The 68,120-nt window shown below is 59.3% G+C and overlaps 1 protein-coding gene and 1 long non-coding RNA gene across 6 annotated transcripts; one reads left to right on the top strand and one right to left on the bottom strand.

The window, feature by feature from the left end:
* Nucleotides 1-19,511: 19,511 nt before the first annotated feature.
* Nucleotides 19,512-21,927, bottom strand: LOC113597002 (uncharacterized). Its single transcript, XR_003417840.2, has 2 exons — nt 21,620-21,927; nt 19,512-20,024 (listed from the first exon to the last, which is right to left on the bottom strand). It is a non-coding gene; the product is annotated as an uncharacterized LOC113597002 (long non-coding RNA).
* A 6-nt stretch (nt 21,928-21,933) lies between these two features.
* Nucleotides 21,934-66,973, top strand: SLC38A10 (solute carrier family 38 member 10). Of its 5 annotated transcripts, none has more exons than XM_027052398.2 (17): nt 21,935-22,349; nt 26,954-27,071; nt 31,699-31,744; nt 32,503-32,596; nt 32,802-32,945; nt 34,193-34,317; nt 37,413-37,515; nt 38,448-38,630; nt 42,478-42,586; nt 43,659-43,765; nt 54,768-54,924; nt 60,178-60,345; nt 60,654-61,109; nt 61,744-61,872; nt 63,047-63,070; nt 65,129-65,290; nt 65,512-66,973. In XM_027052398.2, the coding sequence occupies exons 1-17, from the start codon at nt 22,251-22,253 to the stop codon at nt 66,564-66,566; spliced, it is 3,279 nt and encodes a 1,092-aa protein (XP_026908199.1). In that variant the 5' UTR covers nt 21,935-22,250; the 3' UTR covers nt 66,567-66,973. The 5 variants fall into 5 exon arrangements, with proteins under 5 accessions (XP_026908202.1, XP_026908199.1, XP_026908198.1 ...); XM_027052397.2 differs by having other exon boundaries at nt 42,475-42,586; XM_027052399.2 differs by lacking the exon at nt 63,047-63,070 and having other exon boundaries at nt 42,475-42,586.
* Nucleotides 66,974-68,120: the final 1,147 nt, after the last annotated feature.

Genomic DNA, 68,120 nt, shown 5'->3' with positions numbered 1-68,120 from the left:
CATCCCCACACGGCCTTCCCCTCTGCCCCCCGTGAGGTGCGACCTGTCCTCTTCCTAAAAGGACACCTGGTTTAGGGCTCGCCTATTCCATGGTGTCTCGAAATCCTTACCTTAATTACACCTGCAAAGGCCCTTACTCTACGGGAGGCCATATCCTGAGGCTCTGGGAGGACACACCATTCGGCCCAGGGCAGTCAGTGACAGCGCTGTCACAGGTCAGGGCATAGTTGGGTGGCAGCTGACCTGAGCTGGAGGGAAAGGCTTGGCAAAGCAAATGTGGCCAGAGGAGTGACGAGAAGAGAGGGCTCCTCCCTGGGGGGCTGGCTGGCAGTGGGGGGGGGGGCCCGGCTGGGAAGGGGGAACGGGTCGCAGAAGGAGCCGAAACCCCTGACCGGACATGGCCCACGGTAACCGTGGCCGCACCCGTGTGCCAGGAAGAACAGGGGACAGATGTGGGGCTCCTTGAGCCCTGGTGGAACAGGCAGCTTTGGCTCCCTGGTCAGGGCTGACGTGAGGGGGACCTCATTCCGTGTCCTGCTGAGCAGTCTCTCTGGGTGACGCCCCTGCATGCAGGCTCACGCTGCAGGTGGCTGTGGCTTCCAGTCATAACTTCCAGCCTCCTCGACCTGGGGCTGAGGCCCGCGGTCGGGGGTGATAGAGATAGGCAAGCTGTGCAGACGCAGGACAGGACCCTCGGTGTGGGTGTCGGTCCCCCTGGGGGCACTGATGTCCGTCTCTGTGCTGTTTTCCAATAAGCTCCTGGTGGACCCCAGTGTGGCCGGAGAGGAGGGAGATGGGCTTTATGAGTCCGGGCGGTGGGGGTGTTCCTGTGCTTTGGAAACACCTAAGGGTAAGTGAGGGTCAGCCTGAGGGGCCAGTTTATGGCTACGAAGGCATCACAACTGGGGTCTAAAGGGAGACTGATAAAACCCAAAACCACCAACAGAAGGAGAAATGTATTACACAAAACGTTTGAAATGTCTGCATGATAAAAGCTTCGTTGTTAACAAATGTCAAAAGGCAGCAGGCTAATCAGGCAAACACAGATGCTGCAATGAGACGTGGCCACACAGCCCCCAGCGTGGCCGCGTGGAGCCGGGCTGCTGGGAGTGCCCGAGGCCCAGCCCCACGGGACGCAGCACAGGGAGAAGCCCCGCGTGGCCCAGCCATTCCTCTCCGCGGTGTACAGCCAGGTGAGGACACGCCTCCACCTGCAGCCTCACACTCGAACGTTCACGAAGAGCCCCACGCTGGAACAGCCCAAGCATCCAACCAGAGTGGACGCCACAAACCCAGCCAGGTCGCGGTCACTACCCGGCAATAAGAGCGTGCACAGAGTGAACGATCCTCACGAGTCTCAAAATCGTGGTGCTGAGCGGACCGTCGCCTGGCTCGGTGCATTCCGCGTGATTCCCTTTGTACGAAATTCTAGAAAAGGCGAAAGCATCCCGGAGTGACAGGAAGGGAATCCGTGGCGTGGCCGCTGGGACTGCCATCAGGTGTGAGACAGACCGAAAAGGGGCCTCGTAGGAACTGTCCTGGGGTGCTGGAATGTTCTGTCTCAATTGTGGGGCCTGTTATATGCCTCTATACATTTGTCCACACTCCTCGAACTGTACCCTTTAAACTGTGTGCCTTTTATTGTATCTAAATCATGTAGCAATAAAACTGATTAAAATAAAAATCCAACTGGACCTTAGTTGTCACCTGTCGGATGAGGGAGGCCAAAACGATGGCGGGAAGGAAGCTCTCACGCTTGGTAGGGGTGTAAGTTGGCCCGCTGTTGCTGGGCAATTTGGCAATAGCCATCAAAATTTGAAACACGCTTGCCTTTTCCCTAGCAGCTTCTCTTCCAGGAACTGTGTCTTCCAGACGCTTGCACAAGAGCACAAAAATGTGTGAACAGAGATGTCCTCTGCTGCAACATTTGTTACGTTGAGACACCAGAAGCAACCCAAACGTCCAGCAGCGGGAGGTTGGCTAAATTCACATAAGCTGAGCATCTGTCCCAGTTTCCCCGGGACCGTCCCGGAATTAGGACTGAAAAATCCCGAGTCCCGGGAAACCCCCCAGTGAGTGAGATTCAAGAAAACAGCCAAGCTGCAGGGGGCACGAGCGAGCGGCTCCTAGATGTTGCCTCTGGAGACCAGGGGAGCTGGGGGGTTGCTACTTTCGCTTTGTGTCCCACGTGCCATTGGCTTCATTTATTTTGTGTGTGTATAGATTTTATAATTGAAACAAAATTTCCTTTAGGAAATGTGACCTCGGTCTGCAGTCAAAGGCAGGTGGGTGGGGCCTCTGGGTTTCAGCCACCAGTAGGTGCAGATGAGGGAGGGGCCCAAGGCCCCTTCAGCAGGGGCCCGGGGGAAGGGCGTCTCAAGGTCACAGTCTAGGGGACCCAGATTCCTGGGAGGCCTTCAGTCCTCCGCCTCTTTCCTCTGGACGTGGACCCCCTCTGGAGGCTTCCCTCGCCCCGGATCCGCCTCCCGGAAATTGGCTCAGCCAGCCTAGCTGCCTTTGAACCCCTCGGCCTGGCCTTAGGCAGACAGCCCCCCCAGCCTCAGCCAAAACAAGGCAGCCCAGGATTGTTACACAAATTGGCTGGTGGGGCTCCGAGCCCAGCTAATTCCTGTGTCTTAATGAGTGGGAAGATAAGGTTTTTATTCATCACTGGGGCTTTAAAAATTGCAGTAAAGTGGCCCACTTTATAAAGAAAAAATCAATAGAGAAAAGAAAACAGGAGTATGTAAATGGACAGAGTGACAAAAAGCAGGCCAATTACCCCCAAAACGAGACACAGTTATGGCTCCATTAACTCAATTATATTTTCAAAAAGATTTCTTACGAGGCCCCCACCCCACCCCACCCCCACACGCCTGTAATTTTTACATCAACTTCAAGCCATTAAGTTGCATTAAATTATTTTGTGGGAGAGAGAGGTGTGTCTGGGGAGGGGGAGCCGTGGTCCTGTCCGGCTCCAGGGGGGCTGGGGGGCTGGGGTCAGCTGTGAGGCGGGGGTTAGTGGACAGGGCATCCGGCTCCCAATCCTGCAAAACAGGGGTCCCCCAATCCACAGGCTCCCCCGATGTGCTGTACCAGGAACAGCCAGGGGGTGCCGCCAGCCCCCTGGACCCGGTGGTCTCAGCCTCCAAGCCCCCTCTGCCCCCAACCCCTGCATTTGTGTTCAATGTTCAACCTCCCCCAGCAGGTGGCCCTTCGTGGGCAGTTCCACAGTGGGCACCCGACCTCGCTGGCTCCAGGAGCTTTCTCTGTCTCATTCAAGTTGGAAAAGTTAGTTTTTTTGAGAAACAGAAAAATAAAGTCGCCTTTAAAAAAAAATCACCATCAAAACCGGGGACTAAATGGGGATATATTCGATGCCTGTCCCTCAGGTAGCCCTTTGCAGTGTCCCTGAACGTGGGGACCCTAAGTGACCTTGGGCAAGTGGTTGTCCAACCGTGGACCGCCCTTCGGTTTGCCCAGGGGGACTGGGGAGGCCCTGAAAACCCCGCCCCGCGTACCGCCCAAAGCCCACCCACCCTCCACCCTCCACCCTCGCTTCCTGATGGGTTCTGCTCGCTGGCTGTAACCTGCTTTTCTGCCACCTGCCCCCAGGGAGCCGAAGCCTGCCCTACTTAAGCCTGTGTCTGGGCCAACCGGGATGTAGCTCTTAATATCAAGGATTTCAGGTGGAGACTGGAGGAGGAGGCAGGCTGGGGCACGGGGGGGGGGGGGGGGGGGGGGAGGGGCCGCCAGACAGGATGTAACTAGGCAAGACGTCCGGGGACACAGGGCCAGGCCCCAGGCCAGAGAACACGAAACCAGCAGAGACTCAGGCTGAGCTGTGGGAAACACCCTGAGGCACAATCCAGGGCCCCTCTAGGGCTGGTACAGTGAAGGGTTAGACAACTCAGACAAGAGCCCCAAAGAATCAACCCCTGTCTGCCATTTCGGGTATGAGACCCAGGCAGCGAGGGGACCCGCTCAGGACAGGCTCTACAGACTGGCCCCCGCAGGTTCCCCGAACTGGCCAGGGGCCGTGGGGGCAGCAGCAACGAGGGAGGAGGGAGAAGGCGCAGAAACAGAGATGCGCCCTGGTGACCTGGAGGGAGGAGGGGGTGATGACACCTGGCACCGTGGGGACACTGGTGTGAACTTTAGCCTCTCGTAACTTCCATCGTCCACAAGCACCCCAAACTCGCTGTGCCCGTGCGGCTGCCAGACAGGCCACTCTCAGCCCCCCATTTGAGAGCCTGGGGTAAGGGATCCACAGGGTGGGAAGGAACGTGTGCACGGACATGTGTGTGCACGAGTGTGTGCGTGTGTAAGAGGAGGCGTCTACCCCGTTCCCACTGCCCACCCCCACGCCCCGGGGAGCCTGGGGCTGGGGCCGTGTGTGCTCTTGGACCCAGAAGTGCATGCGCAGGTGAGGGCTGAGGCTGGAGAATCCCAGGGTGGAGAGTTGGTGCCCAAAGCTGGGGCCACAGCGAGGGGTGGGCGTTCCCAGGGGAGACGTGGGGGGGGGGGGCTGGGGGGGAGGCAGCGTCCAGGCGATGGGAGTGCAGGGGTGGGGTGGGCAGGCGAGTGCTAGGGGAGACCCTGCAAAGAGGGCTTTGTGAGGTGGTGGGGGCATCCCACCCACACCCGCAGCCCTGCCCGTCCACGAGCTCCCCACACGTGCCCTTTGACCACCACATCGGCCGCTCAGGCGCACTGTGCCCCCACCGCAGCCCTCAGGGACCTCCTCTCTGCCCCCCAAGCCCTAAGGATGGAGAACGGCTCAGAGGGAGAGGATGAGCCGGCCTTGCCTAGCAGCCCTCCGTCCCCCAGGGGCCCGGCATCCTCGGGAGCTGGGGAACTGGGGGACCCCACCTCCCTTGGGACTGGATCTGGGTGTCTCCTTGCCCTGTTTTCCTTATCAGTCATCTGTCTGCTCACTGCCAGGCCACAGGCCTCCAGCCAGGCCTACCCTTGCCAGCGAGTGGCCTGAAAGGGCCATTGTTCCAGAGGGGATTCTGGAAGGGTGTGGAGACCCATCAGCTGTCAGCCAGCCACACAGGGTCAGAGCCGAGGTGCTGGGCTGGGCCAGTCTCGGGGCCAGTGGTGCCTGGGCAGCCCGTGGGGACCCGGGAGAGGGCAGTGCCTGAGTGAGGCCTGAATCAGAGGCCACCTTCCCTGTTCTTAGGCCCTCATCCCCTGTGTGGTGAGTCTAGGGCCCCAGTCCCCGGAGCCTCTGGTCCGTCCAGCTGAGAAGGGGGGTGACGTCCCCGGGCAGCCCCACAGCCGCGTGGCCTGCATGCTCTGTGCTGTGGGGCCTCGGTCCCCACGTTCTCTCCTTGTGTCTCTCTCTGTCTCTGGGTATTTCTCCACCTATGGACCCCCTCCAATCCTGCCCCCAGCAGCCTGTCCTCCGCCGAAGCGGACAAGTGCCTCACCTGACAGTCCCCGCCTGCACGGACCCCTGGCTCCCGCACGCCCCCTCCCCGCACCCTGACCTGCTCCCTGGCCTTCTCCAGCTGCTGCCCCTCTGACACCTGGTCACCCCACCGAGAGCCATGCAGGCTGCGGCCCCCGAGTCCATGATCCTGGCCCCGCAGCCTGGGCGCTGCGCCCCTGGAGGTGAGGGCGTTTGCGCCTTTCAGTAGCTTGTTGCTGGACCTGATTCCGCCTGTCTTCTCCCTCCTGCTCGGCTCCAGGGCCCTCCCTTAATTTCTCTTGGCTTTTCCCCTCAGAGGGGGGCCGTCAGGCCCTGGGGGCTCTGTGGCCATGGTCCGGCACCAGAAGGGGCCAGATGGGCGGCCCAAGCCCAGGTGAGCCCTGGAGCTCTCCGGAGCCAAAGCCGGGGCTTCAGACAACAGTTACTGCTGTAACTGTGTAGGAGGCCCAGCTCCCAGGAGACCAGGGGCCCCCAACACCCCGAGGACCGTGGGGGGACAGTAGAGGCGGCCACACGCCAAGGTCTGGGGTGTCCAGGCCTCCCAAGGCTGGTCCCATCTCAGCCCCGGGCCTGTGGGAGTTGCAGGTGCTGGGGTCACACGGCAGGGGTGGCGCCCGGCCACGGGGCCACAGCCTGCTCGGGCTCTGTGCTCCCCCTGCCCCCGCCCACTCCAGCCCCACGTCCTGTTTCCACCACGGAACCCCCCAAGGTGATGAGGGCGTCCTTGAGGGCTCTGGCTGTCCCACGCCAAGGTCCAGGCATCAAGGTCACCGCCAGCCTGTGCTGCAGGAAGGGGGAGGGGTGACTGGGAGGTTGGGGGGAGGGGGAGGGGACATAAAAAGAGATTACATTTTTTAAAAGGTACTCTAGCTGTCTGCCGACACCATCTCTGGTCTTCATCCGTTTTATAGCCTGACGGCTCAGGCAGTGGGCCTCCTCCCTCAGGGTGTGCCGGGGGTAGGGGTGAGGAGCCAACCCCTCCCCTTCCACAGCCACCAGGGTGGCCTGGTAGATGGGCCACCCCTTCCCCTCCCTGGCTTCTGCCCACGGGCGGCCCAGGCCACAGAAACCCAGCCCCTGGCAGGACGAGGGCGGCCAGTGCAGGTGGGACCCCCAAGGATGGAGAACGGGCCCCCAGATGGCGGCCACTATCGCGGCCCATCTATCCCCCCTGACAGGTCAATTTTCTCCCATGTTTTACAGAACCTTTCAGAGCAGGAAATGTGATCCGGGGGCTGATTTATGTCCTTACCTGGTCTTTGTTCACGAGCTGCCCTCTGCAGGGCTGTGCTGGGCGTCCAGGCCCTGGCCGGAGGACGTCTCCTCCCGGAAAGGGTTCCCATAATCGGCCCCTGCGGGGGGGGCTGACTCCCAGGGCTCACCTGCAGACGTGGAACCAGCCGGCCACCGTGAAGGGGGGCTGTCGTCCGGGGGGGAGTGTGAATTCCCTGGCGGAAGGGCTACCGTGGGCACCACATCCTCCTCTCCACCTGCTCCTGGGGGTAGCTTCCTGGGGGGGGGGGGCACCTGGGGGGAGGGGCTGTCCCTTGGCAGGTGACCTTCCATTTGGAAGGGACGAGTGACCGGGCTAATTGTGTCTTTTACGAGTTAAGTCCATTTTTGTTTCTCAAACTGAGCTCTTCTTTGATGTTGTAGCTGAGGTCTCACGGGACACCTGGGGACAAGGGTCGGCTTTCACCAGGTCCCCTCTGGAGGAGGGAGCCGTTCCCTTCGCAGCTGCCGCCTGAAATAAAGAGGGTCTTTTGTGTACAAGGGAGGAGCTTGCAATCTTCTATGAAGTGGCATGGACCGTATTTGGGAAGCTTTCAGGGGACCTTCCGAGCAAAAACCATGTCACGTGGCCCCTGCCCTGCCCCCAGCTCTGCCACTGTGCCTCCCCCCCCCCCCCCCCCCGCCAAAGAGAACCCTGGGACCCTGGGGTCTTCCCCTGTATCCCCACTAGTTCTGCATGGTTTTGCCAGGTGGAGATGCGAACACGGCCTTCTGGGGGGCTATCACGGGGCAGACTGCTCCCCAGCACACCCCACTCCTGAGCGGTGGGCTCTGTGCCACGAGACTAGCAGGGGCCACGCGTAATTCTTGGCCGACGCAGCTCTGCGGGCTCCGTCCCCACGGGGAAACCCAGCCGCCGGGCTCCACCCCCCTGGCAGCCCAGACCTTGGCCAGCAGACTCCGCTTGGCTCTGGGCGTTGACTCCTGACGAGGTCACCAGGGGGAGGCACAGAGAGGGTCCTCAGGGTGCGGCCGCCCAGGTCCCCTGTCCGGGCTGCGCCTCCTGATTCTCATCTCTGAAAGCTCTGGGCTGATACAGGACCCACAAGATGAGGCTAAGAGAGTTAGGAGTTGAGACTCCACTGGTTACACGCACCCACCGACCCACCTACTGGTCCAGTCACCCACACATCCATCCACCTACCCACCCGCCCGCCTGCCCATCCATCCGTCTGTCCGTTTGTCCTCCCGTCCATCCTTATCTATCTCTTCGTATCCGTGGTCATCCACCCTCCTGAAGAGGGCTCTTGTGATGTTCCAGACACGGTACTAGATATCGAGGCCACAAGGGCACACGAGCCCTTGCAGGAAGAGACGACAGCATGTAAGTCTGGGGGGCCCTGGGCACGTAGGACCCGGCTGGAGGAAGGAGAGGGCCAGGGAGGCTTCCAGGAGGAGGAGACGGAGCTCTGAGATGGGTGGGGAAGACGGGCCCACTAGGCAGAAGCCAGGTAGGCTTGGTTTCTTCAAGGAGCCGAGGAACAGAGGTGGGGGCCAGGAGGTGGGCCCGGAGCCACAGAGCAGGGGAGACGGGGCTCATGCCCAGTCTGTCCACAAATGGGAGAGGCACAAACAGTCTCGTGTTTTGGTGGCTGTGGCTGCTGCACTAGGGGCAGGGGATCCGATAGGATGGGGCACGCCCACCAGCTAGGGGCCCCAACACCCAGCGCTAAGGGACTGCCCGGGGTCCAGCGGGAGCCCCTCCTCCAGCCCCAGGCCCCTGCTTTCCCAGCCGGGCCCCCAACCCACCAGCCAAAACAGGTATTTTAGCAAAAGTCACCAAGAGACAGGGCTGGCTTCACGGAGGAGCAGCCGGGGGGGGGGGGGGGGCCCATGCTCAGAAGAGCCCGTGGTTTACCGTTGTCTTGAAATTCTGAGTAAATTCATCTTTCCATTTGTGTTTGTGCGTGGGACAATGGAGCGTGTGCGAGAGTCGAGGAGACAGGTGTCCTATGTGCGTCTCCGGCTGTGCCGTGAGCCTTGTGGGCTGAGTCCGGGAAGCCCTGTGAGCAGATGTGGGGGCCAATGATGCGGGAGCCCCAAAGCGAGCACAGGCGTGTCCGCTGCGAGGCAGCGGTGAGGGGTGGGGGGCACCGACAGCCTCCAGGGGCCACGCTTCCCTGAGAACCGGAGACCCCTTCAAACGTGTTGTGAGAAGCATCACCCGCCGACAGAGCCACCGCACCCCCGCTCGCTGGTGTCCTCGTCGTCAACCCAGCCCTCCCACCGAAACCCTGCTGGTCTGGGCAAGGGGAGGGACCCCCGGGCGCCAGGCCCGCACCCAGGCCCTCCCCCGCCGGCTTCCTGCTTCCCGGACGAGGAGGAAGTGCCCTGAAAACAGCGGAGACAGTCTACGCTCTCTTGCTAATAACCAAACCCAGGAGCCTGTGCCGGCGGCCCTGTGCGGACTGAGCGACCTCGGTGCTTCCGTCTGTGTTTAGGGTGCAGCCTGGCATCGCCCAGCATGACGGTGACCGGGACAACGTGTGCCGTTAGTTTGCATTTTTCTTTACTGGAATGACATCAAATGGCCATTAAAAACACCATGACAGGGGCGCCTGGGGGGCTCAGTCGGTTGGGCGTCCGACTTCGGCTCAGGTCATGATCTCGCAGTTCGTGAGTTCGAGCCCCGCGTCGGGCTGTATGCTGACAGCTCAGAGCCTGGAGCCTGCTTCCCATTCTGTGTCTCCCTCTCTCTCTGACCCTCCCCTGCTCATGCTCTGCCTGTCTCTGTCTCAAAGATAAATAAAAACATTAAAAATAAATTTAAAAATGAAAAATAAAAAAATAAATAAAAACACCATGACAAATGGGGAAGCACGGAGGAAGAGGAAGCTCGTCTCATGCTCTCATACATTTTGGGGCATTTTCCCAGCCTTTTGAACGGGGTACATGTTCTCGTTTTGCGCCGGGCCCCACAGGGTATGTAGTAGGTCCCACAGATGACAGGCCTGGCCTGGGGGTGGGGGGAGCATTAGGAAGTCCTGGTCTGGGCACCTCTCAGGAGCCACCTGTTGGGGTGACTCCCATCCACAGGCTTGAATTCTAGTGACTTTCATCCCCCGTCAGCTGAGAAACTGAGGTGACCTTGTGGCTCAGCCCCCAGGGAGGAGCTCACCACACAAAGGGCCCCTTTTAAGATCCTCCCCCCATTAGAGGCTGGGGGCCCCCAGGAAGTGTGGGGAAAGCTTCCTGCGGCCGCATGTTGTGACTGTCGTCCCCAGGAGAGCCGGGGGGCTTCTCGCTCACTTGGGCCTCACCGCCAGGCCCCCAGAATGCCCAGCCCAGGGTAACTAGCCATGGGCGTGGAGTGGACAGGCACAGGGCTGGACCGCGCCCTATAAAAGGGTGGGCACCCTGACCCCCCTGCCCGCTGAACCGGGCTGGTGACCACACCTAGGCCTGCACAGCATGGGGGGAAGAGGAGGGGTCCTCTTTTTCCCAGACACACCCCCAGGTGGGTGGGACCACCCGCCTTCTGCACCAGGAGGGTGAGGACAGCTGGAGGGGCTTGGGCCGGGAGTCCGAGTCTGGGGGACCTTTGTTACTAGTCCTGACCTTGGCAGGGCCCTGGCTGTGCCATGGGTGCCTGAACTTGGCCTCAGCACCCCCCCCCCCCGGGATTTCACGAACCCACCCGTGTTATACGAAAACTTCTTCTGTGTTCATCTGGGCACCCAACAACGACAGTGACACCAGGTGGCAGCGATGGTGCCCGCGTCCGGAACACTCCTGCTGCTCGACCTTGGACACACCACATGGCAGGTGCCGTGACCGCCCTCTGCATCCCCAGGGCGCCCGAGAGCCACCAATGCTCCAGCAAGTGGAGGATGGTCTTTCCCTGGCAGAGTTAGAAGCGGGGCCCGCTGTGGCCACTTGCAGAGGAAGGGGTGGGCAGTGCAGGGAGCAAGCGGGGGTCCTTGTCGATTAAGCACCTGCTGTGTACCAGGCCCTTTGTGACACTCAACTTCCTGCCTCAGTCTCGGGAGGGGGTGCGGTTAGCACTGCATTTCAGTGAAGTCCCTGGTCCAGACTGCTGGCTGGATGTTGGGGAGAGGATTGGAACCTTGTTTGGAACGCGCCGTCCTTCTGAGCCGTTGGTGTGCAGAGAGGAGGGCTGAGCCACCTCCCCCTACGCGGGCGGGGGTCCTGCGGCAGGTCAGAGGCACAGACCACAGCCTGCCACGGGAGGGACCTGAGGATTCACACAGAGGGCCTGTCCAGGCCCTGCCCCCCCCACTCCCCTGAAGTCCCCCCCACCCCGAACTGGGCCCCATCCCTCCTCCACCACCCCCAGGTCCCCTAGGCCCCCAGGGACAGCCTGTCCTACACCCCCCACCTGTGCTCCCTGTTTCCCTCTCCCCTAGGCTGTCACAGGCTCTAATTACCTGGGTTCCATCTGCCCTGGCCTCTGCACAGCTGGGGACGCTCTCAGAAGCTCTGTCCCTCCCTCGTCTGGGCATGTCGCATTCCTGCATACCTCCCCGTGGCCACTGTCCTGCTCAACTGTGGGGCAGCCACGGGTATGGGGAGCCTGGGGGGCTGCAGCTGCTGGATGGGGGAGCCTGGATACAGCCCAACTGCGCCCCAGGGCTCCCAGCTGTGTCTCCCTTCCCCCTCCCCCCCCCCCCAGCCTCACCCTCCAACCTGCAGAGAGAAGTCAGTAATCTATCACTCGGGGTCCACGGGGGCCACCTGGAGGAGCTCGGGTATCCTGAGGGCAAGGGAAACCTTCCCCAGGAGGGGGATGTCCCTCGAGAGGCAGGACCATGTGACTTTCCAGGGTCGCCCCTCCTCCACGGTGAGTCACCTTGGGCAGGGTGCACGGGCTTTGTGGTATTTGGACAAACCCTACTTGGGGCACACCTTTCAGGGGGGACGGTGACACCTCTTTGATCCCTGGGTGGCTGCCCTGGGGGAGGGTCCGTTCTGGGGACGTCTCCCCACTTCGGGGGCCGGCCCAGGTGGGCTAGTGTGGACAGGGCAGCTCCCACCTACGGGGCTGGAGAGGAAGGCAGGCAGGGGGCCCCCAGGACCAGGAGGTGCCAGACTAGGGCCCCTGCAGGCCACACCTCTCCCTCCTCTCTCTCAGAGCCTCGGGGGATCTCACCCTGGCTAGCCTGGGACCACCCATCTGCTGCCAGAACACCCCTCCTTAGACACAGCCTGGGGAGCAGGCGTGAGGCTTTGTGCCCCCTCGCCGGCCTGCCTGGCAGAGGGTCCCTGGGATAGAAAGCAGTGCGGGGGTCTCAGCCCCGGCTTTGTCCCAAACTACGGGGCTGAGGCTGGGCAGAATGCGGCCACGGGACATCCTGGCCATCCCGGCTTAGGGAGGACTGAGGCCCAGAGCAGACGGGGGCAGCTGTGTGGTCTGGTGGTTATGGGTCAGGTGACTGGGGTCAAGTGCCAGCTCTTGACCCGTTTGGTGTTTTGGGAGAATGAAATCAGGTGGAGAACGTGCTCGGAAGTCACCTGCCTTTCCTGTGCCCCCAGGCCTGCCTCCTGCCCTGACAGGAAGGGGCACGACCTGTGACTTCCCCCCGGGACCTGCAGGGAGGACCCGGCCCACACTCACAGAGTGGAGAGCGTGCCCGTGGCTCGTGCACGCGGCCCCCTCGTCCGGGGCGGGCGTTGTGCACCTGTGCATCCAGGCAGCGCCACCCTCGGGCCTGGAATTTTCGGGAAAGGGAAAAGCATGTGGATGGACAGAGGCAGGTTTTTCATCTCGATGAATCTCAACAACCCCTCTAATTACAAGATGATAATGAGGTTCGGGGGCGTCTCCTCCTACAGACCAGGACTACAATCTGAAGCTTTGGGGAACTTCACGGGGCTCACGCTGTCCCTCCTCCTCAGCCTGGCCACACCTGATGGGACTGGGGACACACCTCTACTAGCCGCTGGACTGGACCCGGTCAGACCAGGGAAAGGGGGGCCCCGTGAGGGCCACATGAGGGCCATATGAGGCTCCTAAAGCTCGCGGCCAGGGGTCAGGTCTAGAGTGAGTCATAGTGTTCATTGTACCCTCTTTCTCCTAACGTGTCCTGAAGTGTCCCCACGGGTTAGTCCCACAGGCGCTGTGCTGGACTCCAGCATCAGCATGAAGAAACTGCCCTCAGCTCAGCGGGGGGCAGAGGCGAACAGCCCTGGGGTGCAGGGGACCCTGGAGCCACAACAATGCGTCCGACATCTCAGCCCCACACTCAGGAGTGATGTGGCCTTGGACAAATTGCTCTGCCTCTCTGAGCCTCAACTTCCCCATCTGTAAAGCGGAGCGGCTAACAGGGGTTGACGTTGGCTGCCTCTACCAGGAGACCCAAAACAAGTGGCTTCAACACCAGAGGCTCTGCCGGTGGTGGGTGGCCCCGAGCTGGGCAGTGACCACCTCCCGCGGCCTCCCTCCTCGGGGTCCAAGCATCATACGTTTCTCAGCAAATGCTATAGAGTTTGCCCTTTAGTAGGCGAGATGGTCTGGAAGCTGGCAGACTTCTATGATACTTCTACTACTACGATAAATACTGGTAAATTAAAGGGTGTGTCAGAAGGCGGGAGGTTCCATGGGAAGACCCAGGGCTCAGCAGAGGGCCCTTAAATGGCCGCTGCCATTTTAAGTAGGATGAGCAGAATGGCCTCCAGGGAGGCAAGGAATGGACAGAAGCGTGGGGGTAGGGAAGAGAGCCTAGGGGTATCTGAGGACATGCTCCAGGCGGAGGCGACAGCCAGGGCCAAGGCCTGGGCGGCGGGGGGGGGGTTGTCCCCGGCAGGAGAAGTGTGGCTGCAAGGGAACAGTGAGGAAAGGGGATGGTGGGGCGCTGACCGTGTGGGCACAGTGAGAGCCTAGGCTTTTCTCTGAGTGCGAAGGGGTTGAACAGAAGCAGCTAAGGTCAGACCTTCTGGCCGCTGTGCGGAGAGCAGACTGTGGGGAGGCCAGGGTAGCAGCTCCTCAGCGAGGGGAACCTTGTAGGGACCCCGGAGAGAGACGGATGATGGTAGCCGGGATCGTGGTGGAAACAGAGACAGTGGTGAGAGGTGGTCCAAAGTGAGACTGTCTGAACGTGGATTCAGCAAGGTTTCCCGACAGGCTGGATGGGAGAGATGTGTTGAAAGGGAGAAGCCAAGGATGGCCCCATTGTAGCTGCAGGAGTTCCAGCCATCACGTCTGCATTCCAGGCAGCAGGATGAGGAAGGACGGGGGAGGTAAAAAGGACTATTGAGAAGCCTTTCCTGAAACCTTCAGCTAACACAGGTGAGATCTTAGTCGCATGAGCACGTCTGGCTGCAAAGGGAAAAAGGGAAGAGTAATCTTGTAGCTGGTCACCCGCTGTGGGCAATGACAGGGACGCTGCTAGTAAGGAAAGGGGGGTGTGGATGCAGGTCAGAGGGCCACTTCGAGGCACACTTAGCCCAGAGTCGGCTGCCAGTGGGTACTGACGACCGCGGGCCGGGCGGCAGGCCCCGTGGACGGGGCCTCTGGGAAGGGCCAGCACCGTGCGTCACTCAGAGGGGAGGGAGGGAGTCTGATGGCAGGGCTGTGGGCCTGTCTGCAAAGCCACCCAGGCGCCTGGGCGAATCGGGATGGGACACTGAGCGTGAGCTGCTGGGTGGCTCCCAGCACACGGACCTTCTAATCCGATGGCCTTTCTAGCAGTGAGGAAGCTGAGGCCGCCAGAGAGGGCGTGACTTACCCAGGGTCCTGCCACCCCTGAACCCAGAGCCAGACAGAAGTCCCGACTCCAGGAGCAGCATCATTTCCACTCTTGGGGCACAGGAAGGAACGCGAGGTTTTGAGGGGACTTTCATTTCTGCCGTCCAGCAGCTGAGAGGGAAGGGTCCTGTTTGCCCGGTGCACCTGTGCTGGCGGGGGGGGGGGCGGGGATAGCGAGGCAGGTGGGTCCCCAGCCCCTGTGCTGTCCTGACCAGGCCTGTCCCCACCTCTCCCCCCGTGAAGACTGTGGGGCCACCATGCAGCGATGGCCTCGGACCCCCAAGCAGTCTAGAGGGGCTGCCTCCATACATCAGTCCCAGGGCTGAGCTCCTGTCACCGCAGCCCCTGCCGCCTGCCCAGACCACCCACTGGAGCAGACGCCGTGCACCTGGAAGTGAGCAGCGCGGGCGGGAAAGCTCTGAGAACACGGGAGGCTGCCACTGTGGACGCCCCAGGTGTGAGCACTCTAGTTCTAGAATTTGCTCCCGGAGAAGAGAGCCCTGTGAGCTCCTCTCCCTGGGCAAAAGGGCTCTGGGGCCTCTGATCGCCAGGACCTGGAGGTGCTTTTGCATGAGGGGAGCCCAGGCAGGGACCCCATCCATCCACGGGACCCATGCGCGCTGGGGCCGGCGGATGCTACAGAGAAGGGCAGAGGGAAGGAGGAGAGGCTAGAAAAGGCTAGGCTCCTGCCAAGCGTCTCCCCAAGGGCAGGACAGAGTCTGGGGCTCCAGGATCAGAGTGGCCACCTGCAGGGCGGCGGGAAGCAGCAGAGGCCAGAGCTGAGGGGGAGAAGGCGAGGGGTCCGGGGTCCGTGGTGGGCTCCGCACCTTCTTCACCTGCAGGCATCTGCTGGAATTAGGCAGGTTTCTCCTCTGCACACGCTTCCATCAGGCAAATCCCCGGGGTTCTCCAGGGCGAGTGTGGCCAATCAGGTGGTGTGTGAACCCAGCCCAGCATGAATTGCAGCTGGCTTGGGCAGCTAAGGCGGCCAGGGGCGGGGACGGCAGAGCCAGGGAGGTGTGGCAGGGGCCAGGCTCCGAGGAGATGGGGTGCCCCTCCCCAGCCCCTCGCCAGCAAGAGGTCTCTGGAGGCAGAGTGATCAGCGTCCAGACCCAGGGCAGACCTTGCTGCTGTGCCCCCACTCCCGGCTCTCCCAGGCCTGCCAAGCACAGGGGTCCAGAGCAGCTCCCGGGAGCCCAGCCTGCTCGGCACAGCCTGAGCCTCGGCCCGTAGCCCCCCTCCCTGCATCTGAGCCACCAGGGGGTGACCACAGTCTAAGGTCTGGGAAAAACCCTTGGGTAGTGGCTTCTGGATCTGGGCCCTCCTAGCCCACCCAGCCCCCTGCACCCAACCCCATCTTGGCCCCAGGTAGCTCCAAGCTGGGGATTCTGACAGAGGAGGAGGGCATGTGTCCACGCTAGGGCCAGCCTGGGTCTCCCCTCCCCTCCCAAGGGGGCCAGTGAAACAGTCGGAGGAGAGTATGTGGACAAACACCCAGGGCTGGTGGAAGGGACCAGATTCGATTGGCTTCTCCAACCTCATTGAGGCCTGACTGCCCCCAGCCCTGCCCCCACCCAAGAAGCCAAGGCCAAGTGAGTGTGTTGGGGGGTTGCATCCTGAGACTCCCTGCGCAGCTGGGCATTTCATGTGGTCGCTACCCCCGTGACGTGGCCGTCGGCGTGTCTGGCTGTGGTAGGCGGTTGGTGGGTTCCAGGGGCGACCCATCGAGGGGATGCTAAATGAGATCTATTCCTGTGTTCCGGACCTGTTGTCAGGTTTACGGCTGTGGGGTTGTATAAACAGCGGGAGGCAGGGACAGAGCCACCAGGCCCTGGGCTTCCCCCCCAGAACATGTCCCTGGATTTGGGGTAGCCTCGAGGCCCTGCTCTGATGCAGGCGGTCTGGCCGGGGGAGCACCAACCAGAAAGGGGGATGGAAACTCGTTTCTGGACAGTGCGGTCACTGGGCTGGAGTGAGCATGTAACCCCTGCCTGCCAGGCCCCATGCAAAGTTCCCTGACGCCCACATAACCCAGGCTCCTCCCCCCCCCCCCCCACCTCCGCCGGGGTCCTTGACACTCATTTCTGAAGGGCTATCTTGGCCTCCCATCATGCCTCCAGTTTGGAAGCTGGAGACCCAGATGAAAAAGCAGAGAATTGCCTAATAAAGATGCTCTCTGGGAGAGAAGGGGCCAGCCCTCCCTGGACGTGTACAGGTGGGGTCATTGGCTCCATTTTCCACTCACGCACAGGACAGATCCTGCTCCCTGGCCCGGGCTCTGCCTGCCACTGGCTCCCCTAGAGCCCTTCTCAGAAGTGGCTGCGGTTCCCATGTGGACTGAGCCCAGGCCGGGCCCCCGCATTTCTTCGGTGATGGTTGAGGCGGGGGGATCTGGAGGGGAATGGGGAGAGACAGACTCACCCCTGGCAAAGCAGCAGCCCCTGCCTAGCAGGGGAGAAGAAGGATCCTCACCTCATCCTCTGGATGCCCCAGAGCAGCTCAGAGAGGTTCATGGATGTGCCTGAGGTCACACAGCCTTTGTGTTGGAGAAGCCACAGAGGTCTCCCACGGGACATCAGTACCCTGTCTGTTCTGGTGATTGATCTCACGTGTGGGAGGTGAGTGTGGAGGGGGCACAGGGTCAAAAATGGCCACTGACTTTCACTTCAGTCCTGAGAACTTCAGGTGGGGCAGGATGAGCCAGGTGTCTGTGCCAGCAGGGATTGGATGGGGGGGGAGGCCACCCAGCACTGACGTGGTTGGGGAGGGGATCCAGGTGGGGGCAGGGGATTGGAGCCCAAAGGACGTGGGGGGGCGTGAGCCAGGGAGTTGCCAATGCCGAAGGGGCACTTCTAGAATGAACACCATGGCCCTGGACCTCCACGGGCGTTTGGAGGTCCTGCCACGAACTCGTGGCTTTTAACACGCGCAGATGGGCTTACGTGGAAGTCCGGCCGTGAGTGTGTGGTGAATGCACAGCGACCTCCTAGCTCTGTCACTGAGTGGCCCGGGAGCAGGGACGTCCCACGGCTGAGCGCACACCCGGGGCCCAGATCTTTGCTTCTATTCCCATTCTCCATTGGAGAGATTCGGGGATCCTTGGAGAAATGACTAATTGCAGGAGAAGTACGAGATGAGCCGGGGACATCTTACTGAGCAAGAGAGCAGAAGTCCTCAGATCATGACGAGGACACACCGAGGGACAGTGCAAATCTGGGATACACCAGAACACGGGGAAGAAAACCAGTGATAGTCACGGATTACAACCCGCTGAATAAAATAGGAAACCACGAGTCTGCACGGATACCGATCAGTTGATAAATTGGAAGTTTGATAGGGACCGGGATATTTAGTTTCGAATTACCTGCCCCCAAAACACTCATTAATTACAAACGAGAAAGAGGTAACTTTACGGTGGACAAGCCTACCTAATCAGGCCATCAAAGAGAACATCGTCCGTGATTGGACAAAGCAAAGTCTGGCAGCACCCGCTAGGATTCAGTGAAAACGGGTCATCACTTCTAAGATATTCCTGCCAAAGAAACGTAACTTAAATCTCGGAATGAGTGTTGTAGGCACAAAGGCCTCCCCAAAGACGTGCACCCCTTAACCCCTGGAACCTGTGAATGTTTCCTCATCTGGCCCAGGGGACTTGGTAGAAAGGGACTAGGGTAATAGGCCTTGAGATGGGAAAATTATCCGGGGTTATCTGATGAGCTCAATCTAATCACGTGACTCCTTACAACTGGAAAACTTTTCCTGACTGGGTCAGAGAAATGCACATTGAGGGGAAGTTGACCCCTCCCTCCGTTGAAGCTCTGAGAGTGGAGGAAGGGGACCAAGAGGTGGCCTCCAGAACCTGGGGACGGCCCTCCGTTTACAGCTGGCAAGAAAACAGGGCTATTGGGCCTACCGGTCTCAGGAAGTGAATTCTGTGGGCGTTCAGGAGCGGGAAACTGATTTTCCCCTAGGGCTTCCGGAAAGGGGGTGGCCTGCCCAGGCCCTGACTTCAGTTGCTGAGACCCATACTGGACTTCTGATCTACAGAACCGTAGGATAAGGGATTTGTGTTGGGTAAACTGATAGGTTTACAGTGATTTGCTACAACAGCAATGGAGAACTAATATAATGAGGAGACATCAGACAGGCCCAGTATGAGGGACATGGGGTTAGTTATCAAGCACATAGAAAGAACTTCTCAAAATTCATAAGCTAATTAGAAGGATGGGTCAAAAGGACCAGGCATTCCACAGAAGAAATATGAATGGACAATAAAAAATACGAGTAGGTGGTGGACCTACAAGTAAGGAGAACAAATTAAAACCACAGGAAGGGGGCGCCTGGGTGGCGCAGTCGGTTAAGCGTCCGACTTCAGCCAGGTCACGATCTTGCGGTCCGTGAGTTCGAGCCCCGCGTCGGGCTCTGAGCTGATGGCCTAGAGCCTGGAGCCTGTTTCCGATTCTGTGTCTCCCTCTCTCTCTGCCCCTCCCCCATTCATGCTCTGTCTCTCTCTGTCCCAAAAATAAATAAACGTTGAAAAAAAAAATAAAATAAAAAAAATAAATAAAACCACAGGAAGATTTCATTTTGCTCACCAGATTGACCACATTGATGATACCAAGTGATGGTGACAATTCAGAGCAGGGGAGCGCAATGTATGGCCCTCAGGCCAAATTGGGCCGGCCAATATTTTTGTAAATAAAACTTTATTGGAACACAGACACGCTCCTCTGTTTACGTGTTGTCTAGCGCTGCTTTTGAGCTACGACAGCAGAACTGAATGGCTGGGATAGAATTCACATGGCTTGCAAAGCAGAACACATCATTTGCTATCTGACTCTTTGCAGGAAACTTTTCCAGCCTCCGACGTAAACTCGCAAGGACTCTTAGAAGTACTTTGAAGTACAGTATAAGCAGTTCGGCCACATCTAGGAACATCGAAGGCTCGCATACTCTTGAACCTACAATTCCCCTCGTAGGTTCCTGCTCTAGAGAAACTCTAACAGAGGAAAGAGACAATACCGTCACTGTATCGCTGTTTATAACGGCAAATAACTGGAAACAAGTCAGGTGCCCTCAGCAGGAGCATAAACACATGTATCCTGGGCTATCTGAACAGTAGACTTCCAGAGAGCAGCAAGAAGGAATGATTCAGAGCAGCAGTATGATGGTGAATCTTGCCAACGGTTGAGTCAAAAGGGAAGTTACAGAAGAATACGCACGTGAGTCCACGAGCAGAAACATCAAAGAGGCCCAAATGCTCTACCCCCACCCGCTGCTGAATTAGTTAGGCTACAACTTGGGCTTCATGCAATGGAGTCCAAAGTAGCAATGGCTTAAACGGGAGGTTTGTCTGCACTCCGTGGAGCAGTGTGGAGGAGGCAGTCAGGGGCTGGGATGATGGCTCTGCAATCTCATGTTGTCCAGGGATCCAGGCTCCTTGCAGCTGGCTGTTCCACCCCTGCCACGGTCCGCATGGCCCGAGCCGGCTTCCGCCCATGACCTCTATGTTACAAGCAGTAGGATGAAGCGTCACCAGACACGAGGGAGGCTAGGAAGTGCGTTCTTTATCCTAGGCAGCCGTATGTGCTGGCGAAATTTGGGAGACAGAAAAAAATGAATATTGAGAGACAAATAGTAAACTTCCCAGTAATCGTTTAGGGATATATCTATATGTGGTAAACCTTCAAAAGGAAAGTAATGAGGGGGTGCCTGGGTGGCTCAGTAGGGTAAGCATCTAACTCTTGATCTCAGCTCAGGTCTTTTTTTTTTTTTTAATGTTTATGTTTGACAGAGAGACAGAGCACAAGCAGGGGAGGGGCAGAGAGAGAGAGAGAGAGAGGGAGACACAAAATCTGAAGCAGGCTGCAGGCTCTGAGCTGTCAGCACAGAGCCCGATGTGGGGCTCGAACCCAGGAACCGTGAGATCATGGCCTGAGCCAAAGTCAGACGCTTAACCAACTGAGCCACCCAGGCGCCCCTCAGCTCAGATCTTGATCTCAAGGTGGTGAGTTCAAGTCCTGTGTCGGGCTCTGCGCCTGGCATGAAGCCCATTGAAAAAAAGGAAAAGTAATGAAATGATAAAATCTGGATAGTGATGATCCCAAAAAGCTGTGTCCACATCTGGGAAGTGGACAGGAAGGTAGACATGTGGAGGGGCCAAAGGGAGTCTCTAAGTTAGTATTCTGTCTTAAAGCCGAACGGTGGGGTCATGAGTATTTATTACGCTCTGTGAAAACACGCATTTGAGTTTCATATCCTATCTTGCATGCTAACATCTCACAAAAATTACGTAAGTAATAAAAAGGTTATAGAATGTATGTATGATTTCTATAAAGGGAAATAAATGGCATTTCCTGTTTTGGCTTTGAATTAAGTACTCTTTACCTGGTATTCCCTCTTCTTCCTCTCGCGTCTGGGGTGGGGTGGGGCGGGGGGAGAGCCTTATCTAGTGGCTGCCCTGCGTGCAGCTGAAGAATCAGCTTCTGCTCTAGGACAGAAGGTCCTTGGTGTGTCCACAAACGCGGTTGCCTTATATCCTCTCCCAGCAGCTGGCAACTCTTCCTGTGCACAGTTCCAGTTTGCTTGGATTTACTTGCTTCCTCTTGAGAAGGTCCTTCCCAGCCCTCCTGTCTCTATCCATCCAGTCAGCAGACACATAGTGAGCATCGCCAGGTGCCAGGAATTCACAGATGTCTCAGGGCCTCTCTCCATTCTCTCCCTTGGTCTTCCATTCCTGTTTGTCCCTCAAGGCCAGGCCTAGAAGCTACCTCCTTCTTGAAGCCCGCCTAGATTTCAGGAGTCCTATTGGTCTCTACCTCTCTTGTCCTCTCACAGTATTTCCTCTGCCCCTTTTACAATGTTAGCTTCTCTCTTTGCACTGATCCGCGTGTAGTGCTAAAGGGCGCCGGCCCAGGAAGCAGATGCCCACGCCCTCTCCTACCAGCTGTGCGCCCACCAAACCTCTCTGTGCCTCCGCGTGTCACTCGTAAAACGGAGGTGCTAGCTCCTCCACACTGGTTCGGTGTTCAGCTCCAACACTTAAGCCCCGGTCCCCGCGTCCAGGGTACCCAGCACACGCCCCGAAATCGGTCCCAAAGTATAATCGCTGAAACTGAACCCCCCAAGCCCCGCTCTTCCCCGAAAGGCGCCGCGCTGCCCTTTCTCTCTTGACCGCCACTGACCTTGCCCTCCAGCCCCTGCAAGGCGAGGCTCAAGAAACCGGACCCGCGGGAAAAGCGGCCCGAAGCTCCGGACGGATGCGGACCCTCACCCAGAACACGGCAGGCCCCCCCCTGCAACCCGCCGACCGCAGGTCCCAGGCCCCGCCCCGGAAGCCCGCACCTGCTTCTCATTGGCTCACGATCCGCCGAGGCCCGCCCCACCAGGCCACGTCGATTCTTCCTTCACGCCAGCCCCGCAAGACACCGCCTACCCTTCCAGGCCCGCCTTTCATTGGTGCTCGCCCCTCAGAGCCCGCCTCCTGCCGTCACTTCCGGGCAGAGGAGGCTGCGGAAGGCGGAAGTGTTCTCGCAGAGGCGGCCGTGAAGTTGGGCTGAGGTGTCCCTGGCTGGTCCCTAACTACTCTTCCGCGTGTGGGCGCGGGGACCCGGAGGCGGCCAGCGAGAGCTAGTGGGGGAGGGGGGCGATGCCATGAGGCAGCCGGAAAGCCTGGCGAGGTCTGGAGGTTGACTGTCCCTGCCGCCTTCCCGTGAGGCCGCCGCCTCCAGGCAGCCGCCCGTTCCCCTCAGGGTCTCGCATCCTGCGGTCGTCCAGCGCGTGGGACCGGGGCTCCCGGGCCCTAGACACCGCGCTATGACGGCGGCCGCCGCCTCCAACTGGGGGCTGATCACCAACATAGTGAACAGCATAGTAGGGGTCAGTGTGCTCACCATGCCTTTCTGCTTCAAACAGGTGAGTCCAGCGGGACAGGGGGTCGCCCCCTCGCCGCCGCGGGCTCACCCGGCCCAGGGTCCGCTGTTGGCGGGGCGCGGGGAGCCAGGGCCGGGTGGATGTGCGGGAGAAGCCCCAGAGGATTCCCTCCGTAAAGGGCGCGCGGTAGCGGAGTTTCGGCCTCGGCCGGAGAGTTCCCGGTTAACCGCTTGAGACCCCAGTGCAGAGCGCGGCAAAGCGGAGTGATGTTTCCCAGGTGGGGAGTGGCCACAGGATTCGGTGTTACTCCCCTTTAGGACTATAACTTTTTTTTTTACGGATTTTATTTGTAATCTCTGCACCCAAGAGATTGGGTGCTGGGGCTCGAACTCAGGACCCTGAGATCAACTGAGCCAGGCAGGCGCCCCCTCTTTATTATTATTTTTAAAAACTCTGACCCGACTGCATTTGTAATGGGGGCGTGTGTGTGTTGGGGGGGGGGGCACAAGTCAAGTCCTTCGGTCCTGGAACTAGATTGGGGTGTTGGTTCCAAGGTCGTTACAGAATTTGCTAGATTGTGGGTGTCACCATATGTAAATCTTACCTCGGTTGAAAAAAAATCGGAAATCTATTTAAAAATAGGTGTAGGGCATTAACGACCGGATGGAAAAAAGTCACCATTTTTGAGATGTGGATTCATTTGGCTTTTGTTTAAATAACGCACAAAAAATAGGTGTTTGGGACTTTAGAAGAGGAACGTTGGTGAAATTGTCAATTGGGCAACTTCTTCCCTAAAAATGAACTTCTCAGCTTCAGTGCCCGGTGGATGGAGTTGTGGCTCTCCCTGCCTGCTGGAGAGAGCTGCTTCCTGCGGGGGGCGGAGGGAGAGGGCAGGTGTCCCGCAAGGCCACACATACCAGTCTTGCGTGATGAAACCAAATAGGTAGAAAAATGAAAATAAAATGACGTTTTGGAACTGAAAGTGGGCATCAGTAGTTTGGTTTTGGAGTAACAGACACTTTGCATTTTTCATATTGAGCATCTTTTGGATAAAAATAGCACATTTATGTTTTTAATCTGGAGATTTTTTTTTTTTTAATTTTAAAAGAGTGTTTATTTATTTTTGAGAGACAGAGACACAACACAAGCGGGGGAGGGGCAGAGAGAGAGGGAGACACAGAATCTGAAACCAGCTCCGGTCTCCGAGCCGTCAGCACAGAGCCCGACGTGGGGCTCGAACCCACAAACCGTGAGATCACGACCTGAGCCGAAGTCAGATGCTTAACCGACTGAGCCCTCCAGGTGCCCCTAAAAATTTTTTATTTTAAGTAGGCTCCACCCCCAACATGGGGCTTGAACTCACAACCCTGAGATTAAGAGTCACATGCTCTACTGACTGGAGCCAGCCAGGCACCCCTGAATCTGCATTTAATTTTTTTTAATGTTTATTTATTTATTTATCTTGAGAGAGAGAGAGAGAGAGAGAGAACGAGTGAGGGAGGGGCAGAGGGAGAGGGAGGGAGAGGATCCCAAGCAGGCTTTGCACTGTCCCTGTGGAGCCTGATGCGGGGCTCGAACCCACGGACCGCGAGATCATGACCTGAGCCACCCAGGTGTCCCTTTATCTATTTATTTTTATTTTTATTAAAAAAAATTTTTTTAACCTTTATTTATATTTTTGAGACAGAGAGAGACAGAGCGTGAACGGGGGAGGGTCAGAGAGAGGGAGACACAGAATCGGAAACAGGCTCCAGGCTCCGAGCTGTCAGCACAGAGCCCGACGCGGGGCTCGAACTCACGGACCGCGAGATCGTGACCTGGCTGAAGTCGGACGCTTAACCGACTGAGCCACCCAGGCGCCCCAATCTATTTATTTTTAAAGTCAACTCTAGCCCCAACCGGGGGCTCGTACTCACGACTCCAAGATCAAGAGTGCACATTCTACCGACTGAGCCAGCCAGCCAGGTGCCCCTGGAGATTCTTGGTCCCCCACCCAGGGCCTACCAGCCTGCATTCCTTTAGAGCTCCCATGTGGGTTACTGATCTGTTGACAGACACGTGGGCGGGAGGACAGGGGCCCTGCCTGCCGAGGTGACAGGCCACGCTGCACCTGCTGCTCCAGAGCCCACGGGGCCCATCTGTGTGTAAGTGCTGCAGATCCCAGCGTGCACTGTGACTTGCCTGGCGTGGCCCGGCCTCCCGGGACACGTGTGGTTGCGTGCCTGCAAGTCCCGGCTGCCATCCTTGAAATCGGTCGGTGAGGTGCCACCGTGGCAGGGCTCTGGCGAGGCACGTGTTTGGACCCAGGTGACTCAGCCGTCCCCGAGTCTGCTGTGGGGTGGGCACGAGGCCCTGCCAGAGCATTTAAACGTGGGCCAGACTCACTGGCCCAGGGGGAGCTCACAGCTGAGTGGCGGAGGCCCACGTGCACGCACAGAACCGCAAGTGGTTCCCCCGTCCTGAGGGCCTGGCGGGGTTGGGACAGCCACTCTCGTCTGGCCATGGCATCCCCTCCGTGGGCGGCCCTCGGCTGGAGCGCAGCAGGAGGCCAGTGGGCACTTTGGGGATGTGTGTGCTTAGTGTCCGACAGCCATGCCATTTAAAAAAAGTCGGTCTGGGGCTTTTTTTGTTTGTCTGGTTGTAGTAACTCGGGTCCTTTAAGCAAAAATGGACATTTTGCCGAAGCAAGACATACATACAAAGAAACACCCTCTTAGGTGTCCTCGTGCCGGGTTGTGAGAAAGTGAGCGCACACGGGTAACTAGCTCCCGAGTCAAGGAACACAGCCTTGCCAACACTGTCCCCTCCACTGGCGGCCCACCCTCTCACCTCTAGGGCCGTCCGTGGGTGGTGCCTCTGTGTTGACGTTATGGACACAGAATCATCCTGCTATGTGCATTTTAAATTAAAAAAAAATTTTTTTTAATTGAATTGTTTGAGAGAGACAGAGCACGAGCAGGGCAGGGGCTGAGAGAGAGGGAGACGCAGAATCCGGAGCAGGCTCCAGGCTCCAAGCTGTCGGCACAGAGCCTGACAAGGGGCTCGAACTCACGAGCTGTGAGCTCATGACCTGAGCTGAAGTCGGATGCTCAACTGGCTGAGCCCCCCCTGCTATGCGCGTTTTAATGTCTACCTACCTACCTGTGCATTTTAATGTCTGTTATACAGATATGCTACAATTCGTTCCCTTCCCTGCATCTGGAGCTCTGTGGGCACCTGTGCGCGGGCTTTGCCGGCACGTGTGCATTTCTCTGGGGTGTTTATCTTCGAGTAGAATCGCTGATTTGTAGGATATGTTGTATGTTCGTCTCTGGTCGACACCAGTAGGACACTTGTTTCTTCAGCTTTTATTTTTTTGTTTTATTTTTTTTTTCCTGCAAATATGGGTAATGCGCTTAGATTACACAGAGGAAAAAAGGGAGTGAGAAGGAAACGACATCTAAGTGAGTCACCCAAAAATTCTTACAAAAGTCCGAGGCTGGGTGTAGCCCCCAGGAACCCAGTCACCGTTGACGTTAGGAACTAATAGAAAATTTTACAAAAGTCTGCTCGTTGCAGCATTCAGGCACTTGTACGAAAGAAAGAGGGCTCTCTCTACAGGGCTCCTGACTTGTAACAGGGACCCCTGGTACCTCACCTGACACGGGGGACCCGGAAGTCAGAGAGGAAAGACGACTGGATAAAACAGAAATACAGTCACAGAGGTTCTCTACTGGTCTGCTCTGTAGGGGCACCAACCTCCGGGTTGTTTCCCCTGCTCTCAACTCAACCTCAAAACCCAGTCCCGAGACCCTGTGTTTATTTCAGTTGCTTAAATTTTTTTTTTATTACCACGAGTGGGGGAGAGGGACGGGGGGGGGGGGGGGAGAGAGAGAGAGAGAGAGAGAGAGAGAGAGGGGGAGGGAGAGAATCTTGAGCAAGCCCCACACCTAGTGTGGAACCGGACTTGAGGCTCAATCTCATGACCCTGGGACCATGACCTGAGCCAAAATCAAGAGTTGGATGCCCACTGACTGTGCCACCCAGGCGTTTGACCTTGTGTTTATTTCTAAAAATGCTCTAGCCCTTTAGACGCTCCCCAAGGTTTCCTAGTCCCTGCCCTTGAGCTGTTTCTTCAGCTTTCGATTACGGATAAATCTTCCGTACATGCAGGTTTTGCAGTGAACGTGTATGTGTGCATTTCTCCCGGGAAAATAGCGGGCGTTGCGATCGGTGGGTCAGATGGTGTCTCTGGAACTCGTAAGAAAGGCGTCAATGTCATTTTTAATCTCTTCCTTCTGGAATGTGGTCACCACTCATAGCTGCCGATGTAAGTGGCTAGAAGGTGGCGAACTGTGGGGTGCACGCGGAGAACTGGGGGTGCCGCTCGTTGGCGGCACCTGGCTGTTCATTAAGACTCGGAGAGGCCACCGAGGAGGAGGTGTCTGTGGCACTCTTTCAGGGCCACAACGCACGTGGCCGCCACACGTGGGGAATCGGTCCCTGTCAGCGCTAGGAATTGTCACCCGTGGGCAGGGAAGCGAGGCAGAGCCGGGGTCTTGGATCAGCAAGAGCGGAGGGAGGCGGGGAGGGCTCTCGGGAGCCACGCGCGTGAGGCCACAGTACTGGCTGGCTTAATTTTGTCTCTTTTTCTCCCAACCCTCCAGTGTGGCATTGTCCTGGGGGCCCTGCTCTTGGTTTTCTGCTCTTGGATGACACACCAGTCCTGCATGTTCCTGGTGAAGTCCGCCAGCCTGAGCAAGCGGAGAACATACGCCGGCCTGGGTGAGAGCGCTGGCCCCTGGCGCGGTGGCCCCAGCCCGAAGCCCCTTCGTAGGCAGGCAGCACGCGCTCTGGCGCCGGGCCCTTTCTCCCTCGTTCGTTTGCTTTTCGTCCACTTTATGCTTCCGGACTTCCTTGAACGGCACTTCTTTTCCTTATCGTAAAGCGTAACTCGGTTTTCAAAAACCGTTAACGGAAACACATGCGTTACCATCGAGGGGACCCTTGTTCCGCTGTCCCCGACTTGTGCAAATACCCGTGGGGAGTCTCCCTTCCGAACTCCGGCGGGACCCGCGGTCCTCAGGCCCGGGGTCTGTTGTGCTTCCGCGCCGTGGATGCCATGGGGGAGACGGTCGTGGGCTTGGGCCGGTGGCGGGCCCGTCACCTGTCTCCCTAGCGGTGCTGTTTCCCCGATGCTCATGGTTGTAATTTTGTGTCCTTTAATTCTGTCTTCCTTGGATTGAGGGCGAGGGCGAGGAGGCTGTGCTTTCTGCTTCCTTTTGGTTTGGACTGTTTCCTAGGCCACTTAGGTCCTAGGGCGGGCCCCTTACTTTCCCAGCGTCCTCGGGCTGGTGTGGATTCTGCACCGCGGATGTCTGGTGTGGGGGATCTCAGAGCTGCGCAGAGTCCCTGGGCTCCGGACCAGAGCCCCTTCCCGGCCTCCCCCACCTCCCGCCAGCGTGTGGCCGGGGCGCCGGGGCCGAGAGGAGGCGGCGAGAGGAAGTGGCGTGCAGATTCCAGAGGGCCAAACGAAATAAAAGCATCTGCAGGGTCTGCGCGTGGGCTTTTGGTGGCTCCACCTCGGGTTTCCTTCCAGTTCGTTGGCTTTGCGTCGGCGTCAAGCTGCCAGCATCCGCTCTGACCTCAGAGCCGAAGGGGCGCCTCCTTCTCTCCTCCCCGAAGAGAGCCGTGCTCTCAGGCCGTCGTCGTCGGAGCCACCTGAGAAAGTGATAGTGACAAGTGAATGGACCGCGCCGGGATGAATTGTGCTCTGGGGCACCCCTTCCCCTGCCTGTAGGGCCCTGGCCTCGGGGTCCCCTCTCTCCTCTCTGAGGGTCTCCATACGGTGGGGTTTCCCGAGAAGACGGCCCACGAGGTGCTTGGTTGTGCCCTGAAAGAGGACGTGTGACGCTAGGCCCGGGAAGGCCGCGGGTTTGACAGCGGTCCGTCTGATTATTCTTAGAAAGTCCCCGAGAAGGCAAACCGATGTGGTGGCAAATGAGAGGCCGAAAGGGAATCGGACAGTGGGCGCCCGTCTACGCGGCTGCCTGGGCCCCCCCTCTACGTGCTTGGGGCGACTGCAGCTCCACTGCTAGAAGCAGAAGAGGCCCCAAACCACCATTGGTCTTCGGTTGTGGGTGGTGTCTTTTGTTCAGCAAAGTGGCTCAGTTGGGTGAGCTCCCGCCTGCGGCCTCGGCCGCCTGGTGTCCAGCCTCGGGCCTGGCCCCGTCTCCCAGAAACAGAGACCCCGCCACTCAGAGAGGAGTCCTCGACAGGAGAAGAGTGTCTCTCGGACCCACACCTGGGCGGAGACCTACTGAAGGGTCTTTCTCTCCATCCTCTGCCTCTGGGAAGAGACCGTGAGAGCTTGTACCACGGCTGGAGAGGGTGGCCCTCGAGGAGGCGCCCCGCATCCCGGTGCCACGGGGTCAGGACGGACCGTCTCTGTCAGCAGACCTCCTGGCCCCGGCGTGCATCGTCCGCTGGGTCCGTGGGCGTCGGGCAGCCGTGGGGGACAGGGACGTGGACAGATGGCCTTCGGCCAGACCTGGAGACCTTGCAGGGCTGGGGCGGGGGCGAAGCTCAAATAGGCCGTTTGAGGCACTAACGCTCCACGGCTGTTGGGGGGGGGGTGCGCGTACGGGCCGTTTTCACGGGTATGTCTGCCTCGCCCAGACGTGAGTCTACGATGGTTTTGCAGTGTGGTGATCCCCCGCGGTGGTCACGTGCTGCCCCCTCCCTGTGACCCGTGTGCAGGTGGCTGTTGGACAGGGAGCTCGGCTGGTCGGGAAATAGAGCGCCGGGCGGTTTTTGTTGTTGTTACTTCCGTGTGTTTGTGGCGTTGGCTGCTCACGGGCTGTGTTGGCGAATCTCATCCATTTCTTACCTCCTGCTTCCTCGCCCTGTGTAGCCTGCTTCACGTAGACTTTTCTAAACCTTGCCTTCAGAAGACAGACCTGCGGGCCAGTCCGCCTCCTCCAGTGGCCTCAGCCCCCGTGAGGCCACCCTGAGCCCGCACCCGGACCTGTGGAGTGTGGCCGGTGCTTCCGAGCTCTCAGTTGTGAGCACCAGATGCTTTGGTGCTGTGTCCGTGGTCTCGTCATCTGACCTCCCGGGGGGCCTGGTCAGCCTGCTGCCCGCTCTGGGGCCCGGGGCGGGGCCTGCAGGGGGCCTGTCCGGCCAGTTTTCTCCCTGCCTGTCTTCAGATGTGTGACCCACACGTGTGGGTACGTGGCTTGGGCACGAGGGCTATAAAGCCAAGCCTCCTGATGCCCAGGGGTCTCTACAGCCTCATTTATGCAACACATGTTTTATTGTCCTCTGTGCAGGTAGCACTGGGGAATCAAATGCAGTCCGAGGCCCGGCTCTGGGGATGGCCGGGTTGCGGTCGCCGTCCTGTCTTGAACGGCACAGTTTGGTGCGCATCACCTCCTCTGCCCTGCTGATGCTGGGCGGTGGTCCGGAGGAGGCTTTGGACAGCTGGCGGAGAGAGCGGGAGTGCGGCCCGGCTCCCGCACTGAGCCCGGCGGTCTGAGAGCTCTGTGTCCGTGGCAGCCTCGGGGCCTTGGGCCGAGCAGTGGCCCCCAGGAGGAGCCGCCACCCTGTCTCCCAGGGAAGGACTGGGAGAGCCTCCCGGCACCAGTCCTAGCTCCGCACGAGTGCACCGGTTAGGCTGGTACGGGGCCACGCCTACTGCTTGTCCCCATGAGGCCCGGCCTGTTAGCTGCAGAGTGCCCATCACCGGCGGGGGCGGGGGGGGGGGGGGACGGCCTGGCTTAGCTCTGGTCCACACCCAGACCAGATGGGCTTGCTCGGAAACCCTCTTGCGGACGCCTGCCAGCCCAATGGGGCTGGTCTGGCGCTGTGGTTCCACCCTTGAGGGGCAGCCCGGGCCCCCTCTGCCCTTCCAAGCACCGTGCCAGGCGGGAGGCTGGGGCTTGGGGGCTGCTGGGCATTTCTGTTTGAGACGCCGGGTTGGAGGTTGCTGAGAGATCTGCACTTGAAGTAGGGGCGGGGTAGGTAAAGAAAGGAGTGAGGGGGAGGCCGGGAACTGGGACGGCCCGGTCAGGATGTCATTCTGAGTGTCTGGGTGAAGAGGGTCACCTCCCACCGTGCTCCTCTGCTTCCTAGAGTACCTTCCATTTTCTTGCTGTCCAGGCTGCGGGCGCGTCCTGGAGTTTTTTCTGGCAGCTGCTCTGAGCATTTGGAGTACGCTGCGGACATTCCACCTCCTCGTGCAGGAGGCGAAGGACTGGGAGGGCCAGGAACGGGGCCACCTCTGCGGGGCACTGAGTTCCGGGTCACGTCCAGGGCTGTGCTGCCTGCCGGCCGTCCTTGGGGGCCTTGGAGCACCTCCCTTTGGTGACAGCAGACCTTCAGCTACTGGCTGCCGTCTGGAGTCCTTCGTTCGTGAAGGCCTCAACTTGGCCTTGAGTCTCCGGCGGGGAGTCAGACAAACCAGGGAGGCCCGCTCGTCGTAGCCCGTGTTGCCTGTGCCAAGCTCCCTTGCTCTTGGCAGCCCTGTGCCTCTTCCGAAGTCGTTTAAAAGTGACGAGTGTTGTTTGGACGCATTGACACCAACTGGCCTGCATGTTTCCTGCTCTCCGAGTCCCTCGGAGCAGGAAGCTGGGCTGTGCGCTCACACCCCCTCTCCGGTTGCCCCTGGGGGATGGGGACTTGCCTGGACGGCGGGGCATGCGGGGTTCCCGGACCGCTGTTCAGTCCTGGGAAGGGCCTTGTGGAGCCAGCTCTTAACCTCTCATCTGCTCAAAGCCATTCTGTTGCCAAGAAGGAAGGACAGGCAACTCCCCTCCACCGTGGGACACGCTGTTCACCGTCCTGAAAAGGGGCAGGTCTGAGACCTCTTGTCCCCTCCCACCCAAAGTGCCCCACCAGAAAGGATTCTCAGAGTTTTCTTCTGAAATCACAGAGAGTGAACATAAGAGCCCTGAACCAGGTCCCTTTGGCGTGAGCCTGGAGAACCGGCACTCTGGGGTGACGGGGAAGCGAGGTCGCCTGGCACTGTCCGCCCTGTCCCCGCCCTTCCCCCGCCCGTGTGCACCTGCAGCCTCGGGTCCGGGCCGGCCTCCTTCAGGGCTGCGTGTGGGAGACTGCCACTTTGAAGGGACAGCTTTCCTTTCCTTTGTTTTGTTTTGTTTTGTTTTGTTTTGAATGAGAAAAGTCAACTGCCTGTGTCTTTTCCTTTGCTTTGTTCTTTTTCCTGTGCTGTCCTTGGTGGTAGACCGGAAGCGGCACGGACCCAAAATCCTAGCACGCTCTCCTCACACCCGTGAAACTCCAGACCGTGGGTCCTTGTCACGTGGCCGTCCTCACCTCGTTTTTAGAGGCGTTTTTGGTGGCGCGCTTTTCGTGTTCTTGGCCGGGAGCTGACTCTCTGTTTCCGCCCTAGCGCTGCACGCCTACGGGAAAGCGGGGAAGATGCTTGTGGAGACCAGGTAGGTGGAGCGGCCTCGCCGACCTGATGCCCGCTGCCCTCCGTCGCCGTGCTGAGAAGCTGGGGGACGGCTGCTGCGTGAGCCACGTGCCTCAGACGTGCATTGGTTTAGAAGGCTACCCTGTTCTGAGGTGTCGCTTACTAATGAGTTGAGAGTTCAAGTCAGTGTTCTCTTAAAATGATTAGACTCGAGGGTGAAAGTCTTACTTAAGCCTCGGGACCGGACAGCTCGGAACACAGAGCACAGCGGCGCTCGCTTAGCTGGGGCCCCTTCCTCGGCACCCCTCCTGAAGCCCCTGCGCCCCCAGCCCCGCACGCTGTCGCCTCCAGGCGGCATCAGATTGGAAATGTCCTATCTTTCTCCCTTTGGAGTGAAGTTTTGCGAGAAGAAAAAATTGCCGGGAAATTGCCCTTTTAGACTTCTAAATCAGGGAATCGTGAACGCAGAAGAACAACTCTCTTTGGAAGTAGTCGATTGTTCTTTTAACTTGAGTAGCATCGCGGGGCGTTTTGGTAGCTCCGGAAAGTGTGTGCAGCCCCCCGTGGGGAGAGAAGTTTAGTTGCTCAGTGTTCGTCACGTGGGATAGAGCGCACTGCGCCCCCCAGCCCCGCAGACCGGTGAATGCTGAGCACCGCGTCTCCCTTGGGGCCCGGCTCCGGGCGGTCACCGGCCAGCCGTGATCGGCGGGGACTCCCGGGGCTCGACCCCTGGCCTCCTGCTAGGATGGTGCCCTCTCAACCCCACCGCGTTCTCCACAGCATGATCGGGCTGATGCTGGGGACCTGCATGGCCTTCTACGTTGTGATTGGAGACTTGGGGTCCAACTTCTTTGCTCGGCTGTTTGGGTTTCAGGTAAGACACGCCCGGGCCCGGTACCCTGGAGGGTCCGTGGCCGCTCCTGTGGCGGTTCCGCGTGGCGCCCCCGTGGGGCCACTGCTCAGCCCCGTGCGGACGGGAGGGCAGGCGGGATGGGCCAGGGTTGGTTCCAGGCTCGCAGGTTCGTAACGCTGGGGGTCCCCCGGGGCGAGGCCTTCCCGGCATGCTCGGCTCCCCCCAGGTGACCGGCACCTTCCGCGTGTTCCTGCTCTTTGCGGTGTCCCTGTGCATCGTGCTCCCACTCAGCCTGCAGAGGAACATGATGGCCTCCATCCAGTCCTTCAGCGCCATGGCCCTCATCTTCTACACCGTGTTCATGTTCGTGGTGAGTGGAGGCCGCCCGAGGCTCCGGGCTGGCCCCCCGCTGCCTTCTGGGGACGACGGGAACGTGGTTGGCAGCCGGGAGGTGTTAGAGTTATCCTCGTGAGCCCCGGTGGGGCACACGGGCCGCCTGGCCTCGGGGGCCGTCGACGGCGGGGGAGGGGAGTCTTCCAGGGCGGGGGGCGCGGCTGACTCCCCAGGAGACAAAGTGTGGATGCTCCTCGTTTTACGGAAAGACATTTTCTGTGTAGCTTGGGATCGGGAGTCTTGGCGCCAGTGTTTAGTCACGAGGGGGCAAGTTGTTTTCTCGATGAACGTGTACAGCCGGCCAGCTCTGGGGGGTCCGGTGTGGAGCTCACGCCTAGAATGCTCCTTTCCTACGAGTGCCCGGAGGCCCCTGGGAGCCGAGCCCCGGACCTGCCCGTTCACAGCGAAGGTCAGAAGCGCCCACTCCTGAGTGAACGGGGTGGAAATACTGCAGTGGGTTTTCCTCAGGACTCCGAGCGCTGGGGGGGTGGGGAGGGGTGCGGCCAGCACCCCCAGTTGTGAGGGCCAGTGCAGTGATGGTCGCCCCTGCTCTCCAGACAGCCCTGTCCTCTATGGGTTCGTCTTTTATTCTTTTTTAAAATTTGTTTATTTGAGAGAGAGAGAGAACGAGCGGGGGAGGGACAGAGAGGGAAAGAGAAAGAATCTCAAGCAGGCTCCGTGCTGTCAGCACAGAGCCCAATATGGGGTTCAAACTCACGAACCCCTGAGACCACGACCTGAGCCGAAATCAAGAGTCAAACACTTGACTGAGCCACCCAGGAGCCCCAGGTTTGTCTGGGTCGGGGGTGGCACTTGCTGCCTCAGTTGGTGGAACGTGCGGCTCTCGATCTCCGGGTTGTGAGTTCGAGCCCCGTGTTGGGTGTAGGACTTACTTTAAAAACACAAAAACAAAAAAAACAAAAAAAAAAAGGAGGGACCTGCCCAGTTTGTGGGGACCATCTGGGCCTCGCTGTGTCCTGCCTGTGCCGAGTCCCCAGTGCAGGCAGCCGCCCGGAGGCCCAGGAGGGTCCTGCAGCGAGAGCTCCTGGTGGCTGCGTGCGTCCAGCCCGTGGCACAGCGGAGGGCAGCGGACTGGGGACCCCGGGCCCCGGCCGGCAGTGTCAGCTCTTGCTGCAGGGGAGCACGTGGCCGAGGCCCCGGGGGTCCCGGGGCCCGTCCCGGTCGTCCGTGTGTCCTGAGCCTTCCCTTCTTGTCCTCGTGCAGATCGTGCTGTCCTCCCTCAAGCACGGCCTGTTCGGCGGGCAGTGGCTGCAGCGGGTCAGCTACGTGCGCTGGGAGGGCGTCTTCCGCTGTATCCCCATTTTCGGCATGTCCTTCGCCTGCCAGTCGTAAGTGCCGTCCGCTCCCAAGGGGCCCCAGGCGCCAGCGTGTTTCGTGGGGCGGGGGTCCGATGCAGGAAGTGGGCGTCGTCTGCTCTCTGTAATCGGTGACGCGGGCCACCAGCTTGTAATGCCTCGTTTCGCTGTGACTTGTCCCCCCTCCAAGTCGAGGGAGAGAGCTGTGTGTATTTTTATCGAGAGGGAACTCGACTTCATTCCTGAGACGTGCTGCTGGCAGCACTGGGGACAGTGCCCAGTTCGCCACCCCCCTCCCCGAAGAGTTGGCTGTGGGCAACACAGAACAGCCCAAAACCATCTGATTCACACAGTCCCAAGCATTTTGCCAAAACTGAGCTGTTCGTGTGAGAATATTTAAAAGGAAATTGCACAAACATTGACTTCCGACTGCCGCCGGGGCGCCTTCGGAGGGGTGTGCGCGTGCGCGAGCGTGCTTTCTCTCTGGCACGCGGGGCTCTGTGAATGCAGATCAGTCGATTTCCAGAATTCCAGCAGCACTACCGTCCTCCCCGGATGACAAGAGCCAGTGATTCATGCCCGGTCGGAACGGTAGCCCGCTCAAAAGAGAGGCGTAAATCCGGCACGGACGGGAAAAGACCATCAGTGCACACGGGTGGGGGGGCGGGGGTGGGGGGGCTGGCGGAGCAGCCCCCCCACCCCCGCCCCCCCGTAGCTCCGCTGGGCATGTATTGTGCCAACCGTAAGCTAACGTGGCAGATAAGTTTGCTCGTGCCGCTGTGTTTACGCCCACATGCGGGATCCAAATCGTCACTTGCCGCTTGCTGTCTCTCTTGGCAGCTCGGTTTCCCACCAGAACGTGCTCCACTCGTGCTGTTTAATGTCCCCATTATAACCGGTGACAGAAGTTACGTTCTCCTACCGCGTACCTAGTTACCGGTTGTCCTTTTTGTCTGTGAGTTTGCTTTTTAAAAAATAAACCCGTGGTTGGGCTTTTTGGTGATGGCCACGTAGCAGCCAGCGCACATCCTTTGGGTTTGGTTCTTAGGTCAGATTATAGGTTCTCGAAGGGTTGTGGGCCCCCATCTTGTTCTGCTGCTTGCAGAGGGCGGCGGCCTGTAGATATGCCCACATTCTCCGCAGTGAGCGGCTGTTGGGGGGCGGGGGGGTCCATGGCGCTTTTAGAGCTCGGCGTGACCAATCTGCCGACGTCCCCATCCTTAATAACACGCGCATCTGCCAAGGGCAGAGATAGAGCTCTCCCCTCTCACTGCGTCTGTGCACCAGAGCGCGTGCAGGACGGGGGCCCCTGCCCGCCATTGCCAGGTGACCGCTAGGGGACCACCAGGCCCTTCCTGTGTGACTGGTCTCCTTATCGCAGGGACGGGCCAGGTCTGTGCTTGGCCCTTGCTGTCTGGCCCTTTCTGGTCTTACTTCATAGTAATGAGTACTTGGTGCAGCACCACTAGGCTCCGGGGCCCGGAGAAGCAGCCGAGAGAACACTGAGCACAGAGAGGCCCAGTGCCCGTGGAGGCCGCTTGGCGGGGCGGGCGGTCTCGGTGCTCTGTGGAGGGCCGAGGTGGAGCGCCGTGGGTGTCTGTGGCTCCCACTGCCAGGGGCTTCTGGGGCACAGGCGGGATCAGAGGGGGCCACCGCCTTGGCCTTCCCACACCTGCTTGTGCCCACGTGCCGGGCACAAGCCCCTCCGCACAGTCCCTGCAGCTCCTGGTGTGTGCCGGGGGCCGCGGAAGGGAGGTCCCTGTCCGGGGGTCTGACCCCGCTCCCCCGAGTCGGCACTCGCCCGTGGGGACCCTGCCCCGGCCCGGGAGCTGCTCGGCGCCGAGACGTTTGTGTGCTGACCCCCGCGTGTCCTCTGCCATGTGGGTGGGCTGCACGGCACGTGCAGCCGGGCGGAGGGGAAGGCGGCTGTACAGCGTGCCCCTGCCCGCCGTGGGTGCCCTGACGGGACAGTGCACTCCAGCTGGGCCTTCCCGCTGGTTTCTGCTGGCTTTTCGGTGACGTTTCCTCTCGCTTTCTTTCTTATTTTTTTTTTTTAAAGAATTTTTTTTTTTTCTACGTTTATTTATTTTGGGGACAGAGAGAGACAGAGCATGAACGGGGGAGGGGCAGAGAGAGAGGGAGACACAGAATCGGAAGCAGGCTCCAGGCTCTGAGCCATCAGCCCAGAGCCCGACGCGGGGCTCGAACTCACGGACCGCGAGATCGTGACCTGGCTGAAGTCGGACGCTTAACCGACTGCGCCACCCAGGCGCCCCTCCTCTCGCTTTCTTGAAGGTGGTTTGGGGGGTTGGCTCCACTGACCGTTCTGCTTGTCCATTCATTGACGACGATCTTCTGTGTCCCGACGCACCCCTGCCAGCTGGCATCCTGCATTCGTGACCGCTGGCCGTGGCCCCCTTGCCCCCATTCTTACGCCACAGTGCATGGGATGGAGGGTGGCCGCCTCTCCGTCATTCACCCCCAGGACAGTTCCATCCCTGCCGCCTTGTCTGGACAACCCCCCCCCCCCCCCCCCCCCCCCCCCGCCCTGCAGCCTCCCCTCCTGGGGCCACACACAGACCTCCCTGTCCCCACCCCCCCCCCAGCGCCTCTCCCCACCTGCTTCCCTCAGTGACTCTCTGTTCGCACAGAGCCCGGACGAGTCCCCCTCACACCCAGCAGCTCTGCTCTCCTGGCCCTTGGACCGGCTCCGGTCACCGGCACTGAGGCGAGGGCAGGCGGCCCGGCCCCGCTTATGTTTGTTTAACTTTCTGTTCTTTTGACGGCAGTGCCCTGAACCGCTTCCTGCTTCCCCTGCGGGCGCGTGCTCTCCAGCGCAGCCCAGCACTCCGCACAGGGGCCGCACTCCTGCTCCAGCGGGACAGATGGCCTTTCGTCCTGTGGCACTTGTGAAATGTTTATAGAGAGCTCGTTGGCGGTGGGGGGGCGCTCCGGGTGCAAGTGGCTGCAGTCTGCTGTCCAAACCGTGGTCAGCCGTGGCCCCGACTTACTGTGGTGGCGGGTGTGGTTGGAAGGTGCTGGAGACTCGACCTCGGACCTGGAAACTAGGGAGCCACGGGGCGTGTCTCTCTGGAATCTGCTTGTTGAAGTGGCTTGCGTTTATACAGCCAGGTTCTGCCCACCTACGACAGCCTGGACGAGCCGTCGGTGAAAACCATGAGCTCTATCTTCGCCTCCTCCCTCAACGTGGTCACCACCTTCTACGTCACGGTAGGAGCCCTTTTGCGCCCTCTCCCGTCTCCCATGTCAGGAACGGACTTGGCTCTCGGCCCCTTCCCCCCCATCCCCCCGTCCCCCCCACCCGCCACCAGGCTTGCCCTTTGTTCCTTTCCCACCCAGTGCCCGGTGGCCACGGGACAGACCCCCTCAGCTCGGCTCCACGGCCACCCGCAAGGCCGCTCTGCCCTGGGCGGCGCTGCCGTCGCTCCTGTTCCGGGGGGCGTTTGGGCACGGACCGTTCCCAGGTTGCACTGGCTGGGAGGCTCCTTCGACTTCTCCGAGACCTTTGCCAATCAGCTGTGGAAGGGGGCGTGTCTGTTAACAGAAACTAGAAAGCGTAAGATCGCGGAGGAAGAAAATAACCTCCGATTCCAGCCCCCAGGTGCCGTTACAGTTGACATTTTGGTAGATTTTTTTCCACACTTCTTAGTGTTCCCATTTGTTCTGGTTTTCGCATCGCACACAAAATCATCGCTGTGCCGAGATCCCAGCTTGTTTCCCTGAGCCTCGCGGCCTCTGCGTCGTGTCGGTTTCTGCAGATGGTCCACACAGATTGTCGTCCACGCGGTGTCCATCCTCGGGCGAGCACGGTGTGCCCCACGACTCCCGGGTTTGGGTTTTGCACCAGATGAAGACCGGCCGCCGTGCGGGGCCTGCGGGGCATCCGGAGGCTTCCTTCCGCTGGGGCGGCTCCGCTTCCCCAGTGCCTGCTGTCCCCGCGGGAAGCTCCCGGAGCCTCGGCAGAATTGAGCCTTCCGGTCGCGGGGGGGGGGGGGGGGGGGGGGGGCGGTTTGCAAGCCAGAAAGCCAGAGTCCGACGTGCGCCATGGGCTTGCCGGAGCTGCTTGTGCAGGGGCCTGTGGCTGCCTCCGGGGGTGGGGAGCACGGCCCCACCGCCCGCCCTCCGCTGCTGTCCTTCCACAGGTGGGCTTCTTCGGCTACGTGAGCTTCACCGAGGCCACCGCGGGCAACGTGCTGATGCACTTTCCCTCCAACCTGGTGACGGAGATGATGCGCGTGGGCTTCATGATGTCGGTGGCCGTGGGCTTCCCCATGATGATCCTGCCGTGCCGACAGGCCTTGAACACACTGCTTTTCGAGCAGCAGGTAAGGCTCTCGAGGCCCTTCGGACCGCACTTGGCCAGGGAAATGCTTTCCTGATCTGAATCGTGTTCTCTTTTGTTGGCTTTTGCTGGGTCTTTTCTTTCCTGGGTGGTGGTAGGGGGAGCTTTTCCTAGTTAAAAATGGAAAAGCTTTGGGACACCCGGGTGGTTCAGGTGGTTGAGCGTCTGACCCTTGATTTCAGCTTGGGCCATGATCCCAGGTCATGGGATCGAGCCCTGCATTGGGCTCCATGCTGAGCGTGGAACCTGCTAGAGATTCCCTCCCTCCCTCCCTCCCTCCCTCCCTCCCTCTCTCTCACTCTCTCCCCCCCTCCCTCCCCCTCCCTCCCTCCCCCCTCCCTCCCCCCAGCTCATGTATTTGCACGTGTGCATGCTCTTTCTCTCTCTCAAAAAAAATTAAATTAAAAAAATGGACAAGCTTTGATTAAAGTGAAATCTTTTATAGGGACTTATCTTAATTAAAAATAATTTTTTATATATTTTATATGTTTATTTTGAGAGAGAGGGAGGGTGCATGCACACACGCGTGCACAGGAGAGGGGCAGAGAGAGTGGGAGAAAGAATCCTATGTAGGCGTGTGCTGTGAGCACCAAGCCCGACCAGGGCTCCATCCTGAGAACTGTGAGATCGTGACCTGAGCTGAAATCAAGAGTCAGCACTTAACTAACTGAGCCACTAGGCACCTAGGAATTTCTTTAATGTTTATTATTTTTTTTAATTAAAAAAAACAATTTTTAGGTTTACTTATTTTGAGAGAGACAGCACAAGCAGGGCAGGGGCAGAGAGAGCGGGGAACAGAGGATCCAAAGCAGGCTCTGCTGACAGCAGAAAGCCCGATGTGGGGCTTAAACCCACGAACCACGAGATCATGACCTGAGCCAAAGTCAGACACTTAACCGACTGAGCCACCCAGGCGCCCCAAATGTTTATTCATTTTTGAGAGAGAGCGTGAGTGGGGTAGGAGCAGAGAGAGAGGGAGACACAGAATCTGAAGCAGGCTCCAGGCTCCAAGCTGTCAGCACAGAGCCTGATGTGGGGCTCGAACCCACGAACCGGGAGATCATGACCTGAGCCGAAGTTGGACGCTCAAACGACTGAGCGACCAGGCACCTTGGGATTATTATTATTATTATTACTTTTTTAAGCCAACTTTGGAGAGAAGAGCTGGAACGAAGGGGTCTGTTCACGTGGGGCGCGTGGAGAGTGTCTGGGCAGCGAAGGCCCGCTCCCATGACTATACAGCCCCCTGCTGTCATCCCCAAAACAGCGATGCAGCAGGAAACTGGGCCCTTGAAGCTGTGGAATGTGTGGGAACGTGGAAGAGCCACTTTGTGACGATGGCCAGGTCGGCACTGGGGTCGGCGCCCGGTGCTCTCCATGCTGGTGGAACTTAAAGTTTCAGCAGTTTGACAGAAGCTTCCAGAAGAGGCTGAGTTTTGTTCACTTTCATGTGTGCACTCAGGGCCCTGCTTAGCCCTTTATGAGACATTTTCCCATGCATGGGTTGGAACTGGAAGTTTCTCTCGGCTCTGTGTTGCCAAGTCAAAAACAGAAGTTCTGTGTCACAGTTCGTGCCCCTAGTTGTGGGAGTCCCCGTCTTTCTCGGGAGCCCACAGCCTCGCAGCTTCTTTTGCAGCTTCTTTCCGCGGCCGTGTCTTGTGACTCTGGCCTGAGGTCCTTGAGTCCGGTCTGCGGTGTCAGCCAGGACTCCTGGTGGCCGCACAAGTTCCACGTGAACTGCTGAGGCCGCGGGGCAGGTGGGGAGTTTGGGGTCTTGAACTCCAGGAGACGGGGGGTCCAGTAGCCAGATTGGGTAGGGTGGGCTGCCGGGGCCTCCAGAAGAGCTAGAGTGGGGCCTGCTGTCCACGTGGTTGGCATGCGCTCGAGGCGGCCACCCCCCAACCCCCCGCCCCCACCGGTGGTGCCACCAGAGACGGCACCTCGTGGCAGAGGCTGAGTCCTGAAGGACTGGCTGTCCTTCCACCTCCAGTTTGTCCCCCTCACCCCCCGTCGTTCAGGTACCTGGGCGCCAGACATGGCATGACGTCGCACTTTGTCCCTTGGGGGTGGTGGCTGGGTCGTCTCCCCGCCCCACCTCTGCACTGTGAGTTGCTCGCGTCCATCTTTCACAGTCTGTTGCCAACACACGCTTAGTGTATGAGCGGCATTTGTGCCTCTGTATATAATGCATTTTTATCGTTTACGTTATTTTTTTTTGATGTTTATTTTGAGAGAGAGACAGAGCATGAGCGGGAGAGGAGCAGAGAGAGAGGGAGACACAGAATCCGAAGCAGGCTCCAGGCTCCGAGCTGTCAGCACAGAGCCTGTCGCGGGGCTCGAATCCACGAGCAGTGAGATCATGACCTGAGCCAAAGTTGGACACTCAACGGGCTAAGCCAGCCAGGCACCCCAATTTTTATCGTTTAAGAAGTAAAATCCATAGTGGCATTAGAGGAAATAGTAAATCAAGGAAAAAAGCTCAGGTGGCTGGGTGGCTCAGCCGGTTGAGCATCCCATTCTTGATTTCGGTTCAGGTCAGTATCCCGGGGTCGTGGGATCGAGCCCCACGTTGGGCTCCATGCTGAGCACAGACCCTGTTTGAGATTCTTTCTCCTTCTCACTGCCTTGTGCTCACGCCCCCCCCCCCAAAAATAAAGACAGATAAATAATTAAAAAGGTTCTCTCTCTCCCTCTGCCCCTCCCCCCCACTCGCATGTTCTCTCTCTCTCAAATAAAAAATAAAAATTTTAAAAATGAAGAAAGAGACTTCATCTGTGTCTCTCCGTCCTCCCACAGATGACGTGGCAAGTGTGTGTCTCTTTAGAGTCCTTCCCTGAGTGCACTCCCGTCTGCGAGTGCGTGTCTCCAACGTGTCAGCCAAACACCTCCCCGCCCTTGCTCTGGGTCCCAGCTCTTGTGGGTGCTCCGGTCGTTGCGGGGCGTTCACGCGTGACCTCTCGGGGGTGACTCTGTCCCGACCTCCTCCGCACATGGAGCTTCCCCTTCCCCCCCCCCCCATTTGGAGTACCGGGTAGGTTTCTAGGCAGGAGTTCTCGGGTCCAGAGGGGTAGCCCTAACACCCCCCCTCGCCAGACCAGGTGCGAGCCGTCCTCCTAAGCCGCTCAGAAACTCGGGCTGCGGCCGTCCTAAGAAAGCTGCCTGCGTCAAGGTCTATTCTGGAAATCGGGTGCTTTGAACTTCTGGTTATGGAAGGTTCTGAGGCTCCCCCGGAGAGGTGTTTCCCAGCCCCGAACGGGAACCGCGGTCAGCCCCTCCTGTGTGCCCAGCGCTGCTCTGGTGCGTGAGCCTGGGTTACACTGCGCGGCGGTCCTTTCCTTCCTCTCGGGCTGCGTGTCCAGCGCCTGGAAGGGACAGTGGGTGGCACCGGGTGGCACGAGGGTGTGCCGGGAGTGGGCGCCCCGGGGCTCCCGCTGCGCTCTGAAGCCATCAGCCGCTGTGCGCGGCGCTGGGGCTGGGCTCTGGTGTCCGTGCTGCTACCACGCGGCGGCACTGTTCTCCGTCTCTCCCGCGGGTTGCTCTAAAGGAAGACGGAAGGATCTGCCGCTCACGTGTCGAGAAACGGAGTTCTCTGGTTTCCCTTCCCCGCCGGACGTGAGGCGCAGCCTGTGCCTTCCTGGCGTCTCGCCAGTTTGGGTTTCCGGTTCCCAGTCACATTGCCGAGCCGGGCAGTGCCGCGTCTGGAGCGCGGCTGGCGGCCTCGTCCTCACCCGTCGGCGGCACAAGGCAGGGCCCTTTGAGGGCGTCCTGGCTGGAGCGCGGGGAGGTCAGTCATTTTGAAACCTTTGTTTTTGTTTTCTTTCACCCAGCAGAAAGATGGCACCTTTACCGCTGGGGGGTACATGCCCCCTCTGCGGTTTAAAGCGCTCACCCTCTCTGTCGTCTTTGGAACCATGGTCGGTGGAATCATGATCCCAAACGGTGAGTGTGGGGGGGAGGCTGCTCCGGGGCCCGATCTCCTGCCGGCCCTCTGCCTGTCCCCCGTCCTCCTGCGTCCCTGTGTTACGCGTAGGGACCCTGGAGCCGTCCCTGCCTGGAGTCTCATTCAACCAGGACACATCCCAGAGTCTCATGCCACCCTCCCTGGTGTCCTAGAACAGTCTAGACACCCTCAGTGAATCTTTGGCACCCCAAGAAAAGCGTGGGACGAACGTCTCAGCGTCAGGGAACCACTAGCACACGCAGAAACCTGAGCACTTGAGCCCTGGGTGGAGACGGAGGTGCGGGGACGCGGGCCCGGTTTGTGAAAACGAGGGGCTGCGGCAGCTCCTGTGCTCTTGACTCCCGGTTTTGATGACACATCACCGAGGGAGGACCCGAGCAGGGTCTGAGCTCTCAAACGCGTTCTCCCGGACACGCAGAGCTTCCTGCCATCAGATACCCGGCGGGGCCTGCGTGCGCTCCCCCCAGGTAACCGACCAGGCGTCCGCACTCCATGCGTCCTGGCTTCCACACATCCGAGGACCCGTCCTGCTCCGTCTCTCGCCGAGCGAGGCGGAGGGGGTGGTGATTTAAGATGAGCCATCCGAGAAGCCCCTGCTGGACAACCACGTGCTCTGGGAGGAACCAGGGCGGTGCTCTCAGGGCTCACTTTGGGCCGGACCCTATGGAGAGATGCCCGCTCCTGCCTCGCCAAGGCCCACACGGTCGAGGGAGGGAGCCGCGTTGGCCCCATTTCACTGGCCAGGAACTGAGGTGCAGGCAGCATGGAGCTAGGCTGAGACTCCACGGCCGGGAAGGCGTGGCCTCTTGGCCTCTGGTTCTCCTGGGGCCTCCGGCCCCACACCGTGCCCCCCTGTAGCCTCGGACGGCATCCCCTTCACTGTGGCGGTGGGCACGGGAGGGGTGCCTCTGCTCCCACTCGTGTTCTGGAGGCGTGCGTGGAGGGGCCTTGTGGCAAGGGGCTTGCTCGCCTGGGCCTGCTGAGAGCTTTCATTCGGTCCCTTGCCGGAGCCGCTGGCCCTCACCCCTCCCTGTTGCTTCCTGTTCCCAGTGGAGACAATCCTGGGCCTCACGGGCGCCACGATGGGAAGCCTCATCTGCTTCATTTGTCCGGCTCTGATCCATAAGAAAATCCACAAGAACGCCCTTTCCTCCCAGGTGAGTGTGGCTCGGCCCCACGGGCTGGGTCTGGGCTCGGGGCGAGGCAGGGGGTCGTGCTGTCCCACGAGGGCTTCTCAGGAGGTGAGGTCCTTGGTCCGGATGGTGCAGGAGGCACAGGGTCAGGCCACACCACTGCCATGCGGACGTGGGGAGGTTCCCGGGGGCCAGGTGTGTGTGTCGCACCAGCTTCCTCAGCCGAGCGCCGAATACCGGAGTGCTTTTGTGCGACCGTGTGTCTGGACGGTGAGTGGTGCTTCCGTGAGTGCGTGTGCGCTGCACGCTTCGCAACCCTCCCCCAGCTCCCCCCTTCCCCCCCCCCGCCACGGCGCCCCCACTGTCTCCCTGGACCGCGTGATGGGGTGCCCTCTGCCGCGTGGAGACAACTGTGACGACTGTGTGTGTGCCCGAGTGCTGGGATAGACTTGCCTCTTGCCAACCTGGTAGGGGCTTGCTGAGTTCTTCCCCCCCGGTGTGGTTTGGTGACTGTTTCAGGAGTACCGTGTACTATGCATACAGCAGAGCCCCTAATTCTCTGCGCACAGCCTGACCCCTTGCTAAGTGAACCCAGCCACAGAGCCACCGTGGCAGGTTTAGAACATTCCAGCACTCGAAGGCTCCCTGGGGTGCCTCGCAGTCTTTCCCCTCCAAAGGTTACTGCTCATCTGTCTTCTGATCTCTTGGAAAAACTTTGCCTGTCTTCGAGTTGGGGTAAATGGAGTCTAACAATGCGTGTTTGTGTACGTCTGGCCTCCTTACCCAAGCGTCACATCTGCGACCAGCTGTGTCGCCGCGGGGTCGGGCAGCTTGCCTCTTCTTGCTGCGCGACATCGCATGGTTCCCCCAGGGCAGACGGTGGGGCCCTCCACGAGACTCTTCTGTGATGTGCGTGCAGCACGTCGGTGATTCACTGAGGCAGGGGTAGCGGGTCCCGGGCTTACGTCCCCCCAGCTTCGGCAGCTTTTGCCAAACTTCTGCCGGTTTTCCAAAAGTGGTCTTCTGGCCCCACATTAGAATTCCAGTTGCTTTTGCATCTGCTGTCCTGGTCACAGATGCTAGTCCTTCCGAGGGCTGTGCGGTGGCACCTCGTGTGGGTTTTAATTTGCAGTTCCCATGGGGCGTCTGCGTGGCTCAGTCAGTTGAGCGACCAACTTTGGCTCAGGTCACGATCTCACAGTTTGTGAGTTCGAGCCCCGCGTCGGGCTCTGTGCTGACAGCTCAGAGCCTGGAGCCTGGAGCCTGCTTCAGATTCTGTGCCTCCCTCTCTCTCTCTGCCCCAACCCACTCGCATTCTGTCTCTCTCTCTCTCAAAAATAAGTAAACATCAAAAAAATTAAAAAACAAATTTGCAGTTCCCAGATGACTAGTGGTGTTGAGCCCCCTCACATGGGCATGTCCGCCGTGGGAGCCTCTGTGACTGCCTTTCACATCTTGTCCCGTTTCAGCTAGTGGGTTGTTGGTCTTTCTTTTTATAAACAGTCTTTTTTTTTTTTTTTTTAATTTTAAAAATTTAATTTAGTTTATTTATTTTAGAGAGAAAAAGAAAGAGTGACACAAGGGACATAGGGGGAGAGAGAGAGAGAGAATCCCATGAAGGGCAGAGAGAGAGGGAGAGAGAGTGCAGAGCCGGAAGCAGGGCTCGAGCTCACGAACCGTGAGATCACGACCTGAGCCGAGGTTGGATGCTTAACCGACTGAGCCACCCAGGCGTGTTGTCTTCCTCTTAATGATTTTGTGGAAGTTCTTAGAAGATTCCGGATCTAAATCTTCTTTCAGAAATACCTACTGCCGATGTTTTCGCTCTTGGCGACCTTTCCACTTCCTTCGTGATACCTTTTGACCAACAGCTCTTCTTCCTTTTAGTGTACTTCAGTTTGTCACCCTTCTTTTGCTGGGTGCTTTTTATGTGCTGTTTTAGAAACGTTTGCCCGCTGCAGGGTCCTACGGATAGCCTCCCGGGTTAGACTCTGGAAGCTTTTATCATTCACATTCAGATGCACACTCTGTCTGGAACGGATGGGGAGGTAGGGTGAGGGCTTCTAGCTTATTGCACCCTCTGTTTCCTCTTTTTCGTTCTGTCTTCTTTGCCCACGGTTTCTCTTTAGATTTCCAGACCTTTGGGGTTCCCGGTAACCTTTTGTACCACTGTTTTCAAGCACGATCCCCTTGTGGTTGGAGAACATACGCTGAAGAACTTGAATTTCAGCGCTTTGACGTTTCCGAGGCTTGTTTTGTGTCCCAGCACGTGGTCTTCTCCAGTGGATGCGCAGGGCCTGTGGGTGGTTAGACCATTTACTAACTGCGATTTTCAGATCTTACGTGGTCTTGCTCGTTTTTTGACCTCGTGTATCAGTTAGGGGAAAGATAGGACAAGTCAGGCTGTAATTGTAGGGTTGTTTATTTCTCCTTTTAGGTGTATCAGTCTTTGCTCTTTATCTTGAAGCTATGTTATTAGGAGCATGTTGTTTTAGGCTGGTTGTTTCTTGTTAAAACTAACCCTTTTTGGGGCGCCTGGGTGGCTCAGTCAGTTGAGCAACCAGCTTCAGCTCAGGTCATGATCTTGAGGTTCATGAGTTCGAGCCCCGCGTCGGGCTCTCTGCTGTCAGTGCAGAGCCCGCTTGGGATCCTCCGTCCCCGCTCTGTCTCTGCCCCTCCCCTGTTTGTGCTCTCAAAAATAAACAAACATTTAACATTTTTTTTTTTTTTAAACCCAACTAACCCTTTTTCCTGTGAAACGTCTCTTTTTATCTTTGGGACTGCTTCTGTCCTTAAAGTTGGTCTTGTCTGATATAGCGTGACTAACTTGACTTTGCTTTGGATTAATATTTACACAGTATAGTTTTCTATCCTTTTTTGATCTCTCTATGCTTTTTATATTTGTGGTATGTCTTAGATAACAGCATGTAGTTGGCTTTTGTAGTGTTTTGTTTTTATCCAGTTTGTTAATAAGGGTATTTAAGATTAAAAAAAAAAAAGGGTAAGATTTTTTTTTTTTTTTTTTTTAACATTTATTTATCTTTGAGAGACAGAGAGAGACAGAGTATGAGCAGGGGAGGGGCAGAGAGGAAGGGAGACACAGAATCCAAAGCAGGCGCCAGGCTCCAAGCTGTCAGCACAGAGCCTGAGGCAGGGCTCGAACCTACAAACCATGAGATCATGACCTGAGCCGAAGTCGGATGCTTAACCGACTGAACTCAGGCACCCCAAGATTTTTTTATAGGGAATATAATTACTGATTTGGGGGGGATTAAAACTTCCGTCTTACTCTTTGTTTTTTATTTGTCCTTTCTGTTCTTTTTTTGTTTGTTTCTTTCTTGCTGACTTTTGGATAAGTCAGGCATTTTAAGTATTCGTCTTTTTTTTTTTTTTTTAATTTTTTAATGTTTATTTTTTTGAGAGAGAGATGGAGTGTGAGCAGGGGAGGGGCAGAGAGAGAGGGAAACACAGAATCCAGAGCAGGCTCCAGGCTCTGAGCTGTCAGCACAGAGCCTGATGTGGGGCCGAACCCCTGAACCATGAGATCATGACCTGAGCCAAAGTCGGACAATTAACCGACTGAGCCACCCAGGCGCCCCTTAAGTATTCACCTTTTTATTTTTCTCTTAGCTGGAGTTGCACGTTTCTGTTCTAATGGTTATACAAGGCAGTTTAATATGGATCTTAGAGTTGGCTATAAATTATTTTTACCATTTCCCGGATAAGACAAGTATCCCATGATATTTTGCCTCTGTTTACCTTCCTTTAGCCTTTGGTGCTGTTGTTTTCGTGTATTTTAGTTTTAAAACTTCCTTTTTTGTGTGTGTATTTTAATTACATATATATTTTAAACATCACAAGATAACGTTACTGTTTTCAGTTGTCAGTGTTATTTACATTGATCCTTTGCAGCCTCTTGGTTTTCTGTCACTTGGTCCTGTCTTCTGGTGTGCTTGGTAGTTTCTGTTTGAGAACTGGTGGAGATTCTGAAAGATGCTGCCTTCCAGCAGACAGAGGATGGGCAGGAGGCCTGTATTCAGTTGAGGTGAGTCTGTTTGTGGTTTGCCTCACTCCTAGGGCACAGCCCTTCCAGGGTCTCAGTTCAACGCCATCGCCCTCACACTGCTAAATTCTCTGCTTAGCTTTGATTTTCTTGGCAGGTGCTCCTTGCGCCTCTCTGCGTAGCCGGTGGCTGGCATGTGCCTTGGGGAGAACTGTACACGGGGTGTGGGTGCCCTTCTCCAAGGATGGTGGCGCTTGAGTTCTGGATGCTGGAGCGCCCACACCCCTAGCCCCTGGTGCCCGCCTTGCATGTTGTGCCAGCTCCAGGCTGCTGCTCTCTTGCCTGGTGCTCAGTGCCACGGGTCGGGAGGAGCCGGGGCCTCTGTGCTGGCCTCCATCCTCACGGGCAGTCTCAGTGGCCCAGGTTGTCTGCCTCTATCTTCAACTCGGTGATTTTAGTGAGTTCTGGGAATTAACTAGCCCATGACTGCCAGATTGCACACGTTTTTTCCTTCATCAAGTCCCAGAGCTTTAGTCCCTCAGACTCTTATAAGGGAAAAAAGTCATTGTTAGAAAGGCCCACCTCTCAGTATGATTTTTAAAAATTCTTTTCCTCGGTTCTAGTACTGTCATGACTTCATTTTTTTCCCCTTTGAATCTTTGATCATCTGTGTCTTATTTTGGGGTAAGACGCAAAGCCGACTCATTAGCTGTCGCTCTGTCCCCGACGTGCCATGTTACTGATCCCACGTATGTAGATGCTTGCGTGTGCATGGGCCTCACGTGGGACTTGCATTCAAAGGTACCGCTGGTGGGGGTGCCTGCGTGGCTCAGTCAGTTAAGCCTCCCACTTCGGCTCAGGTCATGATCTCATGGTCTGTGAGTTTGAGCCCCACGTCGGGCTCTGTGCTGACAGCTCAGAGCCTGGAGCCTGCTTCGGATTCTGTGTCTCCTTCTCTTTCTGCCCTTCCGCCTCTCATGTGCATGCGCACTCTCTCTCTCTATCTCTCAAAAATAAATAAACATTAAAACATTTTAAAAAACAAAAAAAAAGTACCTCTGGCCTGCCCTGTCGTGCAGCCGTCCACGCTGCTTGCTGCCATGGCCCGTGGTAGCGCAGGGGCCCCTGCACTGTGACGCATCGTTCTGGAGACTTTTTTTAAAATTTGGATCCAACTATTTTTTTTAAGGCGTATTTATTTTTAGTAATCCTACACCCAGTGTGGGGCTTGAATTCAACCACCCTGAGATCAAGAGTCATATGCCCACCCCCCTGGCCTCCTGGCTGAGCCAGCTAGGCACCCTGCCCTGGAAACGTTTTAATTCTGATCTCTTGTCCTTACTCTTATTAATGACATTTCTGGATGTGCTCGCCTGTGCATTTTCCATATGAATGTTCGAATTAGCCGATCTGACGCTTAACAAAACTAAATCCAGCCTTTTGGTTTTTGGTCGAGTTGGAATTCACTGAAACTGTAGGTTAATTTGGAAAGTGCCATCTTTCCGCTCTAGCCGATCTGCAGTGTGTACGGAGCAGCCTTCCTGGGCGTCCTAGGGTGTGGTGTCCTGTCCGCCTCTCCCAGGCTGTCCCGTGCGTCTGCGCCACCGGCATCTCCTTTTCTGCAAAAGCTCTCCTCCCTGCTTGTGTGTAGGGGCCTGTCTCCTTCACATGTCAGCTCTTTACCCACCGTACAGGGTCTCTGATAATCTCACCTCCTCCTTTCCAGGGGTTACGACTTCTCTTTCCTCGTGTGTGTGTCCTGCCCCTCTGGCCGTGGTGCTGGCAGTGGGAGGAGTGGCAGTGGGAGGGGCCTCCTCACTCAGCAGGGACAGCTCCTGGTCTTTAACCGGTGAGCCTGGTGCTGGCTGTGGCTTCGTGCATGGAGAATTCCATACATTCACACACCTCTGCACATACACCTACATAAACACACACGGAATCGTGGTGGAGAAGCCCCTCCCTGTGCCTGCTTTACTGTGTTTTTTAAATTTTTTTAACATCTGTATATTTAGTTATTTTTGAGAGAGAAAGAGAGCAAGTAGGGGAGGGGCACAGAGAAAGGGAGACAGAATCCCAAGCAGGCTCCAGGCTCTGGGCTGTCAGCACAGAGCCTGATGTGCTGCTTGAACCTACGAACTGTGAGATCATGATAAATTTTTTTTTAATGTTTATTTATTTTTGAAAGAGAGAGAGAGAGAGAGAGAGCCAGCGAGTAGGGGAGGGTATGGTTTTTTAAATCTAGAGAGCACATTGAATTGTATTAACCATTTGTGGAGAAGGTGGTTAAGTTTCTTCCTCTGACTTAGTGCCCTGGTGAGTTGTATCACAAGTCAGTTCTGGAGTGGACCATCTGACCGTGGCCTACCTTTCACCTGCTGCTGCCTTTTGTTTGCGTTCTATTTCCGAACATGTAGCTTTCACATGTTGAGGAGAACATCTCCCAAGGGACACACTTGGAAATGTGGCTGGGGGTTGGTGCGCATAGACCTGGGGCCCTGGGGGCACCTGCTTGGCTCCGGCCTCCTTTCTGTCCCAGGAGCTCCAGGTGCTGCTCCTGTCAAAGGCACAGACTGGGCATCAGGCCCAGGGTCCGCTCTCCCCAGCCCACCTGAGTGCTCTTTGACACAACGGTGCTTGTCCCTGGACACCGGCCTGGACAGGAGCTGGACTGGGGGTGCGTGGGTGATGGGTGTGTCGGGGCGGGGCTGCAGAAAGTCCCAAAAGAAGGAGTGTCCTGAGAAACATTCTGGAAGAAGGGGCAAGGACTGTGCAAACACCATGAGCCCTTAGTGAACCGAAAAGGAACATTATCTGCCATAGTGCATTCATTCTTTATCTTGAGAATCAGAGACTACATTAGAGTGTCTGTCCGGTCCTGACCTAGGTGGAGGGTTCTGGAATTGGCGCGCTGCGTCCTGGAAGCCAGCAGGGGGCTCAGGAGCCATGGGAGGGGCCCCCGGAAGAGAGCAGAGGTTCTGCGGGCGCCCAGGGCATGGCCTGTGCAGCTCACCGGTGCAGCCGTTCTCTGGGCGCCCAGCGGGCAGCAGCTGACCCAGGCAGGGCCGGAAGGTTGGCTCTGTGCTCCTGGAAGGGCGCGAGTGAGTCAATGCACACCGAGTCTTGGATTCCAGTGAGTCACCCCACGTTGCCTGCTGACCTCGACCGGAGCCCGACACCAGAGACCCTCCGGCTGGGATCTGTGGGCTGGGGCCGGAGTGCCCGTCAGACACTGGCCGTGCTGACCCGGAGACCAGAACCAGGGCGTGTGGCCGCAGGCTGGCCCGAGCCCATCTCCAGGTGTGTGTTCATCGTTGAGGTGCAGAATTTGAGCCTGTGTGTTGTTCACATAGGCTTCCGTGTGCAAAGCGAAAGGGCACCTTTTCCGTGCCCCTGGGTGCCTTTCTCTCTGAGTCCGGGACCTCAGCAGATCTGGAGGTTACAGGTCACGGCTTGAGGGGTGCTCCGGGACATCATGTCACGTGTGGCCCCCAGGCCAAGCCCCTGGTGTTGCCAAGCGTGGGCCAAGCCCTCAGAATGTCTTTTTTTTTTTTTTTTTTTTTTTTTAATTTTTCTTTAATGTTTGTTTATTTTTGAAAGGGAGAGACAGAGTGCGAGCTGGGGAGGGGCAGAGAGAGAGGGAGGCACAGAATCCCAAGCAGGCTCCAGTCTCTGAGCTGTCAGCACAGAGCCGGATGTGGGGCTCGAACTCACAAACAGTGAGATCAGACCTGAGCTGAAGTCAGACGCTTAACCCATTGAGCCACCCAGGCGCCCCAAGCCCTCAGAATGTATTGTGTCTGTCTCCTCCTGGTGGTCCGGCAGGGGGACTGTGAAGTCAGAAGGCTGGCCCACTGGGCACACTCGTGAGCCTTATCCTGTTGGACGCACACAGGGCAGACCCGGAAGGGGCTGGGCTTGGGGCTTCCGGGCTGAGGCTGAGGCTGAGCTCCAGGGACTGGAACCCCCTACTCCCATCTTAGGCCGTGCACCCCTGCACCGCTGCTCCCCGTCTCTCCGCTCCTGGCCCGGATGGCACAGAGCTTGGCTCCTTCCTCCAGGAGCAGGGCCCCTTATCCAGGACTTTAGAGCACCCGCCATCATTCCTGTTTGCACATCCCGGGAGCCCTGGGCCTCGTAGAGCTCCAGGCTGTGCTCGTGGGCCTGTGGTCAGCACGTACTTGTCATGGCTGCCTGGGGGGACTTGGGCGGCACCTGTGCCCTTTCCCAGTGCCCGGCCCACCTGGGGCGCCCGGCACCGTCATGTGGCCGTGTTCCTGCTCCTTCCTTGGCTCTGGCCGACTCTTGCCTCCAACGTTCCTGCTCGCAGATGGCGGTCCGGTCACCATGTGAGCCATCACCCTGTGGACCAAAACTTGCCTGATGTCCGGTGTGGTCCCCCAGTGTCCTCACTGGCACCTGTGTGCCATTAATCTCGCGGCTTCCCCTAAGCGGGAGCGGCTCTGACTTCCCTGCCCCGGGGCTTCTGTGGGCCTGTGGTGTTTCTCCAGAGGAAAGGTGAGGGTAGAGAGCTGAGATGTGTGGCTCCTCACAGAGCCTCTGGTCGGTCCTGCAGGCTGCTCACGTGGGGGACAGCAGTCGGCTGGCGAGTGCCCCGCAGGGCCCGGGGCTGGCGTGCAAACCAGGTGTGTCAGGAGACGGGTGGGGTCTCGGTGAAGGAGGCGCAGGGACTGCCACTGGGTGGGGAGCGTGGGTGGAGCTTTGGGCCATGTCCTACGAGGGGGGGACTTGGGACGTCCAGGCCGGTGGCCGGGGCAGGCGTCTGCTCGGGACCCAGTGGAGCTGAGCTTGTTCTCTGGAACCTCTTGGTCCCATGCAGGCCCTCCTTTATAAAGCAACCTTAGGTTGTCACCTGTCAGTCTTCTTTGGGAAGCTCGGCTGTCTCCGGTACTGGTGGAGTTGACGTTTTTTATTTTTATTTTTATTTTTATGTTTTTGGTTTTTATCTTTTTCAATAAAAAATTTTTTTTTAATTTTTTTAAGTTTTTTTATTTATTCATTTTGAGAGAGACAGAGTGAGCAGGGGAGGGAGGGAGAGAGAGGGAGAGAGAGAATCCCAAGCAGGCTCTGCACCATCAGCGCAGAGCCCGACGTGGGGCTCGAACTCACGAAACCATGAATGAGATCGTGACCTGAGCCGAAACCGAGAGCTAGGTGCTCAACTTACTGAGCCACCCAGGCGCCCCCCCCCCAAAAAAAATTTTTTTACTGCTTATTTATTTTTGAGAGAGAGAGAGTGCGAATGGGGGAAGGGAAGAGAGAGAGACGGAGACCTAGAATCCGAAGCAGGCTCCGGGCTCCGAGCTGTCGGCACAGAGCCCAACGGGAGGCCTGAACTCACGAGCCGAACTGTGAGATCGTGACCTGAGCCGAAGTGGGAAACTTAATCGACTGAGCCACCCAGGCGCCCATGTTTTTTATCTTGTGTGGGGTATTTTTCTTTTAAGCCTAGAAAGCAGAGTGTTACAGTAAGTCCTTCAGAGTCACGGGGGAAATGACTTTGGTCATCTCTGGACACCATCTTTGCTCCACGAATCTTACCTTCCCGGAAAGATGTCGTGTGCTAAAGCTGAGCATGCTCAAGCAGGGTGTGAGCATACTTGGCGGCAGCGGCGGCGGCGGGTGGGGGGGGGGGGGGGAGGTCACGGTCAGGCCCTCTTGACCCCAGTCTGCAGATGGCTTCTCCTGCCTCCCAGATCTTGCACGTACCTCGGGTAGCCCCACTGCACCTGACTGTGGCGGGTGGGTGGGGGGTCGCTTCTGGGGGGCTCTGGGAATCCATAGGCCCCCCCCTGAGCCAAGGCTGACCTCGGAAGCATGGCCTGCACTTGGCCTGTGTGAGCGCCGAACCAGCAGGGTGTTTGGGGCGGCGGGGCAGAGGTGGACCTGTCCTGGAGGCTCTCCCGTCGCTCTCGCCCACCCTTGTGAGTGGGGGCCTTTCCTCCTGGGACCGCCCCTTCTCCAGCTGTGTTGGACCCAGAAAGGCTCACTGGTTATTCTGAACGGATACGTTTTAGAGTCGACGGACGTGCCCTTCAGAAAAAGGTATTGAGTTCTGAGGCTCAGAGTGCGTGCAGGTGAGTGGCAGGCTCTCCCTGGCTCCTGGGGCAGGTCGCCCCGCGGGCTCCTCCCCTGCGGACTCTGCAGGACCAGAGTTCCTGCTCCCCGGGGAGAGCCTGGTGGGCCGGGCGCAGGCAGGGCAGAAATAGAAGCATCCACTGCTGTGGCGGCACAAATAACGCAGCGTTGGTCCGACGTGTGCGCGTCTTAAAATAGCTGCAGGAGGAGACGGCCTTATATAATGTGGGGTTTGTCGTACTGAATTACTGAGGGCAGCGTCTGTGACGAGCCGCGGCTCCTTCACGGGAGGGATGGGGTCGGGGACGAGGCCCCCCCCGGCGGTCAGCAGCGCCTCCAGCACCGCTCCCTGGGCGGCCCCGATGGCACCCTCCTCTGAAGAGGTCGCGGAGCCGCCGCCTCCATGGCTTTCTCTCCGTCTGTGCCAGCGGCCCTGGGCTCGTCCAGCTCAGTGGGTGACGCTGGAGGCGGACGATCGCACCCGGGCTGTGCGGAGCCAGGCCCCCAGGGGCCTGGGCCCTCTGCAAGGTCGTTGGGTGAAGGGTGGGAGGCGCAGGGGCCCCCTTCGAGTCGGTGACAGGGCCTGACCTCTGCAGCCACAGGTGCACGGGTCCGGCTTGGGGGTCGGCTGTCGGCAGGCCGCCCTCAAGCTGCCCTCACGCGGCCCCCAGCCCGCTCTCCCCCCACCGCCAACATGGCTCAAGCCGGTTTCGCTGACGATTCGGTCACGTTCACCAGTTAGGAGCCACCGTCTCCCAGCAGCCGGCGTGAGTGGCCGGCAGGCTGGCGGGACCATGGTCCGTGTGCCCTGTGCTCCCCAGCCCCTCTTGCTGTGTGCTGTGCCCACTCGCCCCCTCCTCCCCTGCGCAGGGCAGGGCCGCAGGAACTGCCTGACCCCTTTTGCTCTTGGGTCTTTGTCTCGTCCAGGTGGTGCTCTGGGTTGGCCTGGGCATCCTGGTGGTCAGCACACACACTACCCTGTCCGTGAGCGAGGAGGCCCCTGTGGACTTGGCTGAGGAAGCCCCGGCCGGCCGGCTGGAAGAGGCCGAGGGCATCATAAAGGCAGAGGCAGCCCGGCTCCCAGGTAGGCAGCTCCCAGGTGCGCGGCTCCCAGGGGCGCACACAGCCCCGCAGCCTCCTCGGGGCACCCTGGCGGCATCACCTCAGGGTCGTGGTGTGCAGAAGGCGCTTTCCAGGTTGTCTCACCTGCCCTTGTCCTGTTGGGGTGATAAGTGGGGCAGGGGGCCTCCAGGGCAGGGTTCGGCCACCGGCTTGCCAGGGGACAGATGGCAGATGGTGGGCAGCAGACAGCAGGGTTGAGATCTCCTTGCCCACCATTCGGTGCGCCCACAGGTAAGCGGATGAGTGGGTGTTACCACATTTGCTTGCTCTGTTGTGAGTTTGTAGGGTTCGAGCCAGGTTTTGCCTGGACAAAGTCAGCAACGCCCTTGGCTTTGTTTGATGTTCCGCATTGCTCTCGGCACCCCCGCCTCCGCCCCGACGTCGATGGGTGATGACCCATGCGGCCTGCTACATCCGCGGGCTGGCCTCGGAAGGCCCGCTGGGCTGTGGCTCTGTCACCCCACCTGTGGCCGTGCCCATGGGGTGCAGGGTAGTTTCTGAGCGTGATTTTCCAGGGTACAGAAGGGGGTCCATTGTGTCCGGAGTCGGTTGGAAGAGAAGAGGTTTCTTTGAGCCTGTGGTCCTTCCAGGCAAAGCTGGGAGGCGTGTGGGGAGGACCTCCTCCGTGCTGGGCCCTCACCCCCAGCGGTGGCCCTGCGCGGCGTCAGGCTTGGGCACCGGCGGGCTGTGCTTCTGTGGTAGCATTCACTCTGGGGGCTCCTGCTCTGACGACAGTTGTATGCATCCGTGCTAGCAGTGCGCCTGTGCGTGTCTGACTCCCCTCCCCTGCAAAGAGACCCCCACTTGGATTGAGATTCGCCAGGCTGCCTGCCAGGCTTACCCCTCGGGAGGAGGCCTCCTAGGGGAGGCTGTTTGCTCGTGGGTTTCAGGTGTCTGTTGACGCCGATAGCTAAGGAGTGCCTGCCCTAGGTGGGAGCCCTGGTCTCCCCACCTACCGTGACTGATAAAAGAGAAGGTCCCGAAGGGCTGGCGAGAGAATTGCCAGCAGTTGGAGGCACGCAGCCCTTGGATGTGTTGCCGTGTCTGTCTCTGGCCTTGAGAGCCCCTGGCTGCGTCAGTGCACCCCACAGACTCCCCTACGGGAGTGAACAGTCCGTCCTGCGGCTCAGAGGAGCCGGCTCTGCTCTCTTCTGCCTTCTCGGGGTGGCGGGGGCCGGTGGAAAGATTCCCCTTCTGGGATCCCTGCGGAGAGGACCCTGAGAATGGCAGCGTTTGCCAGGGAAACAAATCAGGGTGGTCGGAAGCTGCCTGGGCATCCCACCCTGAGTTGCACGGGTTGGGCAGTTTGGATGGAGAAAGTCCACTTGAAGAGGGAAGTGGGTGGCCTGCACCTGCCACGTTGACAGCCCGCCGGGTCTCTCACCACCAGGCATCTTGTGTGCTTTGGGGATGATCCTGGCAGAACTGGACTCGGGCATCGGTGTCCCCATCTCAGCCGGCTGTGGGTTTTCCAGCATCCGTCAGCACCCGGCTGCCTGTCCCCGTGGCCGCCGTAGTCCACGGCCTGTGTCAGCAGCTGCGTCCTGTCATGGAGGCGGGCTGTGGGCCCTTGGCTCACCTGGAGCCCGCCGAGGGCACATCTGGTTTCCATTTCTTCCACGAGGCTGTAACGAAACACATGGCCCCCCTTGGAACCACATGCCGTTTGTTTTTAGCGCGTTCTCCGTTTTTCTCGCCCCGGCCTCCCCCGTAATTGATGGGTTGCCTCGTTGAAGCAGAGCTGGGACCTCGGGGCCTGCCCCGTCCGTGTGCACACCCTGTCGGACTTCTGCCCGTCAGCCGGAGTGGGGTTTTATTGGTTTCTTTGATGTTGGAGAGGCCAGAATGGTGCTGGCTTTCCTTAGAGCCCCAAGCGGGCCCCGGGACAGATGATGGCGGTCCTGCCCTGCTGGGGACACACGTAACCGGCACCCATGGCCGGGCGCCCCTGGGGAGCAGAGCCCCGGACGTGCAGGTGTGGCAAACAGCGAGTGTGGAGGAACGAGGTTGCTGATTCCCGTGAGGCAATTATCTGTTAAAAAGGCTAATTAGGCCATTTATCTCCTCTATCTGATGGCACCCTAGAGGGTCTGGCTGGGCAGGTCGGGTTCTGTAACTTGTTTGGCTCCCTCCTTTGAATGCGCCACGTCCCCTCTCCTCTTTCCCCTCCCAGCGTTCCCTCCCCGCCCCACGTCCCCACTGTGTATGTGTCAGAGCCCCCTTGGCCCACACTGTCCCCGCCAGCGCCCTGCGGGGGCACGGCTGGCTTCTGCTCTGTGGGGGAGGAACAAGAAGGGCCAGGACGGGCCCTGCGGGTGTTGGGCCGGAGCGCGGGCCACACGGTGGCCGTGCCTGTGGACTCAGGCAGCAGAGGGTGACCGCCGGCCCGAGTGGCAGCTCGCCACTGGGCCCCCTCGCCCCACACCCTCTCGCCCGAGGACTCGCCCCTGCACACAGGCGCGAAAGCGCGTGCACTCTGTGACAGATGCCAGTGCGTGTGAGGGGGACGTGGCTCCACACGCGTCCACCTTCTCTCAGCCAGGGCAGCGGGGCCCCACCTCGGCTCTCCCGGGTCCCGGCCGCTGTGCTGCCCCCATGGTTTCTGCCCGTGGCGGGACACGGCAGTGAGATAACTCCGCCAGCCCCGCTGTGCCGGGTTCAGGGGGGCCCCGTGGGGCAGGGAGGGCACTGCCCCCGGTGTGCGGCCCTGAGCGACCTGGACCTGCCCTCGGAGTCCCCCCTCCAGCTGCTCTCCCAGGAGAACCGGGCCCATGGTGGTTCTTGCACCCTTGGGAAGGCGGGAGAAGGCCGTCATCGCGACGCGGTCAAGTCCAGGACAGTGTGGTTCAGACAGAAGCGCTTGCTAAGCCGCTCACAGCAACGTCCAGGCAGGTGTTTCCAAGGCGCGCTGGAAACCGGTCACCAGAAAGTTCCCTAAAAGCGGGGCCCGGCTTCCTCAAGCACCGTCAGGCAGCTGCTCTTGCTTTATGAGTACGTGGTCCTGGGGCCCTGTGCATGTCCTGAATCGGGGTTCCCCTCCAGTTGACAGGGACCCCGTGTCTGTGGACTCGGGCATGATTGGAAAGGTCCCGTTACTTTGGTGCTTGATGGTCTGAGGTGATTGCCTTCCATCCTGACCACTGAGTGCCCGGAGAGAGGCCTGTGATGCCGGTGATCAGCAGCATGTATCCCAACTCAGAACGGGGTTCTGGAGGGGAGAGCCAACAAGGAGGCACCCCCAGTCCCTGGTCCTCAAGTGCAGACTTCCTGGGGGCAGGGGGCAGGGCTGCTCTGGGGGCTGGGCCCCCCCCCCCCCCCCCGACTGCGTCCCCGATTCCAAACACAGAGCCCAGAGCACAGTTCCGGGAGCTCCTGGCGTCCAGCTCACTGAGCCAGAAGCACAGACTCGATGCCTATGCTGGACGCTGGAAAGGGAAGTCTGACGAGTAACCGTCTGTCGGCCTGTCTTGGGGCGCTCCCAGCCCGCAGCACAGTCAGGAGGGTGCGCGGGTCCCTGCCACCAGGCGGTGCAGTTCTAAGTGTGGCACAAGGCCCCTGAGAACCAGCCCGCCCCGCCCCGGGCAGCATGAGGCACAGACACGGGATTTTCCTGGGTCGTCAGTGGTCGCTGGTAACCGGGAGCCACGACCCTGAGGCTGAGTGACGGGGTCGCTGGAGAAGCCAAGGTGCCTCTCTGCTCACTGGGCCATTTCCTGTGTGTGCGGCCCCAGCAGACTGGTGAGCACAGGCTGCTTTTCAGTCACTGATTCCGAGGGTTTGTTTGCTGCGCCAGGAGGCGTGGCTGGCCAGCTGTGCCCTACGAAGAGCCCCGTTCTAGGTGAGGAAGGACTGGTTGTTGCTGTGGACAGTGATGCCGGGGGTCAGGCCAGCAGCTGGGCGGGGGGGTGCCCACACAGGGCTCCCCTCGGCCCAGACCACGCCAGGCCCTCCCTGCTCTCGTGGCGGACTCACCTCGTTCCCTGCTGAGACAGGACCACGCACAGGCCTGTCGGTCCCGTGCTAGCATGGCGGTTTTCTCTGCTTTCCCGTGTTTTTCCTTCCTCTCCTCACCTTTTTTCTTAGCTCTGTAATCCACTGGTCAGACACCTTGATTTATTGGCGGTTCCTGTTGGAGCATGGGGCCCCGGGAAGGGGTTAATTGTGTGCCGGCGACCAGAACATTTTCACCTGCCCAGGCGACTTCACAAGCTTACTGTTATCAGCCACTTGGTTAAGCTGTAGAGTTCGGAGTCTGCTTCCTGCCGGCTCGCCCCCCGCCACCTGGCAGGGCCCCAGTTTGGTGAGGGCGCTATCCCAAGTTGTCGTGTGAGCGTGCCTCCCCTGGCTGGCACATTGGGTCGGCCTGGGTAATTTCCTTGGGGAGAGGCCAGGCCCCGTCTGAACAGGATTACTGTGACCCCAGCCTCCCGCCTCGCCTCCCCCCAACACTGCTCAGGCCAGCAGCACTGCTGCCCGCAGAGGACGAGTTGGGAAGCAGAGGGTGACATGGCGGGTTTTTTGGGTTTTTTTGAAGTTTCTTTTCCCAGGGTGTTTAGTTTCTGCCACATTTGCCTAACGTTTTCAGTGGAGACCATTTCATTTCCTAAGAGGCTCCGTTTTGGCCCCGGCGTGTGGGCCCCACGGTTGCTGTGCAGGTGGGCTGTGGCTCAGGACGGCTGTGTGGGGACAGGCCGCGGCACTCGGGCCGGGCCGGGGTGCCGCTTCCCAGGCTCTGCTGCTTGCCCTCGTCTTCCTTGGACGCTAATTTTCACCGTCTGCAGTACGACATTGACAGATGGCACATCGGCCTCCCTAAGCGTCTCCCGTTTCCGTGCTGGCCTGCAGCAAGGGCTTGAGTTAGGGCAGGGTGGTGGTTCCGGAGAAAGGGGGACCCTGGGCCGATGCCGGTGAAGCGCGGGCTCGTGCTGCCATCTGGTGGTGACGGCCAGCGTTACGTGGAGTGTTGCTCTTCTGCACCCAGTTAGGTGTAAATTGCATCTCGACCTATTTTTGTTACGGATACATGTGAAAAATGACGGCTTTCTGTGCTACTTAGCTGCTAACGAAGGAGCAGGAGAAAGATAACTGCCGAGGCTCTGCCATTCGGCCAGGAAATGTGATTACTTACAATCTAGGGAAAACCGCCCGGTTCCCGTGCCGATTGGCGGTGTGGCCATGTGGAAACCCTGCCCAATTAGCTGCGCCGTGCTTACAGGCCAGAACCCGCTGGTGGACGTGGCCGAGGACGGCCGAGACAAGCCGAAGCTGCCGAATGACAAAGAGGAGACGGAGCAGGCCCAGATTAAGGGCCCTGTGGACGTGCCCCAGAGGGAGGATGCCAAGAACAAACAGGAGGAGGTGCAGCTGGACCGCCCCGGCCAAGGTGGGGTGCGCGCCGGCAGGGCGGGGGAGGGGCCTGCCTCCCTTCTGGTCCTTTCGGCCTCCTTCCTTCTTTGATCCAGGTGGCTGTTCCTCCCCTGGCCACAGCGGCCGGGCCCCTTTTGTAGCTTTCCAGGAGGAAGATCAGCGCTTGGACAAAAGTCCGATCCGTAAAAGGTGGCGCTTGCCAGCCCGTGTGCCACCGTCGGGCACTAGAACTCACTCCCCACCCCCACCCCCACCCCCACCCCCACCCCCAGGATGGAGACCACCCTTCCCCGCCTGCTCCTCGACACACCCGTTTCCTTCCAGGCGCTGTGCTCCCGATGGGCGAGGCCCACCGCCACGAGCCCCCCGTCCCTCATGACAAGGTGGTGGTGGACGAGGGGGAGGACCAAGAAGAAGCAGAGGAGAAGGAGCGTCCGTCCAAGCACCTGAATGAAAAGGCTGTGGGCGGCAAGGCTCAGATGGCACCACCTCTGCCAGATTCAGAAAGAGAGAGACCCAGACAGGACCAGGGCTTGGAGGCAGCAGGTGGTCTCCCCAGAGAGCCCCAGAAGGTTCCAGAAGAAAATGGCCAGCCAGCCGTCGAGCCTGTGAAGGAGGACCGGGGGCCAGGAGACCGGGGTCTGCGTCCGGGGCCCCAGACCGTGCTCCCCGAGGGGCAGGACGCCCCGGCGGCGGGCGCAGGGGAGCGAGCAGGCGGGATCCCGCTGCCAGGCCGGGCTGCAGGGGCGGCGGGCGAGCTGGTGGAGAAGAGCCAGCCCGGTGGGTGTCGGTGGGCTTGTCTCGGCAGACTCCTCTCCCTCGAGAGGCTCCCGTGCCGTGGGCCCCGCTGGGGGGGAGGGGGGCTGGGGCGGGGCCGTGGGGGCTGATTGTCGTCACTGTAGTCCCTACTCTGTTGCTCGGCTCCCGAGACCGGCATGTCAGTAAGTGAGCGTAGCGGCCCCTTCAGCAGCTGTTGGGGAACCTGGGAGTCTGGTGGCTTGACAGCTACCGTGGTATCTGTCACACAGTTGTCTGCCGGACCACTAAATGTCAGGTGCCGCGCTGTGCCTGTGTGTGTGGGCACACACGGGGGGACGGGCGGGGAGTGCTTGACAGGTACCACGTTGTTAAGTGCCGTCTGAGTGCTGGTTGGGACGGTTCTCGCATGTTAATTGGTGAAGGTGGTTAACGCTGGCTCGCTGCCACGAGCCCGTGAGCCTGTTAAATATGTTTTTACGACTTCCCCGGTGATCGTCACGTTGCCTGCTGACAGAGGGGCCGCGTGGAGGGGGGTTTTCGGAAGCAGCTCCCCTCCTTGTCCCTCCTCTGCCGCCCCCTGCCCCCACCCCCTCCCCACCCGCCTGCCGCTTCCCTCTGAACTCTTTGCAAACCTCCAGAATCTTCGTGTGTGCAGGTGGGAAGGTTCCCGTCCCGGTGAAGCTGGCCCCCGAGCCTGGGCCGCAGGCAGAGCTGCGAGAACAGAGGAACGCGGAGGGCCAGGGCGCGGGCCAGGGCGGAGGCCACGCTGGCAGCAAACTGGAGGGTAAGGCCTTCGCTTTCTTGCCGCATCCTCCCTAGGGCCCCGCGACGTTCTGCCCCTCCCTCCCAGACCCACGGCGATGACGGACAAGGAGCCGCCGCCGCAGGTGCCTGTCCTCCTGGGGGGTCCTTTCGAGGCGTCCCCAGCCCATCCCCCACCTCGGTACTTCCTGGTGTCCCCCTGAGGAGAGACTCGAACCACCCCCTCCCCACCAGCAGCTTTCCCTCGGGCCCCTCCCTAGGCACAGTTTTTACGTCTCTTTCTCCCCTTAAGAGAACATCTGTCGCCCTGTCACACGGTTCTCCGTTCCCATTTGTAGCTCCTTGAAAGCAGCTACGCGCGTGTAGTGACGAGCGCCGCCAGGCGTAGGCGAGTTTGAGCGCCCAGACGCTGCTCATGTTCAGGATGTGTCTTCCCCATGACCCAGTTGGGCAGGGGGCTGTTGTTGCCCTTAGCTCGGGGGGAGATCTGTGCCACCCGCAGTGAAGACTGGCACCTGTCCCAAAACAAGAGTCTGTCGTGCTTTCCTCCAGCGGTGCATCTCCCTTTCGACCTTCGAGCCTCTTTGGGGGTGACCCCCTCCTAGCGGCCCCTCCCCGTTGGACACTGCCTCTGTAGCACGGGTGGGGGCAGCCTTCCCGGCTCGTAATCTCCTGGTGACCAGGGGCCCTCTGTGCATGTGCTCGCCCGGTGAGAACCCAGCCCTGGCCTCACCGACTTTGTCTGAGGCGTGGCCCCCGCGAGCCCTGCGAGGACGTTTCTCCCTGTGCTCCCGGGGTCTGCGCGGGGATCTCGCTGGAGCAGCACTGGGGGCAGCTCCTGGTACACATGCCTCGCCTCGCCACCCCCCCCCCCCCCCCCCCCGCGCCCCAGCTGCTTCCCAGCGGGTCTCGTGGGGTCAGCCAGCTCCAAGCACTGAGCCTCGGAATGTCTGCTGAACCTCTGAACAGCCAGACACCCGAACCAAGAGGCACTGGAGTTCGGGGGGGTGCTTTAGGAATTTCACACGTGTTGCTTTGTCCTTGGTTTTAGTCTCCCTGTGTTTATTGATTCCGGTCCTTATAATCTATTGCCTAAACCTGTTTGATTCTTTTGATTTTTTTTTCTTTCTGAAAAGAGAATTTTCACAGTTTCCTATTCTGCCTTTCTTCCGTACGCCTGTCAATGGGATGAACAGCTGAAATCAAAAAGATAGTAGCAGGTATGAATCCAGAGGAGTGCGTCCCGATAGAAAGCCTGCTTGCGGAGGGTGTAAAGCTGCAGGAACAGAGATGCCACAGGCAGGCTGTCCGTTACAGCCAGACCCCGGGAGCCACACACATAGCCTGTCCCCCGGGCTTGGCCCCAGCCCCTTAGCTGGGGTCCCCCTGGTGCCCCAACTCACGGCTTTTCACAAACGGCCCGGCCCTGGAGGGCAGTGGGTGCTGTCTGTAAGTGCCGTTTGCTTCCGGCGTCCCCTGAGGACGGGGCCCACGTGTAACTCCTGCTGCGTGCATGGCCCCATGTGACTCTGTCTGCATGGCTGTTACGTTGCATCTGTGAGGCCAGTCCCTGTGGTCCCGGGGGCCGGGCTCTGCCTGTGGGCACGGCCTGCCACCACTCCGGTTCACATCTGCCCTGTGTGTTGCTTCTGGCTGGACATGACATGGTGTCACCTCACTCCTCTTCCAGCATCCGTCCGGTCCCCCAAGGGGCCGCGAAGGATGGGGCCTGCCTCCAGCACTGCGGACGGGCGGTTTGGGCAGCATGTGGGGCTGTCCTTGTACCGTTGACCATGATGTGGCCATGAGCCACAGGTACCCAGGGTGACAGCGAGGCCCACGGCTCAGGTGGCTGGTCTAGAGCCCTGTGGAGATGGCGCGGAGTACTCCCTTCACGCAAACGGGGCGTGTGGAGCCCCGCGTCGGTCTATGGAATGTGGCTCGGGCAGGCGTCTTCATGACCTTAGGGTGTCTGGATGGGCGCCTGGGGAGCGGGGGCTGCTGAGGGGCCCTGTCCTCTGCCTGGCCCTGCCTTCTGTGTCACCTGGTCCTCCTGTCCTCCCTGAGGGTCTGGCTCAGCACACTCCTCATTGGCCTCTGGGGGAAGGCCACTGCGGCCCCTGGGAGGAGGCCAGCCCCGTGCTATTGTAGCACGTCACAGGTCACCATTGGGGAGGACGGGCCAGCACTTCTGCGTGTGCCCGGCTGTGGGGCCTGGTCGGGATGTTTGCTTGACCACTCACAGAACGTTTTTCTTCGTTCCGAACTTCCCCCCCGACCGGCCCTAACCGCTCACATCATCTTCCACGGCCTCCTCTGTAGAGACACGCGTGTTGTAGAAGTCGCATAAGCTGTGGCTGCTCGCTGCGAAAAGCTGACCCAGCGCCAAAGCATTTGTAGCGGACACAAGCTCCCGTGTGCCCGCCGGTGGCTGCCGGGCGCTCGGACTCCAGGCCTCTCCCTGGGCCCTTGTTCTGCGTTGGTGGTACAAAGAGAGCACGGCGGGCCTTCTTACACGCACCTGCTGCTCTGGCCTCCTCCCATTCCAGCCTGGCACTCCTCTAGGGCCGGCCTGCAGCCCGCCTCCAGAGCGGCAGGCAGGGGCAGCGTCGGGACCCCTGTGCGCCAGCAGCCGGCCTCTGGTCCATCAGGTCGCAGGTCTGGTCCCTGCTGGAAAGGAAGGCAATTGTTTGCCTTCTTTTTTTTTTTAAATCTTTATTTTTGAGAGACAGACACAGCGCACAAGCGGGGGAGGGGCAGGGAGAGAGGGAGACACAGAGTCTGAAGCAGGCTCCAGGCCCTGAGCTGTCAGCACAGAGCCCGATGCAGGGTTTGAACCCACGAACTGTGAGGTCATGACCCGAGCTGACGTCGGACGCTTAACTGACTGAGCCCCCCAGGAGCCCCAAATTCTGTTTGTTTCTGAAGTTCTCAACTTGGCAGACGCTTTCTTAGAGGATTGGTATTGTTTCTGTAGAACAGTCTGCAGTTTAAATAAGCCAGCCCAGAAGGCCACCATCACTGCCATCGTGGCCCAGAACCTTCTCTGGGGCTTTTCTCAGCCTTTATTCCCAGCAAGTGACAATCAACGCAGCTGGGACCCCGCCGGGCGTGGCTAAACCACAGGCCCACGTGAGCCGGCACCGGCACCGGTGCAGGGTGTGCTGGGGTGTGTCCCCGCAGGCGACCGGTGGTGTGGCCGCACGTCTCGCACTCCCCTCCGGCCGGCACAGCCCCCGTGCAGCGGGGCCGGCTCTCACCGTGCGTTGTCCCAACAGAAGCTGGCCGGGCGGAGATGCTGGACCACGCCGTCCTGCTGCAGGTGATCAAGGAGCAGCAGGTGCAGCAGAAGCGGCTGCTGGACCAGCAGGAGAAGCTGCTGGCGGTGATCGAGGAGCAGCACAAGGAGATCCACCAGCAGAGGCAGGACGGCGAGGAGGGCAAGTCGGGGCCGGATCGGGAAGGGGGTGGTCCCTGGACGCAGGATGCCGGCAGTGTCTCCCGGCGTCCCCGTGTGGCTGGGTGCGTGGCTCAGGGGCCTAGAGTCCCCCTGGGGGCTTGTGTTCCTTAACACGGCTCCGCTGGCCAGTTCTCCTTTCCAGTCCCTTCGTCAGCAGCTTCTCACTTCTGTAGCCAAACTGGTGGCCTCCTTCATTTGCAGCTGAAGTGCCGCCCGAGCCTGGAGTGGCCGCACCCAGGGGGAAGGAGCTGGAGGCCCCCGGCGAGGAGACTGTGGAGCACCCCCCCCAACAGCCTTTGGAAGCCGCGCTCGGAGCTCCGGGGCGACCCCCTGCTCCGCCCCAGGGGCACGGCCAGCGCTCCGCGGAGGAGCCCGTGGGGGCCGCGGGCAGAGCTCCGGCCGGTCCTCCTGGCGCGGCCGACGCGGAGCCCCGGGCTGCCCCGGCTGAGCCGAGGGAGGGCCGGCCAGGCGTCGTGCCTGAGGCAGCGGGCGCTGGCATGCGGGAGCGGGTGCCCGTGCCGGGCCCTGCTGAGGCGCCCAGGAGCCCAGAGAAGCTCGTCGCCGGCGAGTTCCCGGAGCAGGGTCAGGACGTTTTTGGCGGAGGCTCCCGCGAAAGGAGGAAGTCCAGAAAAGGGGTGGCAGCCACTGGTGCCGGGGTTCGGAAGGAGGCAGATGCGCTGGAGGCGAGGGAGATAAGGGACCCGCATGTGAAGTCGCAGCCAGTCATCCGAGACCAGGGGCCTGCAGACCTGGCCAGCAAGCCCGGAGGAGCGGCCCCCCGGGCCCAGGCCGAGACCCGGCAGCTGGGGCACCGGGCTGTTTCCGCACTGGGTCAGGCTGGGCAGCAGGGCGGTCACCTGGAGGCCAGAAAGGAGGCCCCTGGCGGGGACCGTGTGCCTGCTCAGGGGGAGGACGCTGCCGTCCAAGAACCTGAGCAGAGGCCAGACCCAGATCTTGGGCCCAAACCAGCCATCCCGGGGGCCCAGAAGCCAGACTACGCCAAACCCAACCGAGACCTGAAAGTCCAGGCCGGTTCTGACCTTCGGAGGAGACGGCGGGATGTGGCTCCTGGGGCAGGGGGAGCCCCAGCCCCGAAGGACAGGGTCATCATCAGCTTTAACCCTCTCCCAGATGTGCAGGTCAACGATCTCCGGAGTGCCCTAGAGACCCAGCTCCGCCAGGCTGCAGGGGGTGCTTTGCGGGTGGTCCATGGTCGCCAGATTAAGCAGCTGGCTGAGGCCCTGGAGGATCCCTGAGCACCCCTGATGGCCACCGTCCTCCTGTCTGGTGTCACCCAGCCACACCGGGACCACGTGGGCGCGGAGTTCCAGAGTTCACACCCTGGGTGGGAGTCTGAAAGACCTCTCACTGTGGCCTCGTTTCCAGACAGCTTGTGCCTGTGCTATCCCGCCCCTTGTCCAAGTGACTGAGCTCGCTGCGGCCTCGAGGAGAAACAGCCACTCACCAAGACTCCGACGATGCAGCGTCTGGTTGGGGCCTCGAGAGAGGCCGGCCGGGGACCACAGCCCCGACAGGGGCTCGGGGAGAGCGAGAGCCCCCCGTCTTCCCGCCTCCCAGTTGCTCTAACTGTTCATTGTTCACGCGATGTTCTGAGTGTTGTGGAAAACCCTAATACACACTGCCACCACCCGGCTGCTCAGTGGACGCTGCTTCGTGTCTGTGGGGCACCGGGCACGGGGCTGGGCTGCCCACAGGGTCAGAGAGCTGCCCGGGCGCACACCTGCCCCTGCCCCTTCGAGCTCTGCTCTGCGTGCTCCAGTCCCTGCGGTTTCCCAAACCAGAAAGTGGTTTTAAACATAACCAACGGCGCGACGTCTGGTTAGCGGGGCTGGCGTCGAGGAGCCCCTGTGGCCAGCGTAGAGCTGCAACAGGCGGCCGGAGAACCCCTGTTGACCAAACCTCACGGGTGACACGGACACTGGACCCCACGCAGCCCCGGAAAGACCCTGTGAGCAGGCGGGGTGGTGTTTGGGGGAGACTTTCAGGGAACAGAAGCCCAAGGCTGCCCCCGGCTTTTCGGAGGCTGGTCAGGGGGCAGGTGTGACTGGCACGTGCGGTGGGCTGCCCACCTTCAAGCTCAGGCCTGTGCCAGCTCCGTCCCACGTGTATGCCCCACACCCCTTCCAAGGGCAGGGGCCCTGGGTGCGGCTGCTCCCTGACAGCTGGCCAGGGGTGCCTGGGCGGTGGAAGGACCACAGCTGCCCAGGCAGCTCCAGCCGTCGCTTCTGGCCTCCCCCGCACCTTTGAAATCGTGTAGTTTTTTCTGTCCTTGCACGGCCTGAGGACCAGAAATTCGTAATAAAGGAGGGGAGGGAGAGGGGCACTGCTGCTTCAGAGGAAAGCCCCTGGTGAGGCTTGGGTGAGGACGGGTCTTGGGTATTTCCTATCCCTTTTTAAGTAAAAATCCCAAGCAAACCACGCTCAGTGGGAAGACACCTTTTGGATGTTTCCCTAGGATCCGAACTCTGTTTTTAGAGTGGGATTTTATTTCCAAACATATTTACCCACGTACGTTCTAGACCCGAGTTTCGCGTCTTCCTGGAGGTCCTGCCATCCTGCAACTTCCTTCCAGGGCAGGGCAGGGGCAGGGGCAGGGTCGTGCTGCCCTTGGATACTCTGGTCCTGGTCCCACCCACCATCTCCCTGCCTCCTGGCTCTCACCTCCACCTCCCACCCTGTCCAGAGCCCTCGGGGAAGAACCTGGGGCCTCTGGGTGGGGCCGCCTTGCCAGAACTGCAGAGAGCTGGGGTGGGGGGTGGGGACTGATCGCTGGTGCCAAGCAGGTGCGA

This window comes from Acinonyx jubatus, chromosome E1 (assembly GCF_027475565.1).
Source record: "Acinonyx jubatus isolate Ajub_Pintada_27869175 chromosome E1, VMU_Ajub_asm_v1.0, whole genome shotgun sequence".
NCBI classification, from domain to species: Eukaryota; Metazoa; Chordata; class Mammalia; order Carnivora; family Felidae; genus Acinonyx; species Acinonyx jubatus.
Note: the sequence above shows the minus strand (reverse complement) of the source record. Positions and strands in the feature narration are given on the sequence as shown.

Excerpts from the sequence above, each read along its gene's own strand:
- SLC38A10 (XM_027052397.2), top strand. The coding sequence starts at position 22,251 with ATGACGGCGGCCGCCGCCTCCAACTGGGGGCTGATCACCAACATAGTG. Across the intron at positions 27,072-31,698 it reads GAGAACATACGCCGGCCTGG|CGCTGCACGCCTACGGGAAA; the intron begins GTGAGAGCGCTG and ends TTTCCGCCCTAG. Across the intron at positions 65,291-65,511 it reads GAGGCAGGACGGCGAGGAGG|CTGAAGTGCCGCCCGAGCCT; the intron begins GCAAGTCGGGGC and ends CTTCATTTGCAG.